This window comes from Macaca nemestrina, chromosome 11 (assembly GCF_043159975.1).
Source record: "Macaca nemestrina isolate mMacNem1 chromosome 11, mMacNem.hap1, whole genome shotgun sequence".
NCBI lineage: Eukaryota > Metazoa > Chordata > Mammalia > Primates > Cercopithecidae > Macaca > Macaca nemestrina.
Window position 1 is genome coordinate 120,771,431 of NC_092135.1, and position 72,089 is coordinate 120,843,519.

The 72,089-nt window shown below is 42.9% G+C and overlaps 1 protein-coding gene and 1 non-coding gene across 2 annotated transcripts; one reads left to right on the forward strand and one right to left on the reverse strand.

Annotated features, from left to right (window-relative positions):
• The first annotated feature begins 11,056 nt into the window (after positions 1-11,056).
• LOC105481308 (monoacylglycerol O-acyltransferase 1) lies at positions 11,057-52,563 on the forward strand. The gene is made up of 6 exons (XM_011740814.2): positions 11,057-11,449; positions 28,143-28,321; positions 29,059-29,263; positions 34,119-34,293; positions 34,852-35,051; positions 52,353-52,563. The coding sequence occupies exons 1-6, from the start codon at positions 11,080-11,082 to the stop codon at positions 52,505-52,507; spliced, it is 1,284 nt and encodes a 427-aa protein (XP_011739116.2). The 5' UTR covers positions 11,057-11,079; the 3' UTR covers positions 52,508-52,563.
• Positions 37,783-37,884, reverse strand: LOC112426565 (small nucleolar RNA U13). Its single transcript, XR_003017953.2, has one exon. It is a non-coding gene; the product is annotated as a small nucleolar RNA U13 (small nucleolar RNA).
• Positions 52,564-72,089: the final 19,526 nt, after the last annotated feature.

Genomic DNA, 72,089 nt, shown 5'->3' on the forward strand with positions numbered 1-72,089 from the left:
AGGAAGCTGGAGTCATACACGGCAAGGGCCATCAAAAGACACAGATTCCATCGCTCAGGGCAATGCTTATGCTAATAAGGTAGCTAAAGAAGCAGCTAGCATTCCAACTTCTGTCCCTCATGGCCAATTTTTCTCCTCCTTATCAGTCACTCCTGCCTACTCTCCCACTGAAACTTCCACCTATCAATCTCTTCCCACACAAGGCAAATGGTTCTTGGACCAAGGAAAATATCTCCTTCCAGCCTCACAGGCCCATTCTATTCTGTCATCATTTCATAACCTCTTCCATGTAGGTTACAAGCTGCTAGCCCACCTCTTAGAACCTCTCATTTCCTTTCCATCGTGGAAATCTATCCTTAAGAAAATCACTTCTCAGTGTTCCATCTGCTCTTCTACTACTCCTCAGGGATTGTTCAGGGCCCCTCCCTTCCCTACACATCAAGCTCGGGGATTTGCCCCTGCCCAGGACTGGCAAATTGACTTTACTCACATGCTCCGGGTCAGGAAACTAAAATACCTCTTGGTCTGGGTAGATGCTTTCACTGAATAGGTAGAGGCCTTTCCCACAGCGTCTGAAAAGGCCACCTTGGTCATTTCTTCCCTTTTGTCAGAATAATTCCTCAGTTTGGCCTTCCCACTTCTATACAGTCTGATAACAGACCAGCCTTTCTTAGTCAAATCACCCAAGCAGTTTCTCAGGCTCTTGGTATTCAGTAAAACCTTCATACCCCTTACCATCCTCAATCTTCAGGAAAGGTAGGATGGACTAATGGTCTTTTAAAAACCCACCTAACCAAGCTCAGCCTTCAACTTAAAAAAGAGGATTCTGTCAAGAATAGAGCCCCAAGACTCACCAACCAAACAAGTAATTATGCTGAACCCCCTTGGGCACTCTCTAATTGGACGTCCTGGGTACTCCCAATTCTTAGTCCTTTAATACCTGTTTTTCTCCTTCTCTTAATTCGGACCTTGTGTCTTTCATTTAGTTTCTCAATTCATATAAAACCGCATTCAGGCCATCACCAATAATTCTATATGACAAATGCTCCTTCTAACAACCCCACAATATCACCCCTTACCCCAAAATCTTTCTTCAGTTGAATCTCTCCCACTGTAGGTCCCATGCCGCCCCTAATCCCACTCAAAGCAGCCCTGAGAAACATCGCCCATTATCTCTCCGTACCACCCCCCAACACTTCAACACTATTTTATGTTATTTTTCTTTTTTTTTTTTTTGAGATGGAGTCTCGCTCTGTCGCCCAGGCTGGAGTGCAGTGGCCGGATCTCAGCTCACTGCAAGCTCCGCCTCCCGGGTTTACGCCATTCTCCTGCCTCAGCCTCCCGAGTAGCTGGGACTACAAGCGCCGGCCCCCTCGCCCGGCTAGTTTTTTATATTTTTTAGTAGAGACGGGGTTTCACCGTGTTAGCCAGGATGGTCTCAATCTCCTGACCTTGCGATCCGCCCATCTCGGCCTCCCAAAGTGCTGGGATTACAGGCTTGAGCCACCGTGCCCGGCTTTATGTTATTTTTCTTACTAATATGAGAAGACAGGAATGTCAGGCCTCTGAGCCCAAGCTAAGCCATCATATCCCCTGTGACCTGCACATATACATCCAGATGGCCTGAAGCAACTGAAGATCCACAAAAGAAGTGAAAATAGTCTTAACTGATGACATTCCACCATTGTAATTTGTTTCTGCCCCACCCTAACTGATCAATGTACTTTGTAATCTCCCCCATCCTTAAGAAGGTTCCTTGTAATTCTCCCCATCCTTGAGAATGTACTTTGTGAGATCCACCCCCTGCCCGGAAAACACTGCTCCTAACTCCACCGCCTATCCCAAAACCTATAAGAACTAATGATAATCCACCACCCTTTGCTGACTCCCTTTTCAGACTCAGCCCGCCTGCACCCTGGTGAAATAAACAGCCTTGTTGCTCACACAAAGCCTGTTTGGTGGTCTCTTCACACGGACACGTGAGACATTAACCAGAGCTGGTTGCTGTCAGTGGTGTGTGTTTGTGTGTGTGTGTGTGTGTGTGTGTGTGTGTGTGTGTGTGTGTGTGTGACAGAGAGAGACAGAGAGACAGAATACTTACTTTTGTGATTAATGCATCTTATGAAAATCAGAACCATGACCTTTGCCCTAAACCATCCCTTCTAAGGACTCTGTCTAGACAGAATACTAATGAAACTAGGCCGCATAAAACTTAGAAACTAGGCCTCATAAAAAAAAGAACTTAAAAAAAATTAACACCAGGTGGCTCTGGATAGGGTCCCACCCTGCCTCAATAGGGTCCCACCCTGATAGGGTCCCAGGGCCAACTTAGAGCTTGGGACCCTAGCGCGCTAGTAATAAATAACTCTCTGCTGTGAATCTCGTGTCGGTGATCCTTCGCGGCGACCCCTGCCCAGGAAGGAATCGACAGTTCGGTTCCAACATTTGGTGCGTTGGCCGGGAAGTGGGGTTGTCCGAGGACCCCCGACCCATCTGGCGGAGACCCATCTGGCCCGGGCCACGGACTGCTGACTGAATGGACCTACCAGGTACTTTCGTTTTGTTCTGTCTGTCTTGCCGGCTAACTCTGAACTCTGGGGAGTACTCCTTCTGAATTAAGTGGGGAAGGGGGACAGACGTGTCCGGCACCTTCCCACTTACGCCCCGGGGGACGCCCTGGCGGTAGTCTGGGAGAAGGCTAACGATTCAGTCAGCCTCTTCAAATCTGTAGGCAGGCCGCCCCTGCCGTCTGAATATTTTGTAATCTTGTGGCGCTACTCTCTGGCCGCACAGCTTCTCCTTACTTGTCTGGTCTTTGTTTTTGTTACTTTCGTTTTGTCCTTGTTATACGTGGACGAAATAAGACAGACGTTGACGACTCCTTTGTCTCTGACCCTGACTCACTTCCCTGACGTTCGGGCTCGAGCCCACAACCTCTCCATAGAAGTCCGTAAGGGACGATGGCGAAAATTCTGCTCGTCCGAGTGGCCTACCCTCCATGTTGGGTGGCCCCAGGACGAAACATTTGACCTCCCAATTATCTTACAGGTTAAAGCAACAGTGATGGATCCTGGGCCACACGGACACCCAGACCAGGTGGCCTACATAATTACTTGGGAGGATCTGGTCCGAAACCCTTCCTCTTGGGTGAAACCCTTCCTCCATTCCCCTTCCCCATCCCAATCTACCCTCCTTGCCTTAGAAGCCCCAAAGAATCGGAATCCGGACCTGCATAAGCCAGTCCTCCCAGATGAACCCCAGAGGGACCTCCTTCTTCTTGATCCCCTGCCTCCTCCACCTCAAAACCCCCTTCTGGGACCTCCACCTTACGCTTCACCCTTGCCCCCTGTCTTGTCCCCAGCTCTTTCCTCTACCGCCTCGGCCCCTACCCTTTCTCCAACTTCTCCCTTGGCCCCTCCCTCCACCCCGTCTCCTTCTCCAGCCCCGCCCAAACTCACCCCTCGGACGCCGCCGCCGACACCTCCTCGTCTCCGCTTGCGGTGGACTGAGGACCCAGAAGGCCCTTCCACTTAGCAATCCTCCCTTTTTCCCCTCCGTACTGTCAATCGCACGCTCCAGTACTGGCCCTTCTCTGCCTCTGACCTCTACAACTAGAAAACCCATAACCCTTCCTTTTCCCAAGACCCCCAGGCCCTAACCTCGTTAATAAAATCCATTCTCCTCACTCACCAGCCCACTTAGGATGATTGCCAGCAACTCTTGCAGGTCCTCCTAACCACTGAAGAAAGGCAGCAAGTCCTCCTGGAGGCCCGGAAAAATGTGCCAGGACCAGGAGGCCTCCCAACCCAACTTCCCAATAAAATAGACGAGGGATTTCCCCTCACCCGCCCAGACTGGTACTATGAAACGGCACCAGGTAGGGAGAGTCTCCAAATCTATCGCCAGGCTCTGTTGGCGGGTCTCAAAGGGGCAGGAAAGCATCCCACAAATTTGGCCAAGGTAAGGACCATAACTCAGGAAAGGGATGAAAGCCCGGCAGCCTTCATGGAAAGGCTTCTGGAAGGGTTCCAAACATATACCCCATTAGACCCAGAGGCCCTAGAACATAAGGCTGCCGTAGCTATGGCATTCATAGACCAAGCTGCATTAAATATCAAAGGAAAACTCCAAAGACTAGATGGAATCCAAACCTATGGATTACAGGAATTGGTTAAGGAGGCAAAAAAAAAGCGTAAAATAAGAGAGAAACCCCTGAGGAAAGGGAAGCCAGGTTAGCGAAGGAACAGATAGAGTGAGAGGATCGTAAGAACCGAGTGAAGGATAAGCATTTAACAAAAATCCTGGCGGCAGTTGTGAGAGAGAAAGGACCAGGGAGAGAGGGAGAGAAGCGGAGGCAGCCGGCTGGCCCCCGTGTCTTCGCATCATGGCAGCCACCGCTATGCTGGTCAAGGACTCTGCTAAGTTAACCCTTGGGCAGCCACTAACTGTTATTACCCCACATGCTCTAGAGGCCATAGTGCGGCAGCCCCCGGACCGGTGGATAACCAATGCACGCCTAAACCACTACCAGGCCCTCCTACTGGACACGGACCGCGTCCAGTTTGGCCCTCCGGTCACCCTAAACCCTGCTACGCTGCTGCCGGTACCAGAAGACCAACCAAGCCCACACGATTGTCGGCAAGTACTGGCTGAGACCCATGGAACACGGGAAGACCTTAAAGACCAAGAACTCCCAGACGCGGATCACACCTGGTACACAGACGGCAGCAGTTACCTTGACTCAGGTACCCGGAGGGCGGGAGCGGCGGTAGTAAATGGCCACAACACCATTTGGGCACAATCACTACCTCCTGGCACGTCTGCACAAAAGGCTGAGTTAATAGCACTAACCAAGGCCCTAGAGCTGTCCAAGGGAAAGAAAGCTAACATTTATACTGATAGCCAGTATGCCTTTGCAACGGCTCATACTCATGGAAGTATCTATGAAAGAAGAGGTCTCCTAACCTCAGAATGAAAGGAAATCAAGAACAAAGTTGAAATAATTGCCTTATTAAAAGCCCTTTTTCTTCCTCAAGAAGTGGCTATAATTCACTGCCCCGGGCATCAGAAAGGACAGGATCCAGTCGCAGTAGGACGAAACCAGCCACATAACTATTGAACATACTTATACCCCAGAAGACCAGGAAAAAGCAAAAGCCATAAGGGCTATAAAGAACAAAGACACTAAAAACTAGGAAAAAGGAGGAAAAATAGTCCTTCCCCAAAAGGAGGCCCTGGCAATGATCCAGCAGATGCATGCCTGGACACACTTGAGTAATCGAAAGCTAAAATTACTGATTGAAAAAACTGACTTTCTAATCCCAAAGGCAAGTACCCTCGTAGAACAAGTGACATCTGCCTGTAAGGTCTGTCAGCAGGTAAACGCTGGGGCTACCCGAGTGCCAGAAAGGAAACGAACTCGTGGTAACCGCCCAGGAGTCTATTAGGAAATAGACTTCACTGAAGTAAAACCTCACTATGCTGGATATAAGTACTTACTGGTGTTTGTAGATACCTTTTCAGGATGGGTAAAAGCCCACCCCACCCGGCAAGAAACGGCACACATAGTAGCCAAGAAAATTTTAGAAGAAATCTTTCCTAGATTCAGACTTCCCAAGGTAATTAGGTCAAATAACGGGCCGGCCTTCGTTTCTCAGGTAAGTCAGGGGCTCGCCAGGATATTGGGGATTAATTGGAAATTACATTGTGCCTATAGACCCCAGAGCTCAGGACAGGTAAAAAGAATAAATAGAACAATAAAAGAGACCCTTACTAAATTGACCTTAGAGACTGGTTTAAAAGATTGGAGACGCCTCCTATCCTTAACTCTGTTAAAGGCCCAAAATACACCTAACCGTTTTGGGCTCACTCCATATGAAATCCTCTACGGAGGACCTCCCCCTTTGTCAACCTTGCTTAACTCCTTCTCCCCCTCCGATCCTAAAACTGACCTACAGGCTCGGCTAAAAGGACTCCAAGCAGTACAGGCCCAAATCTGGGCCCCCTTGGCAGAACTGTACCAACCAGGACATCCACAGACCAGTCACCCCTTCCAGGTGGGAGACTCTGTCTATGTTAGACGGCACCGTACTCAAGGACTAAAGCCTCGGTGGAAAGGACCCTACATTGTTCTCCTGACCACGCCCACAGCTATAAAGGTTGACGGAATCTCCACTTAGATCCACGCATCCCACGCCAAGGCTGCTCCAGAGACGTCCGGACCAACACCACCTGAGACATGGAAACTCCGACGCTCCGCGGACCCGCTCAAGATAAGACTCTCTCGTATCTAACTCCTTGCTTATTGTTTGCCCTTCTTCCCTGCGCCGTCTCTAGTGTAGTTTTTGACGCTAACCCCCACCGGCCATTTAGCCTGACCTGACAGATAATTAATTTTAATAATCAAGAGGTCTTAAATAAGACCTCCGAGAATGCTCCTATAAAGACTTGGTTTCCAGACCTCTATTTCAACCTAAAAAAATATATATAGCAGAAAAGATAAAAGACACAGGCCCCCGGTTTACTGGTCCCACAGGAGTCCTATTAGGAACTCCTCAAGATAGACAAGAATGGAAAGGACAGGCTAGAAAGGTGTCCATCAGCCGGAACGGGTTTTATGCCTGTCCCGGATTCAGGACAGGACAAATGAAAAAAACTTGTAGAGATCTGACTCACTTGTATTGCAAAAGCTGGTCCTGTGTGACTACTAATAATAGAGAGTAGAAATAGGCCACAAAACCTTAGTATATAACCATGTCCTTTGTCCAGCCCTGTACCACAACCCGATATTCGGAAAATTGCAACCTGGTTCGCATCAAGTTTGAAGATGCGGCAAAATCTGATAACAGATAAATAACAACAAGGTTAATATAAGGTCTCTATTTATACCAGCACAACCCGCCTAAAATTCCCCTCCAAATCAGACTATTAGTCAATCCAGACACTGCCCCTGTTGCAGTAAGGCCAGACCAGGTTTTATTAGAAGCTAAGAAGCCCCCGGTTTCCATATCGGAGAAGCCCCAACTAAAAACTCCTCAAAGCACTTCCCCGCCCTTAATCTCCCTCACCCTCGCCGACATGTTAGGAATTAAGGTAGCGGCTGGAGTTAAGACCAGGACAGCAGCCCTAGTGCATGGTAACCATCATCTGCAACAACTTAAAGTAGCCATAGATAAAGACCTTAGAGCCATAGAACAATCTATCACGAAACTTGAAGAGTCCTTGACTTCTCTGTTTGAAGTTGTATTACAAAACCGACGAAGACTAGAAATTGTCTTTCTGAAAGAGGGCGGGCTCTGTGCAGCCCTAAAAGAGCAATGTTGTTTTTATGCAGATCATTCAAGAATAGTTAAAGATTCTATGGCAAAACTAAAAAAAAGATTAGACAAAAAAAAGAAAATCTCAACAAAGTTAGTTTAAAAATTAGTACAACCAATCCCCTTGGCTTAGCACCCTAATCTCCACCATCTTAAGACCCCTCATCCTGCTCACGCTCATCCTGACTTTCAGGCCATGCATACTCAACCGCTTACTCACCCTTATTAAAAATAGAATAAACATAGTACATGCTATGGTTCTGACCCAACAATACCAGAGCCTCAGGACTGAAGAAGAGGCTCAAGATTGAGCCTCTGACACAAAAAGAGGAGGGAATGAAACTAGGCCGCATAAAACTTAGAAACTAGGCCTCATAAAAAAAAGAACTTAAAAAAAATTAACACCAGGTGGCTCTGGATAGGGTCCCACCCTGCCTCAATAGGGTCCCACCCTGATAGGGTCCCAGGGCCAACTTAGAGCTTGGGACCCTAGCGCGCTAGTAATAAATAACTCTCTGCTGTGAATCTCGTGTCGGTGATCCTTCGCGGCGACCCCTGCCCAGGAAGGAATCGACAGTTCGGTTCCAACACTAACAGAATACTATTTCCTTTTTAACCTGACAATGAGAACATTTTTACTTAAGTTACAGTAAAACATCATGTTATAGAAAGACATTGTCACCTTTCTACAAGTAGAAGTTAGTTATAGTAAAGTGCACAGGAAGAAATAAATAAAACAAAGAAAAGATTTCTTATTTCTCAGTTCCAAGAGTAGCCTTTCATTATTGTTGAGGCATTCTGGCCTGTGACCTTCTTATTTCTTCATCAGAGTTGAGAAGTAGAAAGAGGAACCATACCCATCAGTGGAATCCCAGATCTTCCAAGGGACTGTGCTGGTTCCTTCCCCAGGAATTGCCACAGCTGTGGTGCTCGATACATTTTCGTTGAATTATTGTAAACATATATATGTATTATTCACTCATATTTAGCCAATTCCAGGCCCATAGGAACAAAGCTGATGCTTCTGCCAAATGTATTTTTCTTTAATCATTTGCTAAAATATTTGTTGACTGAATGGATAACTACACCTCAACCCAAATGACAGGTTCCGTCATCAGCATTCATCTACTTACCCTTCAATGACTTGTTCCTCTGTTGTGACAACACTCCCTTTCTTCCTTATATTATTTGAGAAGCAGCCTAGTATAGCAGTTAGGCTCTGGAATCTTAGGCTCATATGAAAGAATTGTTTTGAATAGCTTGATGAATTAAAACGTTCCCACTATGTCAGTCCAGTGATCACTTAACTCTCATAACTTGGCACACAGTATGTAAACAAATAAATACATGTTGAATGTCAAAAGGATGAGAGTATAATAATGAGTGAAAAAATAAAAAATTGTTGATTAAAATGGTGATGGACTGTTGCATTGACTGAGTGCTGATGAGTCCATGCTTTGTTTCAGTTGGCTGTGATGGCTGTGACAGGATATGACAGTTCTTATCTATTAGCTTAGTGCTCTGGGAAAGTAACAAACACATTACTAAGCAAGCAAACTCCAAGTGATCAGGATCAGGAGTGCTGGGTGTTTTACTCTTCTTTACCGATAGATTCGGAATCCAATTAATCAAACAGTCCTACTATTTATACCATGCATACCTCAAGTCTATCTCTATTTTCCCAAGCTTCCACATCCTCTGCAATCATCCTACAATAGTCTCCTTAGGGGATATGCCTACTTCCGCTCTTGCTATCTCCAATCTGTTCTAAATAGGTGCCCATTGTGCTATGTCAGCCTATGTGTTTCCTTCAGGACACTGTCACAAATTTGGTTGTCTATGTAGGTAGGTATTTTCTGTTTCTCCCACTAGACTGTAAGTTGCAGCAGGACAGGGACCTTTCTTATTCACCATTGTAGCTCACCTCCTTTCCCTACCCAGTGCCTAATACATAGAAAGCTTTCCACAAATAGTCAATGAGTAAATGTACATAATGTGTGTTCACAGTGTGTGTTCATAGTGTCCCTACCTAGCACTGGGGGAAAGTTTAAGGAAGAAATCTAAAAGGAAAGAAGAAAGTGACTCCTTAAGTAGGAGGAAAAAAAAAACCCCAAACAAGTTTTGCATACAAAAAGTCACAAACAACTCCTCCAAGTGGCCCTGGTATTTGTTTTAATCCAACTCTCTTTGTATTAAAATGTTGAAGAAGAAAAGGGCAGAGGATGTGGGAGTAGGGAGGGCCAACTCTGTTGTTTTGCCCTGTTCCAAGTCCTCTCCAGCAAGACTTGACAGCTACTCATCATTTTCAGTTCTTCAACTATGTGGTAATTAACATTTATAAATAAAGTGCAGTGGTTGCTCCCAAGGACTAGGCACTATTTAGAATCTAGCCATCCATTTATCCATTTAGCATATCATAATTGAAACCCTTCAGTGTCTTGTATTGCTCTTGGGGTACAAACTTGAACCCTAAACACAGTCTGCAAGGCTCTGGACCTTACCCACCATTTTTGCCTGATGTCACCCCAATCTCACCCTTGTCCCCCAAGCTCCCACTCTTTGAGCTCTTCCTGGAGTTCGGCCACAGGACCTTTGCACGTGTGCTTCCCTTTGCCTGGATGACTGCTGGGTTAACTAAATTTGGCTACAGCTCAAGTAAGGGCACTTCCTCAGACACTTCCCTGACCATGCAGCAGTCTTGGTTTTGGAATCTTCTGGTCATTCACAGTAGGGTCTTACTTGTAATTATACACCAAATTGTGTAGTTGTTTTGCTGATGGCTGTTTCTCCCTGTACTCTGAACACAAGACAATGAATAGCTTGTGTCAGGCCTCTGAGCCCAAGCTCAGCCATTATAACCTTCATGTGACCTGCACATACACATCCAGGTGGCCTGCAGGAGCCAAGAAGCCTGGAGCAGCCAAAAAAACACAAGTAAAACAGCCAGTTCCTGCCTTAACTGATTAACCAACATTACAACATTTTATCATTGTGACTGCTCCCTGCCATACCTTAGCTGATCAATCGACTTTGTGACATTCTTCTTCTGGACAATGAGTCTTATGATCTCCCCACCATGTACCTGGTGACCCCTTCCTCTGCTAATAGAAAACTACCTTTTACTGTAATTTTCCATTACCTGCTCAACTCCTGTAAAGCAACCCCTTCCCCATCTCCCTTCGCTGACTCTTTTCGGACTCAGCCCACTTGCACCCAGGTGAATAAACAGCCTTATTCACACAAAGCCTGTTGGTGGTCTCTTCACACAGACGAGCTTGACAGCTTGGTTATCCGAGCGCCCGGATGGTGCCCAGCACGTGGCCAGTGCTTAATAAATATGGGTTGAATGAATGAATGGGTGAAAGGTTCCCAGAGCTCCTGTAGGGATCTGAGGACCCAAGAGTGAGGAAGCCACGTCCTCTTCCCCCTTCCAGGGGAAACTGGAGGTGGCGGGGGGACACAGACCAATAAGCCAAGAAACAAGTCTGACTCCTCTCTCCAGCTGGCGTGCGATTCCTCAAACTAACCCTTCCCCAGTCACAGAGGGTTCGAAGGAAGGCGTGGGTTTAAGGGCGGGTGCTGAAGGCAAACGCTGGGTGATCAATCAGCTAAACAATGGTCAGATCCTCGTGGAGATCCCAGGTCCTCAGCCAGGCGGCTGGAGCCCGCGTTACCCAGCACGGGCTGGCTGCCAGCTGACCCCTCTCTCCTTCCCTCGTGTCCCATGCGGCGCGCTCTCGCCAGCGCCCGGGCGCGCTAGCCAATGCGCCCCGGGCCGCGGCAGCTGCTGCGGGGCCAGGGCGCTGGGCCAACTCTGGCGCGGGGCGCTTGTGATTGGCTGCCCCCAACCTCAGCCGAGCCCGCCCTTCTACCCAGGGCGAAGTTGGGTCCCCGCCAGCTGCCTAGCCTCTGCCTCCTCCTCTCCGCCCAGCTAGTGCCCAGCGCGGGGCCCGGATCCGGCCGGGCACTGCCCACAGGCGCCACAGAGCAGCGGGGGTGCAGGCGGCAGTGGCTGGCGCAGTCCTCGCCCGGCTGGGCCATGAAGGTCGAGTTTGCACCGCTCAACGTCCCCCTGGCGCGGCGGCTGCAAACGGTGGCCGTGCTGCAGTGGGTCCTGTACTTCGTGCTGCTGGGTAAGGACCCCGCCCCCGGGCAGCGGCGCGTGGGCTCCGTGTCCTCCCTCGGGATGGTCTGGATTCCAGAACCTGCAGAGAACCTTCCAACCCTCGTTCCCCTGTCGGCCACAGCAGGCGGGTGAAAGAGGGCGTTTGGCGCTAACGTGGACGCTGGTTTGTTTCCTCAGGAGAACCTCATCGCTAATGGCTATTTAACTTTATTTTCTCCTGCGTTATCTTTTTTTTTTTTTTTTTTGAGACGGAGTCTTGCTCTGTCGCCCAGGCTGGAGTGCAGTGGCCGGATCTCAGCTCACTGCAAACTCCGCCTCCCGGGTTCACGCCATTCTCCTGCCTCAGCCTCCGGAATAGCTGGGACTACAGGCGCCCGCCACCTCGCCCTGTAGTTTTTTGTATTTTTTTAGTAGAGACGGGGTTTCACCATGTTAGCTAGGATGGTCTTGATCTTGTGACCCCGTGATCCGCCCGTCTTGGCCTCCCAAAGTGCTGGGATTACAGGCTTGAGCCACCGCGCCCGGCCGCGTTATCTTTTTTTTAATTGAGGTGCATCTTGCCTACAATAAAAGGCGCAGTTATACGGCTACAGCTCGATGACTTTTGGCAACTGTATCCACCAAAATGTAACCATGACTCCAACCAACGCTTGAGCACTTTAACCCCTCAAAAGTTGGCAAACTCGTTTCTCGAACTGTTGATTCATAGATGGAAAAGTAATGTCTAAGTAGTTAGAACCTGATTCCTTCGTCTCCCCACCCTCCTGACAAACAGCAGTGTTCCCTTTACCGTTTTGGAGATTTCCTGGATGCATAGCAGTACCTTTCTGTAAAGAAGCCTGCTCATTGCGTTTGGTTGAGCAGTTTCTCTCTGGAAATAATGTGACCCGGGAGCGTGTGTGTTCCAGTTGGTTCCCAAGTTGAGCCCATGAAACATACAAGAGCCGAATCATTAGATGGGGCAAAGGTGTTTACTTGGGTGTTTTTCTTCTCCTTCTCCTTCTCCTTCTTCTCCTTCTCCTTCTCCTTCTCCTTCTCCTTCTCCTTCTTCTTCTTATTTGTTCTGCTCTTGAAGTACATAGGGGTGATGTGGGAGGAGAGAGGAATTTGGGGGAGACCCTTCTATTGAAACATAAACTCTTCTGAAGATGAAGATCATGTGTGTGCTGTAAGATCATGGATTGTACAGCGTTGGGGTGCCAATAGCAAAAAAAACCCATTGCATTGGAGAGTTTTACACTTTTAAAACTGCTTTTACATTTCGAAAGCCTAGATCAGTGGTTCTCAACAGAAGCTTCTATAAATACAGCTGCCCAGGCTCTGTCCCTGGGATTTATTTGTTTGTTTGTTTGTTTATTTATTTATTTATTTATTATTTTGAGACTGAGTTTCACTCTTGTTGCCCAGGCTGGAGTGCAATGGCGCGATCTTCGGCTCACCGCAACCTCCGCCTCCCGGGTTCAAGTGATTCTTCTGCCTCAGACTGCCGAGTAACTGGGGTTACAGGCGTGTGCCACCACACCTGGCTAATTTTGTCTTTTTAATAGAGACGGGGTTTCTCCATGTTGGTCAGAGTGGTCTCGAACTCCCAATCACAGGTGATCTGCCCGCCTCAGCCTCCCAAAGTGCTGGGATTACAGGCATGAGCCACCGCGCCCTGCTCATCCCTGGAATTTCTAAGTCGTTTGTTTCAGAATGAAGCCTGTACACCTTTTTTTTTTTTTTCCTTTTTCCTCTTTTAAGAACTCTCCAAGTGACTCTCCTGTGCTGCTAGGTAGAATTTACGGGGAAAAAAAAAAGTAATTCAAAATGTTAACTCATTAAGTCCTCACAGCCCACACACCTTGAGGCAGGGTTAATAACATTACACCCCGTTTTGCTCTGGATCAAAGCACCACGGAGGTAACAACACACAACCTTATCCAGCGCTTGGTATGTGCCAGGTGCTGTTCTAAGCAACATCCACAATTAACTAGCAATCTTCACAACACCCGTGTGAGGTAAGGACTATTCCTGCACTCATGGTACAGATGAGGGAACTAAGAGATGAAGTAAATTGCTCAAGGTGATGCAGCTAGCAGGACGTGGTAGAGCTGGTTTCAAACCCAAGTATTCTGCCCAAAGTCTCTGCTTTACCCATTGAACTGCTCTCTTTCATGGCCTGAACTTGGAGTCCGACTTCCTAACTGATCATTCAACACATCTCTGATAGCCACTGTTCTTTTCTTTCATGGCATTTATCATTGCTTGTATCTGTGTATGGCTGTGGTGACTTGAGAAATTTCTTTATGGCTGTCCTAGTCTACAAGCTCAGTGAGGGAACACACAGTATGTGTCTGGCCCGTGGAAGATATATGCAAATACTCGAGATATACACAAATACTTGAGATATACACAAATACTTGTTGAATGGCTGTTTCTGGTCTATCACCCAGAATAGGAACTATCTACCCACCAGATCCCTAGAGTATTAACTCATGTAATCCTCACAGCAACCCGGTGAGAGTGACTACCCCTTACCCTCACTTTACCAATGAAGGAACTAGGAGGTAAAGTAAATTACTCAAGATCACATGGCTCAGTAGTGGAAAGTCGAGACACGTGTGACCACATGTGAGTGGATTAGTGATGAAGACATGACAGGTGCTCAATGACCTGTGCCTAATTTGAATCAAACTACAGTGGTTCTAGATCCAATTCACCTCCATGTTTTCAACGTTTCACACATTTGACATTTGTGTTAGCAGGAGCATATTTTGTGTTATCACATATCTTGGAAATTATATTGTGGGAAATTTCAAACATACAGAAAGTAGACAGAAGAGTATGAATTCCCATATACCCATGACCTAGGTTTATAGTTATTTAATAATTTGCCGTATACGTTTTATCCATTATTTTGCAAAAAAATATTTTAAAACAAATCTTTTTTTTTTTTTGTATAACTTTTTTACCTTTTAGGTTCAGGAGTACATGTGCAGGTTTGATATATGGGTAAATTTTGCGTCGTGGGGATTGTACAGATTATTTCATCACCCAAATAATTGGCATAGTACTCAGTCGGTAGCTTTTCCTCCTCATCCTCCACCTTCCACCCTTATGTAGGCCGCAGTGTCTGTTGTTTCCTTTGTGTCTAGTGAACTCACACATTAAGATATTTTAATACTAAATACTTTAGTTTGCATAATTTAAAAATTAGTATTTTGTGTGTAACCATAGTACTCTTGCCATACCTAGCGTAGTTAACAAAAATTGCTTAAAATCATGTAAACCAAGTTCAGATATCCTAAACTGCACCAAAACTACACTTTTTTCCTTGTTCTTTTTTCTTTTTGATAGAGGCGGGGCTTCCTTATGTTACCCTGGCTGCTGTCAAACTCGCAGGCGCGAGTGATCCTCCTGCCTCAGCCTCCCAAAGTAATGGGATACAGGTGTGAACCACTGTGCCCAAACAAAATACACTTTTACTGGCAATTTGTTTGAACCCAAATCCAAATAAGACCCACGTGTTATATTTGGTTTTTATGTCTTTCGTGTAGAACAGTGTCTCCCCTTTGTTTTCTTGTCAATGAAGCCTTGAAGAAACCATTTGACATGGGTCCTGCAGGATGTCTCACTTTGTGAGTTTGTCTGCTTCTTTGTAGGGTTAATTTGTTTCCTCTATCCCTTGTATTTCTTTTAAAAGATGGAAGTTAGAGCTAAATGCTTGATTAGATTTAGATGAAAGCTTTTGGGCAAGACTTCTTCCCAAGTGTTGCTGTGCACTTCATGTTACATCACATCAGGATGCACACACAGTGTGTGCTTGTCCCATTATTTGTGTCTACAATTGGTCAGTGGGTCTAGGAAGGAAGTAATCCGAGGTGATGACTGGCATGCTGCAAACTTTCATCTAGTGATTTAAGTCATGATCCTTGCCTGAATTACTTGTTTTATTTGAAACTGCAAAATGGTGATTTTCTTATTCTATCATTTATTCTTCATTTATTAGCTAGAATTTCCGCAGTTAACAATTTTGTCTCATCATGTAGCACCATTTGACTACCCTACAATTCAATTCTTACAGGAAAGAAAGGATAATTGCTATCTTCTTTCCATTTAATTATCAAGTTTTAAGTAAGGAGTTGATATAATAGTTACTTCCAGTGGTGATGAGAGATGTTTTTTAAAGATGTTTTAAGATCTCTAAATCAAAATCCCAGAATGCATTTTTCTTGCCACCACCAGGAAAGTGAGTTTAAGCTATTAGTACTTGGAATATATTTTAAAGTAGCAAAATGCTTCATTTAGTAATAAAATCAAACAGTAAGCCCTCCTTCTCTGCCCACCCCCCACCCCCTTCCCAAGCAACCACTGATCTCCTTTCTTTTCTTCCTTCCTTCCTTTCTCTTTCTTCTCTTCTCTTCTTTCTTTCTTTCTTTCTTTCTTTCTTTCTTTCTTTCTTTCTTTCTTTCTTTCTTTCTTTCTTTCTTTCTCTCTTTCTTTATCTACAAATGGGGTCTCTCTATGTTGTCTAGGCTGGTCTTGAACCCCTGGGCTCAAGGGATCCTCCCATCTTGACCTCTCAAAGTACTGGGATTACAGGTGTGAGCCACACTGCACCTGATATGATCTGATCTGGCACCACAGATTAGTTTGCATTTTCTAGAGTTTTGTATAAATGGAATCACATCATATATACTCTCCTTTTGTCTGGCTTCTTTCACTCAGCATAATTATTTTGAGGCTCTTTCTCATATATATCAGTGGTTCATTGCTTTTTGTTTCTAAGCAGCATTCTCTTGCATGGATGTATTGCAATTTGTCCAGCCATCTATTGATGAATATTTGGCTCATAGCTATTATGAATAATACTACCATGAACTTTCACCTACAGATCTTTGTATGAACAGATACTTTCTTTATTCATAGGTAAACCTAAGAATGTAATGGCTTGATTATATGATAGTTGCAGGTTTAAATTTTCCAGAAATCACCAAAGTTTCTTCCAAACTATTACATCATTTTACATTCTCACTGGCAGGGCATGAGAGTTCTAATTGCTCCATGTCCTTACCATCACTCGTTGTAGTCTATTTAATTTTTCAATTTTTTTTTCTTGTGATACAGATCAATTTTAATTCTGGCACCTGAAGCTATACAAGGGTATGCTTTATAAACTTTATGGGACTGGCCGGGCATGGTGGCTCATGCCTGTAATCCCAGCACTTTGGGAGGCCGAGGTAGGCGGATCACGAGGTCAGGAGATTGAGACTATCCTGGCTAACATGGTGAAACCCCGTCTCTACTAAAAATACGAAAAAAAAAAAAAAATAGCCAGACGTGGTGGCAGGTGCCTGTAATCCCAGCTACTTGGGAGGCTGAGGCAGGAGAATGGCGTGAACCCGGGAGGCGGAGCTTGCAGTGAACTGAGATTGCGCCACTGCACTCCAGCCTGGGCGACAGAGTGAGACTCTGTCTCAAAAAAAGAAAAAAAAAACTTCATGGGACTTTTGTACATGTTCAATAAAGTGACAACTGTGTATTTTAGTATCTAAAAATCAGGAACATGCTTTTGAATTGTTTAAACACAATCCACAGAATTAAAAAACAAAGTCAGAAGCCATCCACAATTATACTAATTGTCAACTAAAATTTTATGCTTCATACCTGAGATATAACAGTCAATCTCTAGTAGGAGATACTGAAAACGATCTCAGAGTCTCATCCTGTTGTACTCTATTGGGAAGGTTTCTTGAGTAGATATGTGACTGGCCAAAGGTGGATACAACGAAAACCAGACCAGCAAGTACAAGTTCTACCACAGCTTCTGTAGTTTCCACTTTTTATGCTTTGTCAGTTAAAAGTGAACAATGAGAATTAAATACTTACCTTTACATATTTACAAGGTATGTTGTAAAGTATAATGCTTATAAACATATAAAAGTACTTATTGGCCAGGCGCAATGGCTCACGCCTGTAATCCCAGCACTTTGGGAGGCCGAGGCAGGCAGATCACGAGGTCAGGAGATCAAGACCATCCTGGCTAATGTGGTGAAACCCTGTCTCTACTAAAAAGCCACTATGCCTGGCATATATATTTTAATGAAATCAGATAATTTTGAAGCAGCCTTGGCATTTCCTTTAAATTTGTCTGGAAATGATCATTATGTTAGCTTAGGTGGAAAGGACTCACCAACTTAGTTAGTTAGGTGGAAAGGACTCACCAGCTTCTTGGTCTAAGGCTAATGTTTGTCTAAGGCTGGAAAGATACTAATGAGATGTAAACTGTAAGGAGAGAAAAAGAAGATGAGGGCTCTTCCTGGAGGCTGATAGCTAAAACTCAAAGGATTCTAGAAAATTACACAGTAGCAGCCTTTCTTGTCTTTTTCTTTCCGTGTCGGTTCTGGTGAAGAAGGAAGTTACTGCTCTTGAAATTTCCTTATAACTTGGACAAGTTAATGAAAAGTTTAAGCTACACTCATTCTATCCTTTGCTAATGCCTTCTGGGTATGCTGCCTTAAGTTGCCGTACTAACTCTGTCCTACCTGTGTTACTTGTCTTTAAAGATCCAGATCTGCTTTATGGCCAAATAAAATCATTGGAAACGCATCATAATCATTTACTCTGAGAATCTGTCTTTGAAATGTATAGATTTTTTTCCAAAACTGCCTGGCCCGTGACTCAAAAGACCAACAGGAAGCCCTCGCCAGTCCTCACATCTGTTATCTCATGGCTCCAGACTCTTCTTGTTCTACTTTATCTAAAATATCTAGCCAGCCTGCTGTGTTATCTATCACACAATGCTTTGCATAGGAATTTTTTTTTTTTTTTTTGAGACGGAGTCTCGCTCTGTCGCCCAGGCTGGAGTGCAGTGGCCGGATCTCAGCTCACTGCAAGCTCCGCCTCCCGGGTTTACGTCATTCTCCTGCCTCAGTCTCCCGAGTAGCTGGGACTACAGGCGCCCGCCACCTCGCCCGGCTAGTTTTTTGTACTTCTTTTTAGTAGAGACGGGGTTTCACCGTGTTAGCCAGGATGGTCTCGATCTCCTGACCTCGTGATCCACCCGTCTCGGCCTCCCAAAGTGCTGGGATTACAGGCGTGAGCCACCGCGCCCGGCCGCGCATAGGAATCTTAAGTGATTGGATCATAATCCATTAGCAAATAGGACTGGATTAACTGGATGGTGAGTGCTGACTTGCCCACACGCTTCCCCCACTGACCACCAGGAGCCAAGAGAATGTTGCTGAGCCCCAATTTTTGCAATTTTAATAAGTGTGTAGTGGTGTCCCATTGTGGCTTTAATTTGCATGTCCTCAATGACTAATGACCGTGAGCATCTTTTCATTTGCATAGTTGCCATCTGTATTCCTTGTTGAAGTATCTGTTTAAATCTTTTGTCTGGTTTTTATAGGATTGCTTGTTTTCCTATTGCTGAGTTTTGAGAGTTCTTGTACATTCTAGATATAAAGTCATTTATCAGCCATGAGCTTTGTATAGATTTTTCTTTCAGTCTATGGATTACCCTTTCAATCTCTTAACAGTGTCTTTTGAAGAGCAGAAGTTTTAATTTTGATGAAGTCCAATGTATCCATGTTTTTAATAGATTGTGTTGGATGTCATATCTTTAAAATCTTTGCTTAATCCGGCCAGGTGCAGTGGCTCACGTCAGTAATCCCAGCACTTTGAGAGGCCGAGGCAGGTGAATAACCTGAGGTCAGGAGTTCGACACCAGCCTGGCCAACGTGGGGAAACCCTGCCTCTACTAAAAATATAAAACTTCGTTGGGCGCGATGGCAGGTACCTGTAGTCCCAGCTACTCGGGAGGCTGAGGCAGGAGAATTGCTTGAACCCAGGAGGTGGAGGTTGCAGTGTGCTGAGATCACACCATTGCACTCCAGCCTGGGTGACAAGAGCAAAAAACTCTGTCTCAATAATAATAATAAAAAATTCTTCGCTTAATCCAAGGTCACAAAAATTTTCTTCTATATTTTCTCCTACCAGTGTTAATAGTTTTAGGTTTTCCATATAGATCTATGATCTATTTAGGGTTAATTTTTGTGTATGGTACAGTGTCTAAGTCCTTTTTTTTTTTTTGCGTATGTATAATCCAATTGTTCCAGCTCTTTTTTGAAAGATCACTGTCAGCTCTCTACTGCATTGCCCTTGTGCCTTTATCAAATACCAATTGTCCATATATGCATAGTTTATTTCTAGACTCTTTATTCTGTGCCATTGATGTGTTTATCTATCTTGATGCCAGTACCATGTTGTTTTGATTATTGTAGCTTTATAATAATTCTTGGAATCAGATATTCAAACTGATTCCAACTTCAAACTTTGTTGGTATTGTTGTTTTTCAGAGGTGTTTTGATTATTCCAAGTCCTTATAATTTCCATATGCATTTTAGGATCAGGTTGACAATTTCCACACCAAAAAAAGCCTCCTGGGATTTTGACTGGGATTGCTGTTTGAATGGAATTAGCTTATAATTTAATTTGTAGAAAACTAACTGAACTGATTACAGTATATATGTCCTAAAACCAAGAACATTTCTCTTCCATAGCCACAGTACAATTACCCAAATCAGAAAAATATTTCAGCAGTTCTCTTACTAAAGTCCTGTATAGCAAAGGAATCCACATGTTGTATTTAGTTGTGTTAAACAGAAATTATGGGCAGTCATTGTTTTGGACTGAGCTCCTGCACTAGGCTCCAGCAGACGCGAGCAAACCAAAGTGGAGTCACTCATCCTATGTGCCACATAATCAAATTTGAAACTTCAAGGAAGCAGGAAGATCTCCAAATAGACCAGTTTTCCTGAGATCCAGTCTGCCTGAGTCAGTGTAATAAGGAAGTCGCCTTTGCATTAACTTTTATAAAAAAGAAACCTGAAGTGACATGACAATAGCCAATTCACTTTTTCTTCCCTCTTGGTCTGTTTTCCTTGTTTCTACGTTACCCACTGTTCTACCATTACTCGGTAAAAGCTCTCCTATTTTGCAGAATGGAGGCTGCCCTGATTCATGAATAGTGAATAAAAGTCAATTAGCTCCATAACTAAATTTGCTGTAATTTTGTCTTTTCACATTATGTTGTCCTTTTAGTTCCTTTAATCTGGAAAATTTTGAGAAAGTGAATTTTAACATTACACAAGGGATTCTTGGGCTTTTTGTAAACGCTAGTGTGTCTCTTTTGTTATGGATTATCTCCATGGATTTCAGTTTGAGCTATACAAAGTATTTGTGTTTATGGAAACCTTCCTGAAATATTCAGAACATGGGGCTGGTTTCAACCAGATGTTTGTTATAATTTATTTGCCTTCTTCAGGCAAGGAAGTAGGTTCAAGATTGACTGTGCTATAAAACAAGAAAAATGTATTTCCCTGTATGTAACACTTTTTAAAAGCAGTGTAGCATAAACCCACATATGAAGAAAACTAGGCTGCAAAATTCTGCAAAGGGGTCTGATGAGATTTGTCTTTTAGCACAACCCTTAAAAACTCTGGGAGGAAAGTTCTCTTAAAATAGAAATTTTTAAAATCAGAAGAATACACTTATATTCTTATGTTCCACAGATGGCACAGATAGGTATTTTAAAAATATAGTGTCTCTGGGAATAAGAAGGGAAAGAAGTGCTAATGGATTTTTGCTTGCCTCTGAATTTTACTTACTTTCTCCATACTACGTTAAATGGTTAAAATAAGTATGGAAACAGCTTTCATGCAGAAAAATATGAAAAATTTTTGGATGAGAATAGGAAGAAAGAATACATATACAAGTTAAAGTCTTAAATTATTTCTTAATTACGGTCATTATTTAATGCAAGTAGATAAACGTTCAATGGTTTTCACAATGTTTTGGCTGATGCAGGTTGTTCATGGAGATTTTATAGAACAATTTCACTTATTGTAAATAGCTAGGTGAGTGGAATGGAGTCAGAAAGCGTAGAGACAACAGAGGGAAAATCATTAATGTATGGGAATTGTCTGTGTAAGCGTTTAAGCGCTTTCCAGAAGCCACAGACCTGGCCACCACTCCTTGCCAAAAGTCTTCAATTCTTGGAAACTGAAAATTTACGTCCCTGATTTTGCTGGACCAACCCTTCTCCAACTCTCCAGACACCAACTAGGTATTGTATAGTTCAGTTCTGATGCTGTCTACCTGGAGCTAGGTCTCACAGGTGAAGAGCTCAATCTACAAGACTGCCCCAACTTTAGATGCCAACCACAAGTCCAGGTTGGCACTTGTGCTTCTTTCTGACTGGTTACAAATTGAGGATTTACACGACCTCCTCCTTGGACTCTGTCATTTGCTATGATGGCTCACAGTGCTCAGGAACTAACACTTATGTGTGGCAGTTTATTATAATGGATATGATAAAGGATATAGATGATGAGGTACCTAGGTAGAGGTCTGGAAGGTTCCAAAGCACAGGAGCTTCTGTCCTCTTGGCGTTGGGGTACACCAATCTCTCAGCTTGTGATTGTGTTCACCAACCCATAAGCTGTCTGAACTCTGGACTTTATGGATCCTTCCTCATTTAGGCATGATCAGTTACTAACATGATCAGTTACTAACATGATCAGTCACTAACTCCATTTCCAGCCCTCTCCTCTCCCTGAGGATGGGAATGGGGCTGCAGGTTCCAAGCCTCTAGTGACTGCTTAGTCTTTCGGTGACCAGCCACCATCCTGGAGCCCACCAAGAGTTGCCTCCTTAGAAGAAAAGACATTGCTGTCACTCAGGAAGTTCCAAGGGATTGGAAGCTCAGCATCAGGACTGGGGTTCAACTATTAGAACAAAAGATGGAAAGATGTACCTAGCACCCCTGTTGATCAGGAAATTACAACAGTTTTAGGAGCCCTAAGCCAGGAACTGGGGGCAGAGACCAAATATTATTATGTCACAGACACGGTACTTGGTACTTACAACTAACAATACTGCGTTATACACTTGTTTACACAAATGTTTGTTACGAGGGTAGACTGCATGTTAAGTGCTCTTACCATAATAAAATCAAAATTTTTGAAAACATATTCTTTTTAATCTAGATTTAGCAACTTTTTAGCATTTTGCCACATTTGCTTTCTGTCCCTCTCACCACACGCACACACACACACACATACACACACACACACACACTTTGTTGTTGCTGCTGAACAATTTAGAAGAAACTAAGTTGTAAACATCATAACACTTGAATACTATAGCATGTATCGCCTGAAAACGAGAATTTTCTGTATAATCAAAATCCTACTATCATACCCAAGAAATGTATCAGGGATACGATAATCTTATTTAATACATGGTTTATATTCAAATTTCCTTAATTGTCTTCAACTTTTCCTTTAGAGGTAGACCAGTTCCTATAGCTTTTATTTGTTTTTAAAGCTTTTATAAGGTTGATTATTTTTAAACAGCCCAAGCCAGTTATCTCGTAGAGTGCCCCCGCCAACCTGGGCTTGGCTAAGGTGACAGTGTGTATTTCCCAGTAGATCCTATGAGGAGGCATCATGTCATTTTGTCCCTTTATTGGTGGTGCTAAATTCGATGATCACACATACACTTTGCTGGAGCCCTACTTGTTTCTTTTTTTTTTTTTTTCTTTTTTTTTTTTTTTGAGACGGAGTCTCGCTCTGTCGCCCGGGCTGGAGTGCAGTGGCCGGATCTCAGCTCACTGCAAGCTTCGCCTCCCGGTTTTACGCCATTCTCCTGCCTCAGCCTCCTGTGTAGCTGGGACTACAGGCGCCCGCCACCTCGCCCAGCTAGTTTTTTGTATTTTTTAGTAGAGACGGGGTTTCACCGTGTTAGCCAGGATGGTCTTGATCTCCTGACCTCGTGATCCGCCCGTCTCGGCCTCCCAAAGTGCTGGGATTACAGGCTTGAGCCACTGCGCCCGGCCAGCCCTACTTGTTTCAAACATGTAGTAAGTTTCCAGTGATGGGGGCATTGTGGCACTCTTCACAGTAGCCAAAGGTGGGAGCAACCCAAATGTCCATCAACAGATGCATGAATAAGCAGATTACAGTGTATGTGTATGTGGGAGTATTGCTCAGCCGTAAAAAGGAATGAAGTACTGATACACGCTACAACATGGATGAACCTCAAAACCTTGATGTTAAACAAAGGTCTACAAAAACTGGATGTTAAACAAAAGTCTGCAAAAGGTCGCATATGATACCATTCCATTCATACGAATATTGAGAGTGGGTACATCCATAGAAACAGACTACAGCCAGGTCCAGTGGCTCACACCTGTCATCCCTGCAGTTTGGAAGGCTGAGGCAGGAGGATCGGTTGAGCTCAGGAGTTCAAGAGTAGCCTGGGCAACATGGCAAGATCCTATCTTTATGAAAAATACAAAAAGTATCCAGGTATCATGGTGCACACCTCTAGTCCCAGCTATTTGGGAGGCTAAGGTGGTAGGATGACCTGAGCCCGAGAGGTCGAGGCTGCAGTGACCCATGTTCACGCCACTGCATTGCAGCCTGAGTGACAAAGTGAGACCCTGTCTCAAAAAAAAAAAAAAAGAAAGAAAGAAAAAGAGACAGACTACAGATTGGTAATTGCCAGCGGTGGAGGGGAGGGAGGAATGGGGAGTAACCGCTTCATGGGTAAAGGATTTTATTTTGAAATAAGGGGGATGTTTGGGAACTAGATGGTGGTAGTAGTTGTACAACATTGTGAATTAAATGCCACCGGAGTGTTCTCTTTAAAATCACTAGTTTTTTATGTTATGTGAATTTCACTTAAATTAAAAAAAGAAAAAGAAAAAAAAAAAAAGGCCGGGAACAGTGGCTCACGCTTGTAATCCCAGCGCTTTGGGAGGCTGAGGTGGGTGCATCACCTGAGGTCAGGAGTTCTAGCCCCCAGCCTGGCAAACATGGTGAAACCCCGCCTCTATTAAAAATACAAAAATTAGCCAGGCATAGTGGCTCGTGCCTGTAATCTCAGCTACTTGGGAAGCCAAGGCAGGAGAATCACTTGAACCCGGGAGGTGGAGGTTCAGTGAGCTGAGATCACACCATTGCACTCCAGCCTGGGCAACAGAGTGAGACTCTGTTTCAAAAAAAAAAAAAAAAAAAAAAACAGTGAGTGAGGGACAGCTTCCTCAACAATATGGAGAAAGTAGAATTTATGTGAGCTGAGTGAAAATGGAGTGTCATTGATAGGAAGCCGAGTTGTGGTTTTTAATCCAGAATATAGATAAATCAACTCAGCTAAAATTCAGGCCTTAAATTCAACTTGGTTTGTGAATCTAGACAACTTTTGAAGTTATCAACATGAGTTTTGAGAGCTGCACAATGTAATGGCGTAGACCTTTGTATCTTCCTCTTCTCTTTGAACTCCAATTTAGAAGAATCAAGTTACCCTGAATTGCTTAATGAGATAAAAATAGAAAATAGAGATTACCTAGTCACCTAGTTTTTATAGTGTTTTCTTCTTTCAATCCCATTTAGAATCAAAGGATTACAGGATCAGGTGCAGTGGCTCACGCCTGTAATCCCAACACTTTGGGAGGCCGAGGTGGGCAGATCACCTGAGGTCAGGATCAAGAGCTCATAGAATTTGTCCCTGGTCGGAAAGCTAGTCAGTGGCAAATTCCGATTAGCAGTTCAATTCCAGACCTACATCTTAACTATTATACATGCAAAACATGTAATGAGCATTAAAGAGATATATAGCATGCATAGAAAATAGAGGTTATCTAGTCACCTAGTTTTTATAGTGTTTTCTTCTTCTTCTTCTTTTTTTTTTTTTTTTGAGAGAGAGTCTCTCTCTTGTTGCCCAGCCTGGAGTGCGATGGCGTGATCTCGGCTCACTACAAACTCCAGCTCTTGGGTTCAAGAGATTCTCTTGCCTTAACCTCCCAAATAGCTGAGACTACAGGCGCCCACCACCACACCCCACCAATTTTTGTATTTTTAGTAGAGACTGGATTTCTCTATGTTGGCCAGGCTGGTCTCGAACTCCTGACCTCAGGTATCCACCCACCTCAGCCTCCCAAAGTGCTGGGATTACAGGCATGAGCCATTGCTCCTGATTGTGTTTTCTTCCTTTGATGCAAAACATGTAATGAGCATTAAAGAGATATGCAGCATGTATTCAGGTATTCAGGGTTCGGTTAGTGGAATATTGAATTAGTAGCTTGGGGACATTATTTTTGGATCTGTTCCTGGCTCACTCTGTGATTAAAATCAGGTCAGTTTGCTTTTGGTGTCAGTTTTTCCATCTTTGTAGAAAGGAAAACAGAACCTCCCACTTGCCTGCTTCTTTATGCTTATGAACCTGTTTATGCACCTGTAATAAGTTACTCTACATGTTATTACCATTAGCTGGAGGACAGTGTGGCTTTGTGAAAAAGTGCGTAGGTTTAAGGATTAGGCAGATCCAGCTGCAAATCATTTGGACACTCGAATTCCCTGAGCCTCAGTTTCTTTCTTTCTTTCTTTCTTTTTTTTTTTTTTTTTTTTTTGAGACAGAGTCTCGCTTTGTTGCCCAGGCTGGAGTGCAGTGGCACCATCTCGGCTCACTGCAATCTCTGCCTCCTCCCGGGTTCACGTCATTCTCCTGCCTCAGCCTTCCGAGTAACTGGGATTACAGGTGCCCACTACCATGCCCAGCTAATTTTTGTATTTTTAGTAGAGATGGGGTTTCATCATGTTGTCCTGAGCCTCAGTTTCTACAAATGTAAAATGGGGCAGTAACGTGTACTTTGGGGGTTGCAAGGAGGAATAAATGAGATGCTCCATATGCAGGGAAGGAGACTGGCTCTCCACTCAGTAACTGCTCTTTCCCTGCCCTGTTTCACTGTCACTTACCTGATCAAACTTTGAGTACAAAAAAATGAGGCCCACGTAAGTTTCCTGTCATTTTTTTGCACATCTTACCAAAATAAACAGATAACTAACCAATAGTGGCAAATCATCAGTACTCAGATCTGGATAGAAGAAAGCAAAGGAAGCAAACTAGAATGATCCTGGTAGGAACAAGGGCAGAGGGCACTCTTTACAGCGTGCTTTGGACTCATGGAAACTTTTCTGGCGGGTCCAGAAGGAAACAGGTACCCCACAGAGGTGTGGAGGACACATGCTCCCTTAACCTTTCCTCCAGTCTTTCAACCTTTAACCAACTCTGGAGAGAGCAGCAAGTCCGTTTCCTGACTGGGTTCAGTGATATATCTGAGAAATGTATTGATTTATATGTATCAAGAAATATAAATAGGCTAGGCGTGGTGGCTCACACCTGTAATCCCAACACTTTGGGAGGCTGAGGTGGGTGGATCACTTGAAGTCGGGAGTTTGAGACCAGACTAGCCAACATGGTGAAACCCCGTCTCTACTAAAAAATACAAAAATTAGCTGGGCGTGGTGTTGTGCGCCTGTAATCCCAGCTACCTGGAAGGCTGAGGCAGGAGAATCGCTTGAACCCAGGAGGTGGAGGCTCCAGTGAGCCGAGATTGCACCCATGCACTCTAGTGTGGGCAACAGAGCGAGACTCCGTCTCAAAAAAAAAAAAAAGAAAAAATATAAATAAATGTTCTGTTTTTGGTAAAACATATATGTCAGTAGATATGTGTGTATTCCAATAATAGATTAAGGCATTATTTATCTACTATCCACTTTGGTGGATAACTTGGGAAAAAGCTTGTCTTTAACAAAGTTGATTGGCAGTAGATAAGAGTTTGGGAGTGGAAACGAACCCCAGATTGGAGACTGCCGTGTGTTATAGAAGAGAAAGCAGCAACAGCACTCCTTAAAGTCATAGTAGCTGGCATTTAGTGAAGATTTACTATGTGCCAGGCTTTATGTCTTCATGTACCTCCTCTTTCTCTTGTTAGCATTTCTCTTTTCATAATTTTTAAATTGTAGTATATAACATAGACATTTAAAAAACATATAGCTGAGCTTCATGTGTTACTTGAAGGTAACCATTCTTGTCAATACCACCCAAGTCAAGTTTTGACAGTTTTTGCCCCGTGTATTTTGAAGCTATGTTATTAGGCACATAAATAATCAGGATTGCTCTCTCATTATCAAATGTTGCAAGAAGTGATGCATGCTAAGATCTGAAGAGTCCCACCTTTGCTATTTCAGTCTCTGGCAGTAGAGTTCCTGAAAATGAAGTTTGTTGCTAGAATAGGCCCTTTTTGTGGACACATGAATAATGGTTGCTCGGTCAAGATAGGAAGATAGGATTTCCTGTAGTAGGAAATTCTCCACATCCCTCCTGTCAGTGATGATCCTTCCATATATTCACAGAGGGAAGGTGATGTAAAGCTATGACTAAGTAGTTAGACTTTAAATTCAGACAGATCAACCACTTATATGCTGTGTGGCTTGGGCAACTCAACCCCTCTATAAGCTTCCATTTTCTCTTCTTTAGAAAGAACATTATGGCTCAGTGTTTCCTCTACCCATTCCTTCCACCTCGCCCTTCAATAATAAAAAGAGTACTATGGCTACTTTATTGGTGTGTGGCTATATGAGGATTAAATAAAAATACCTTGGCAGGGTCCATAACACAATGCTTGGCATATAGTAAGCATCTAATAAGTGTTAAATAATACTATGTCATCACTGTCTTGTTGTATTACCTTACCTGAACTGAGGCTCGGTTTAACATATCTTGTATGTATTAATCCCCCTGCCGTGGACCACTGCAGCGAGCAGATACTAATGGACTCTGATTCCATGAGACTTCTTCTTTTCTTACAGGGCAGATGTCCATTGCAATCACTGTGATGCTGATCATACACAACTATTGGTTTCTTTACATCCCTTATTTGACGTGGCTTTACTTTGACTGGCATACCCCAGAGCAAGGAGGCAGGAGATCCAGCTGGATCAAAAATTGGACTCTTTGGAAACACTTTAAGGACTATTTTCCAATTCATGTGAGTACAACTGTTTTAAAAAGTATTATGTTGAGTTAGGAGAAGAGTGGAAATTTGTTTTCATCACATACATCTCAAGCTTCTTCTTCAGGGGGGTGTCTTAGTCTGTTTTGTGCTGCTAAAACAGAATACCAAAGACTAGGTAATTTATAAAGAAAACAAATTTATTTCTCACAGTTTTGGAGACTGGGAAGACCAATACCAAAGATGCTGGCATCTGGCAAGAGCCTGCCTGCTGCAACAGCCCACAGCGCAAGGTGGAAGGGCAGGAGAGGCCAAGAAAGAGCAAGAGGGGGTTGAATTCATTCTTTTATAAGGAACTTACTCCCATGATAGCAAACCCCCTTCTATGATAATGGCATTAATCCATTAACTGTGCTTTCATTCCTAATCACCTCTCATTAGGCCCCACCTCCAACACTGTTGCATTGGGGATTAAGTTTTTAAACACTTACTTTTGAGGGACACATTCAAATCATAGCAGGGAGAAAGGCTGCAATTTGGCTCCAATTACTAAATGAACTGTAAGCTGACTTGACAAAATCTAGAAGGCTGTATATAAAGGAATCTGGGCTCAGAAGATGGTTTAGAAATTTGGAAACAGCTCCAACCCAGGGAACAAAAATGAGTCATGTTCTCCATTGTCTCTTGACACAAAAACTAGTCCTTTTGTTTCTCATTGGGAAATAATAAGGGAATTTTCTTTTTTTTTAAATCTCAATTTGAATGTGCCGTAGCTCATCAAAACTCAAGATTTGGATCCAAGTCACAACTATATATTTGGGTTTCACCCCCATGGAATATTGGCGGCTGGAGCCTTTGGGAATTTTTCTACAAATTATTCCGACTTCAAGGAGCTGTTTCCTGGCTTTACTTCATATCTTCACGTGCTGCCACTTTGGTTCTGGTGCCCTGTCTTCCGAGAATATATGATGAGCATTGGTAAGTGATGGCAGATCACTGCTTCCACAGTGCTTTGGAGTAGCAGGAGCACACACAACATTTCTTCTCAGGCCCATGTGTGTTTCTGGTCTCTTAGAGTAAAACCTGTTTTATCCTCATCTGGCACTTCCTATGTGGTCTGGGTGTTTCCTGCCCTCCCCCACTGGACTGTAAGTGTCAGAAAGACACAAACTGCGTCTTCTTTTCTGTTCCATCCTAAGTATCCAGCATGGTGCCTGGAACATAGAAACGTTCAATGAATATTAACACAATGATCAAATAAAGTAATGAATGCATTTTGTGTATTCAGATGTAGAAGAAGAAATCATGGATCAAGTAAGTGACAAATCACACCCTTGGAGAGGCACCGCGCACGCTGTTACGAATACTAGAAATGGAAAATGTCTTTCGTTGTGTCTTGAAGTACCAGCAGTGATAAAACTAAACATATTCAACTTGCTGTCTTCCTAGATTAAAAATAACTTGGCTCAGAAATAAGAGTCCAGGCCAGGCGCGGTGGCTCACGCCTGTAATCCCAGCACTTTAGGAGGCTGAGGTGGGCAGATCTCTTGAGCCCAGGAGGTTGAGACCAGCCTGGGCCACATGGCAAAACCCTGTCTCTACAAAAAATGCAAAAATTAGCTGGGCATGGTGGCACACATCTGTAGTCCCAGCTACTCAAGAGGCTGAGGTGGAAGGATCACCTGAGCCTGGGAGGTCAAGGCTGCAGTTACTGGAGATGGTGCCCCTGCACTCCAGCCTGGGTGACAGAGTGAGACCCATCACAATTAAAAAAATAAATACAAAGAGACAAGAGCAGTGGCTCATGCCTGTAATCCCAGCACTTTGGGAGGCAGAGGTGGGCTGGAACACTTGAGGTCAGGAGTTGGAGACCAGCCTTGCCAACATAGTGAAACCCGTCTCTACTAAAAGTACAAAAATTAGGGCATGGTAGTAGGCGCTTGTAATCCCAGTTACTCAGGAGGCTGAGGTGGGGGAACTGCTTGAACCCAGTAGGTGGAGGTTGCAGTGAGCCAACGTTGTGCCACTGCACTCTAGCCTGGGTGACAGAGCGAGACTACGTCTCAAAAAAGAAAGAAAGAAAAAAAAGAATTGTTCATGGTTTTCTAGATTTTTATTACATCCTATTAATTTCTCAAGTGATTATTGTCATTATATACCTGGTAGGATATCACTAAGCACCCAAGGACCGGGATTCACGGCTGGATTTTCAGGTTCTGTTTCTGTTTTCAAAGTCCAGCCTGGTCCACAGGGCACACTAGAGGGCGCACTAAACCCTCCAAGCTATCCCGCATCTGGCCTGCAGAGGGTGCACTATCCCCCTCTTAACCACCAAAGGTTTGGTGGGGGGGAAATTACTTCTCTTCCTTGTTTTGTATACATTGTTTTAGAGTTTTATAAAACGAAGAACATTACAGGGGAAAATGTTTAAGTTTCACAAAAGCACAGAAACATATTTAAAGTGTTTGCTTATTCAAAGCATTGCCGCAGGTGAGTTTGAGTCGTATAGCTAAGAGCAGGTTGGGCAAATTCATGGCCCAAGAGATGTGGGTACCCCCTTCTCCGTGGCCTTATCAGACGCATATACTCCATCTTAGAGTCTGTCTCCATATAGTGCCCTTACAGCCACTGCAGTTTACTAGAGCTGGCTTTGGAGAGGAAACCTGTTTGCAATCACCGGTTTCTTTGTTTTTTGTTTGTTTGTTTTGTTTTTGTTTTTGAGACGGAGTTTCGCTCTTGTTGCCCAGGCTGGAGAACAATGGCGTGATCTTGGCTCACAGCAACCTCCACCTCCCAGGTTAGAGTGATTCTCCTGCCTCAGCCTCCCGAGCAGCTGGGATTACAGGCATGCTCCCCCACCCCCGGCTGATTTTGTATTTTTAGCGGAGACGGGGTTTCTCCGTGTTGGTCAGGCTGGTCTGGAACTTCCGACCTCAGTTGATCCTCCCGCCTTGGCCTTCCAAAGTGCTGGGATTACAGGCGTGAGCCACTGCGCCCAGCAATCACTGGTTTCTGACATCATGAATTATTTTCTGTGGTACAACCTTCATTTCCCTAAAAGGTAAATAGAAATATTCAAACTTTCAGCCAGTGGAGGTTTGGACTATCCTTGTCTCTAAGTCTAGAAAGTTATCTGTACTTCCCAGAACCAGATTCCTAGGAGAGCCCTTGGTCCAAGGCTGCCCCTCTTGACTGTGCCTGCCCAGGTGGCTGCCTCTCTGGGTGTGAAAGACTGACAGACATAGGCACCAGACCTCATGTAGTAAGGAACCGTAGGGCTTCAGAGGGCCTTTGCTGACAGCGCTCTGTTTTGCTCTTATGCAAGAGGATTCTGCATCTGTGAGTCCTTTTAAATCCCACCTCCAACCCATCCTTCTTGTCCCATTTTGTATGTATCTATACCTATCAGGTGTCAGCCAGAGCCAACTGTGTTTCAGGTTCATGCTCCTTTCTGTTTACCCCTTAAGCCTGGACAGGTAACAGGATCAGATCACAACAGCCATATATACCATACAGAGAACTTTAGGTTTTATCTTGTAGATAAGCCATGGGGAACTTGGAGGGATTTTGAGCAAAGGAGGGATCTGATGGATTTGGTATAATAGAAAGATAATTCAGGCAGCAGCTTGGAAAGTGGTTACAGGCAGGTAGACCTGGAGACTGATGATGGAAGGGGCCTGTTGGGTGATGAAGGGAGAGGTGATAAGGGCTAAGCTAACAGTGGCAATGGCACTGGAGATACGGAAGAGAAGATTAATATAAAAAATATCTGATAGAGTCACTAAGACTTAGTGATTGATTCATCCTCATGAAGGCAGCAACTGTATTGTGTCATTATTATGCACATCTAGCCCTGTACCTGGCCTGTAGCAAATGCTCAATAAATGCTTTCAAATGAATGTGGTGGCTAAGAAAGGAGAAGATGGCTACATATGGAAGAAGCTGTGTTTTGACCAGGTAGATGATGGTCCCATTCACCTTGATAAGTAATGTTGGAAGAGGGACCACTTTGAGGGAGAATTTAATGCATTTGGTTTGGAGACGTGCAGTTCGAGGTGTCTTAGAGCTGTCAATGTAGATATGTCAATTGGGCAATTGGAGATATGAGCCTGGAACCTCAGGAGGAAGATCTCCTGACAGATGGGTTTGGGAGAACTCAGCACACATAAATGGTATTTGAATCCATGGGTGTAGATGAGGTTAGAGGACAAGAGAGATAAGGAAGGACCCCTAAGAAATAACAGCATTGAAGGATGGCCCGAAGACAAGGAACCTGAGGGAAAACTGAGAAGTGGCCAGAGGCAAGCTAGGAGAGCCAGGGGTGTGGAAACCCAAGAGGCCCTTTTCCTGGTGGAAGAGATGCACCCAACTCTCACTCAGGTTCACACAGAGCAGAACGGCATGCCTTGACCTCAGTGAAGGTTCAAACCCATCTAGGCAGGCTCAGGCTCTCTACCTCTAACCCAGCATCCTCTGCCTCTTAAGAGGGCAGTGGGTCATTCAGAATCCTGTCATAATTCTTCCCATAATAGAAACCCAGAGTAAAATTAGCATACCATTTTCTTCAAGAGATGAGATATGCTATGTCTTTATAAAGCCTGTCTAACACATTCTGTTATGACTAAATAAAAATGGATAAAACCCAGAATGGAAAGACACATAAGACATTAAAAAGTGATTATTTCTGAAATGTAGTTCAAGAATGGTTTGTATTTTTGTCTTTATTCTTTCCTATATTTTCCTCAGTATGCAGAACATGTGAAATCTGAAAAGGAATCTTTTAAGTTATTTTTACATGGGAAAGCCTGAAATACAGACTGAACAACTATCGAACTGTTTTAAATGAGCAATTTACCAAAGGCAGACTATCCATATTGGAAACATGTAGAGATCTGGCAAGTGATCTAGGTTGTCAAATGTCTTGATTTTTTTTTTTTTTTAACCACTTTGTATTAGTTCATTTTCACACTGCTGATAAAGACATACCAAGACTGGGAAGAAAAAGAGGTTTGAAAGACTTATAGTTCTACATGGCTGGGCAGGCCTCATAATCATGGTGGAAGGCAAGGAGGAGCAAGTCACATCTTACATGGATGGCGGCAGACAAAGAGAGAGCTTGTGCAGGGAAACTCCTCTTTATAAAACAATCAGATCTCATGGGACTTATTCACTATCATGAGAATAGCATGAGAAAGACCTGCCCCCATGAGTCAGTTACCTCCAACTTGGTCCCTTCCATGACATGAAGGAATTGTGGGAGTTACAATTCAAGATGAGATTTAGGTGGGGACACAGCCAGATGCTATCACATTTATATTATAAATCCAGGTTTGGAAAATAATGATCCATATAGAATATCCGAAAACAGGCCATTGTATATTCAGAAAATCCACTGCAGCCTCTTGGAGAATATACTTTTTGGTTCTGTGTAAAACTTCACCAGGATAAATATCAAGGCCACCACATACAGCTGTGCAGGTTGTGCACTGAACAACTCCAGGGGCAGGGGATTCTTTTACTTAGAATGCAATATAAATGGTGTCCTGTAGAGTTTGGCAGTGCACAACCTACCTAAACAAACAAGTGGTAAACCTACTAATGACTGAATGGCATTTTAAAGACCTAGCCCACTACCTGCCAAAAGGTTAACTTATTAATAGAATACATTACTAAAGATTTGACTCTGAAAAATTACAAACTTACAAAGTGCTCCAAAGGTAAGCAGTGTAGGAAATTTTGTTGAATGTTTACTATTGTCATGGAACATTATGATAAAACGTTGTAATTTTTTAAAAAAGGGTAACTAGTTACACTGTTTGTTTTATTCACTAAGGGCTAGTTTCAGTTTCCAAGAAAAGTGTGTCCTATGTGGTAAGCAAGGAAGGAGGTGGAAACATCTCTGTCATTGTCCTTGGGGGTGCAAAAGAATCACTGGATGCCCATCCTGGAAAGTCCACTCTGTTCATCCGCCGGCGGAAAGGATTTGTTAAAATTGCTTTGACCCATGGGTAAGTGGCTTTTTTTTCTTTTATAAAGTAGTGGGTCAGCAAAGTAAAGACATTATTAAACAAAGCACGAAGAAGTAAGGTGATTTTCTAGCCCTTAAAGACCTCCTCCAAATCCATCTGACAGTAAAAGCAGGTGTGGATGTTCTTGGGGAATGGAATATGACCTTTTTACGACAGTAGCTCAATGCCATGACATTCAGCAATTTAACTTAACTCTAAAAGCAAAACAACGAGAACAACAATAAACACCAACATTCTATACACACAGTGTAATTTTCCAGCGAAATCAACAGTGGCCAAAGCTATAGATAAAAGAGAAGCTTCCTGGAACCCTAATTTTCTATAGAATAAAATCCCACTAAGGCTAGCCTGCTGAAATTCCTCCCTAAAGAATGTTAAGTTTAAGACAGTTTCAATGAACGTGAAGTTAGCAATACAGGAAGGCTTGGGCACGTTTAAAAATTTTTTCAGAATTTGTTGCAAGAGTCAGCTAAACAAAATAAATTATTTTGAATCCTTTTCATTGAATATTCTCACCCGTCCCCTTTGTTGTTGCAGTGCCTCTCTGGTCCCAGTGTTTTCTTTTGGTGAAAATGAACTGTTTAAACAAGTTGACAACCCCGAAGGCTCATGGATTAGAACTGTTCAAGATAAACTACAGAAGATCATGGGGTTTGCTTTGCCCCTGTTTCATGCCAGGGGAGTTTTTCAGTACAATTTTGGCCTAATGCCCTATAGGAAAGCCATCCACACTGTTGGTATGTACATAAAATGACTACAATTATTAGCTTACTTTAAGCAATGTTTCTTGTTATTGATTGAGATGCTAATGCAAGGAAAGTGGCTTTGAGTAAGAACTTCCTGAAATAATAATCCTGTAGATGTCATCTGAGTTTTGTTTCTGGTATTCCTTTGATTTATGAAATGACTACATTTTCCACTAGAATAGGAATTGATTACTTTCAAGAATACAGCTATTGAATTACAAGTAAAATCCAATTTTCAAAATAAAGTTTCTAATACTCTATAATGAATCTATTTCTCTGTGCCAGCTGATTATAATATATCAATTCTTTGATGACAAGTTATACCAGAGTTTATGGAGAGATGAAAATTTCTGTGTGATAAGTGTCCTCATTATGTTCAGTTCACATAGGCATCAGTTTCTATAGCAAAAGTTTTTTTTTTTTTTTTTTTTTTGCAGCTAGCTATTTTATATATATTCTGCTATTCTGCTATAGACTCATTTTATTTTTTTTATTTCCATAGGTTTTTGGGAAACAGGTGGTATTTGGTTACATGAATAAGTTCTTTAGTGGTGATTTCTGAGATTTTGGTGCACCCATCACCGCAGCAGTGTATACTCTACCCAATATGTAGTCTGTTATTCCTCACCCCTCTCCTGCTCTTTCCCCTGAGTCCCCAAGGTCCATTGTATCATTCTTCATGCCTTTGTGTCCTCATAACTTAGCTCCCACTTATAAGTGAGAACATACGATGTTTGGTTTTCCATTCCTGAATTACTTCACTTAGAATAGTGGTTTCCAATTCCATGCAGGTTGCTGCAAATGTCATTATTTCATTACTTCTTATGGCTAAGTAGTAGTCCATGGTATTTATATATATATATATATGGTGTTTATATATATAAACACCATGGTGTGTGTGTGTGTGTGTGTGTGTGTGTATATATATATATATATATATATAAACAATTTCCTTATCCACTCAATGACTGATGGGCATTTGGGCTGGTTCCATATTTTTGCAATTGCAAATTGTGCTGCTATAAACATGTGTGTGCAAGTATATTTTTCATATAATGACTTCTTTCCCTCTGGGTAGATACCCAGTAGTGGGATTGCTAGATCAAATGGTAGTTCTACTTTTAATTCTTTAAGGAATCTCTACAGTTTTCCCTAGTGGTTGTACTAGTTTATATTCCTACCAGCAGTGTGAAAGTGTTCCCTTTTCACTACATCCACACCGACATCTATGATTTTTTGAATTTTTGATTGTGGCCATTCTTGCAGGAGTAAGGTGGTATTGCATTATGATTTTGATTTGCATTTCCCTGATCATTAGTGATGTTGAGCATTTTTTCATATGTTTGTTGGGCATTTGTATCTCTTCTTTTCAGAATTATCTATTCATTTCCTTAGCCCACTTTTTGATGGGATTGTTTGTTTTATTCTTGCTGATTTGTTTGCATTCCTTGTCAATTCTGCTGTTAGTTAGACTCATTTTAGTTTAAAAAGCTGCATGTTTGGGAGAATCCAATTGAGGGAGGAGGGTGAAGACCATGTTGATAAAAATACTGAGGCGCTGGCCAAGTGACCATGTTGATAAAAATACTGAGGAGTTGGCCAAGTGTGATGGCACACACCTGTAATCCCAGCACTTTGGGAGGCTGAGACAGGAGGGATGCCTGAGCCCAGAAGTTTGAGACCAGACTGGCAACAAAGCTGGACCTCATCTCTACTAAAAATTTTAAAAATTAGCAGGGCACTATGGCATGTGCTTGTAATCCCAGTGCTTTGGGAGGCTGTGGCAGGAGGAGCACTTGAGCCCAGGAGTCGGAGGTTGGAGTGAGCTATGATTGCACCACGACACTATAGCCTGGATGACAGAGCAAGACCGTATCTCGAAAAAACAAAAACAAAAACCCAGGAGCAAAGTATTTAGCTCCTCAGATGGGAAGAGGATTGGAGAGCTAAAATGAGAAAGTGCTGAGCCAGGCACTAATGGCAGAATTACTAAAACTATAAACTTATTATGAAACTGGAAGTAATATGTTCACCATTAAGTAAAATTGAAATATAGTCAAATATTGTTTTAGGTCTGTTTCGCTAGGCTAGGATTTTACTACCGTCAGTTTATAAGTGCTTGCCATTTAATGTGCAATTACATGACTTTTTTTTCCACAGTGTTTACATTTATTATTATTAAATCTTAAGTATTTGAAAGGCATAAATATGGATCAAATGGAAGAAAATAGGAACTGAAATCAAACTATTATAGACACATGTGAAGAGTGACTGTTTTTCTGTTTTCCAATCTCTCTGAAGGGAATATGGAGGAGAGTAATTCTGATATGGAACTGAATTGGGGATATATTTCTTTCCTGGGAGAAATTCCTATGGAAGGGAGACAATTATCAGAATTTTTTTTTTTTTTTTTTTTTTTTTTTGAGATGGAGTTTCGCTCTTGTCACCTAGACTGGAGTGCACTGGCATGATCTGCAACCTCTGCCTCGTGGGTTCAAGCAATTCTCCTGCCTCAGCCTCCCTAGTAACTGGGATTATAGGCACCCACCACTACACTCAGCTAATGTTTTGTATTTTTAGTAGAGACGGGATTTCACTCTGTTGGCCAGGCTGGTCTCGAACTCCTGACCTCCGGCAATCCATCCACCTCAGCCTCCCAAAATGCTGGGATTACAGGCGTGAGCCACCGCACCTGGCTTCAGAATCTTTTTTTTGTCCTTCAGGTGATATGGGTAAAGTGCTGATGTTGTAACAAGGTTCAGAGGGTGGTACATCTCACAAGTGCCTGTGAGCACCCGGTCGTCATGCTCATGAATTATAGGACCGAATTATCAGACTCTTTTTTTTTTTTTTTTTTTTTTTTTTGCTCAGGCTGGAGTGCAGTGGCAGGATCTCAGTTCACCGCAAGCTCCGCCTCCCAGGTTCATGCCATTCTCCTGCCTCAGCCTCCTGAGTGGCTGGGACTACAGGCGCCCGCCACCACTCCCAGCTACTTTTTGTATTTTTAGTAGAGATGGGGTTTCACTATGTTAGCCAGGATGGTCTCGATCTCCTGACCTCGTGATCCGCCTGCCTTGGCCTCCCAAAGTGCTAGGATTACAGGCCTGAGCCACCGTGCCCGGCCCGAATTATCAGACTCTTAATGGACACAGGAACTTATGTTTATAAGACACTGAGATTCTTATAACAAGAGACATCCCCGTAGGAAAGCAGGCCATAGACATAGCAGATGAGGTCTTTAGTGAAAGATTGGAAAATGAATAGTATGACCTGAAACAAAATAAAGATTCCTTGTGCATTTGGTGGCACAATCTGGGGAGTGATTGCTAACTTCTCGTGAACTACTTGACTGTCAGGACAAAAGATGTTACTTCCATGTATTTCCTCTACTTCAAAAAGTTTCTCAATCCCCCAAGGGTAAGGATGACATGGAAACAGGGAGGTGACACTAGATGTTGAGAAGAAAGAAAGCTAAATGTTATCTCTAAGCCAAGAAGGTAGATGACACTATGGATTTCTGAGGCTGGTTGGTGGCATATGAATAGGACTTCTTGTGACTGGTAAATATGTGTATGGACCCTATCTCGGAAATGCTGATGATCCTGAACAGGAAACATGAGAACCCATCTTGTACTAGTCAGAGAGATGGTCTTTCATGATTATGTCTCATTTCCCAATGTCTCAAGTAGCCCTTGCGTTGACCTCACTTACCTACTCTGTTGTTGGTAGTTGCAGCTGGAGAATCAATCACCTTCACCTAATGATTCAGGGGTGTTAGTGGAGGGTCTCTGGCTTCACCATTTGCCACCCTCCTCTCACACACATACCACCTCAACTCTCAGCAGTTCTTTGAGAAAGCCTTTCCATTGAGGATGGTCACACAGCCTCTGCTTCTTAGGGTGGTGCAACCTATTATAATATCAAAGAGTTCAAAAGAGTAAGGAGTTCCATCCTTCCAGAGTCAGGCCTTGCCATTGCCCAAGTGGAAGAGCCCTGTCCAATAAGAGTAGAAAAACTCAGAGTAGCTTTGAGGCATGGCAAACTCCAGCATTTCTTGTGTGTTTATCTTTGGATGGTAGAGTTCTTAGCAATGCAGATATATTTACATTTTTGCCAACTTTTGCTGTCTTTTTTTTTTTTTAAGACTGAGTCTCACTCTGTCGCCAGGCTGGAGTGCAGTGGCACGATCTCTGCTCACTGCAACCTCCGCCTCCCAGGTTCAAGCAATTCTCCTGCCTCAGGCTCCCAAGTAGCTGGGACTACAGGCTTACGCCACCACTCCCAGCTAATTTTTATATTTTTAGTACAGACGGGGTTTCATCATGTTGGCCAGAATGGTCTCGATCACTTGACCTCGTGATCCACCCACCTCAGTCTCCCAAAGTGCTGGGATTACAGGCATAATCCCACCTCTCCCAGACAACTTTTGCTATTTTTATAGAACTGGTAGCCATTGTCCCTATACACCTTCTATTTTTCTGGACATGGGTTGCACCTGTGTACTCCAGCTTTGTTCCAGAGTTCATGACAGAGTTTTTCAGCCACACGCTTCAGACTTTCTTCAGGCTTCATGTTCTGGGCTTGAGGAGATTTTACCTGTTGGGAGATATTTCTCAATATTCCTTCCTTTTGCGAGATGGTGTCTTGCTGAGTATTCGAGAGCTGGTGTTAACTGAAAAACTGGAGCAGAAATGGATTTCACATGACATTATTCTTAAATGCTGTATTTAATGCAATGGAATGTTAACAGGCTTGATCAGTTAGGGTAATGGGAATATTGAGATAAATTTAAGTTTGCAATGGTATTGTTCAAGATAAGCTGGTTACTTTTTTGGTATAATATTCATTAATCATTTTTTATCTTTTATGTGCTAAGTACTATTGTTAGCTTTGGGGATGATATAAAGGAAATTGTAAGGCATGATATTAGGAACTAAAAGTTTAATGAAGTGTAATCATATGCTCAGATGAAATAAGCTGTTGATGCTGAAAGCCAGTGCAGTCTGTTGACTTAAATGATTGCACTTGTCACCTGGTCAAGCTTTTTTTTTTTTTTTTTTTAATTGTTTGCCATTTGATATCGCCCAGTTACACCTCTACTGACAAATAATCATCAGCCAGGGGTCGAATGGAATGACTGAATCTGAATTAGTTGTCAAGACTGGAAAACTGCAACTCTGTTAACTTGTTTTCACTTATACTTGTCCAATGTGCTTCTCTTAAACATTCAGAAAGGGGAAAATTGCTTCAGTCCCTCCCTCTACTTACCCTGCAAATAGTTACAATGATTATTAGTCTGTATCATCCTCAATATCCCATTGTTGTTTAAAACATTTAAAAACCCAAGCTAAGAATATGTTCCATATGTGCTTCATAAAGACTCAGCAGCTATGATCTGAAGGTATAAGAATGGGAGCCAGTAATGTAGAGCATCTCGATTTGTGTGAACCAGACCCTCAAGACTGTATTTAAAGACTTTTAGTTACTTGAAAAAACACAAGTGGAGGATAGAACATTTACAATTCCATAAAAAAGTAAAGCCATGTGTCAATCAAATGCCACAGAGAATAAAACACAATATGAGGCTGAAACAGTGATGTCAATGACTGTGTTCATTTCTATTTTAAATCATGCACTTGACATGCAGTGTGGCTTCATTGCTGACTCCCCAATGTGAGTTCTCCCTGTCCTACCCTGGGAAGAATTCAGGCAGCATCTCAGAACGGCAAGTTATTTTGTGGTCCCTGTGCTCCCTCTCCTACTTTATTAACTTAAGTAAGCACTACCTTACGTCATAAGATAACCATCAACTCACTCAGTATTAGTTGGATTCATCCTAAATTATCACCTTAGCTACAATCCTCTCACAGGTGTTCAGAGAAGCCTGGATTCTCCATCCTTTAATAGTTTCCCACGGCCGGCCGTGGTGGCTCACGCCTATAATGCCAGAACTTTGGGAGGCCGAGGTGGGCGGATCATGGGGTCAGGAGATCGAGACCATCCTGGTTAACACAGTGAAACCCCGTCTCTACTAAAAAATATTTAAAAGTTAGCCGGGAGTGGTGGTGGGCACCTGTAGTCCCAGCTACTCAGGAGGCTGAGGCAGGAGAGTGGCGTGAACCCGGGAGGAGGAGCTTGCAGTGAGCCGAGATTGCACCACTGCACTCCAGCCTGGGCGACTGAGTGAGACTCCATCGCAAAAAATTAAATAAATAAATAAATAAAATGGTTTCCCACACACTTTTTACAACAGTATCCTCAGTGGGCACAACCAGAGTGTTTGTTCATTTCAGCTTTAGAGATTCTCACTATCACTGTGATTGTTTTGTCTGTTAATGTCCTAGTCATTAAATCCTCTGAAAAATGTGTTCTTACTAAATGCAAAGTGACATATTCAGGTCACAGTTACCCTCTCTACATATTTTTTTATGCCATATCTTGCTAAACCATTAGGTTTCTATGCATCCTCCATCTAAATCCTCTCTTCCCTGCTAAGGAACATTCTCAATGGGCATAATTTGTAAAGAAGCTCCTACTGTATACATTTTCCTTACACACTTTAGAAATAGTATGCAATTTATGTGTTTTCTGAATGCTATTATCACTATATCATAGTATAATAAAATGGTCACTGATACTGTATTCATTATATAATTGAGAAAAACTGATTTAAATGTCACATCCATCAGGATTACCAGGAAAGACAATTTAAATAAATTTAGACTTTCAGAAAAACATGTAAAGCATTGCAGTTCCTTGGAGGAACATTGCATTTTCTGTTTCCGTCTCACAGAGCCCCACGAGGACAGGGATTTCGGCTCATCTGTTCTCTGTGTGTTCCTAGTACCCACAGAGTAGAAGCTCAAGAAACACTTGTGCGTAAACAAATTAGGCTTTCATTAGGCCTGTTTCACTGTAATTGGTTTTTTTTTTTTTTTTTTTTTTTTTTTTTTTTTTTTTGACAGGAGTCTCGCTCTGTCACCCAGGCTGGAGTGCAGTGGCGCAATCTTGGCTCACTGCAACCTCTGCCTCCTGGGTTCAAGCGATTCTCCTGCCTCAGTCTCCCAAGTAGCTGGGACTACAGGCACCCACCACCAGGCCTGCCTAATTTTTGTATTTTTAGTAGAGACGAGGTTTCACTGTGTTGGCCAGGATGGTCTCGAACTCCTGACCTCAGGTGATCTGCCCACCTCGGCCTCCCGAAGTGCTGGGATTACAGGCGTGAGCCACCCACCCCGGCCCCATTTTCTCTTCATTATTAACAAATAACCTGGGGATAGTGGTACTTAGAGAAGTGTAAAATTATCCCGTCTCTCATCACATTTTACTTGATGGCTTTAATACCCATTGATAATTCGTGCCTAAATCAGTGCTTGCCGTCATGGTTGCAAACTGGCGAATTTCTAATTCCAGCATTCCTTCTATATTAATTAGTTGACATTTTGCCATAAAGAAGGGCTTTCCCTCTTCCCAATGTTAGATTCATCAAATTATAGACACGCAGACAGGCTCATCAACTATTTCTGCTTGTGGCACAGAAAGGGCCCCCATCCCATCTCTTCCAGCCACAAGGCTCTCATTGAGTCGTATTAACCCCTGAGCCCATCTTCTAATTATGGATGTGATATTTTATTTTTATTCTTTTGACAGCATTGGAAAAATACAAAAATACGAGTAAGAAGTGGGTTCCCTTGCCTCGGTAAGTGTCATAAAATTTTAAAAAGAAAGAGGCCGGGCATAGAGGCTCACACCTGTAACCCCAGCACTTTGGGAGGCCAAGGCAGGCAGATCACCTGAGGTTAGGAGTTCAAGACCAGGCTGACCAACATGGTGAAACCCCATCTCTGCTACAAATTACAGAAATTATCAGGGTGTGGTGGTGGGCACCTGTAATCCCAGCTAGTCAGGAGGAAGAGGCATGAGAATCTCTTGAAACTGGGAGGTGGAGGTTTCAGTGAGCAGAGATCGTGCCACTGCACTCCAGCCTGGGTGACAGAGTGAGACTCTGTCTCGAAAGAAAGAGAGAAAAAGAGAGAGAGAGAGAGAGAGAAAGAAGAAGAAGGAGAAGAAGAGGAAGAAGAAGGAGGAGGAGGAGGAGGGAGAAAGAAGGAATTAAAGAGAGAAGGAAAGGAGGAAGGAAGGAAGGAAAGACACAAAGAAAAAGAAAGAGAGAGAGAGAGAGAGGGAGGGAGAGAGGGAGGGAAGGAAGGAAGAAGAAAGAGAAAGAAAAAGAGAGAAAGAGAGAGAGAGAGGGAGAGAGGGAGGGAAGAAAGGAAGGAAGGAAGGAAAGAGAAAGAAGAGAGAGAGAGAGAAACAAAGAGAGAGAAAGGGTGGGTATGGGAGGGGAGGGGAAAGGAGGGGGTTCTTTCCATCCGTAGTCCTGCCCTGATGGCTTGTGGCTGACGCTCCAGCGCTAGCCACGTAGAGATTGATCTTGGCATTAAGAAGGCATTTATTACGCAGCAGCTGGATGTACAGAAGGAAGTGGTGTGGTTCTGAGGTCTGACTCTGTGTGACTTTGAATGTTTCATTTATCTTCTCTGAACCTCAGAGTTTACAACTGTGAAAGAAGAGACCGTTATAATTATTCTGTCTTCTCACAGGGATATTATGGGGATTAAATGTCATGATACATGGAAGGCAGTCTAGACTCCAGGTGCTAGGCAAATGCAGGTTGGTAAATGGAGTAAAGGCCTCCTGACCAGCTTGTTGAGAGCTTTAAAATGTGTTTCTATTTCCCTGTGTAAGTAACTTGCCAAAATGTTAATCTGAATCAAATCATGAGGAAATAATCAGACAAATCCAGACTGTGGAACGTTGTACAGAACAACTGGCCTGGACTCTTTAAAAATATCAGTGTCATAAGAGACAAGAGGGAGGGGGTCCTCAGAGACATACCACACAACAGCTGTTGTAGATTGATGGGAAAACAATTATGAATGATATTGAGATGATTGATAAAGTTTGAATATGGATTAAGTACAAAATAATATTGTGAAGAGGTTACATTTCTTGAGTATAATAATGGTGTTGTTATATAGGACATAGTTCTTGTTTTTAAGTAATACTGCAGAAGTATTTAGGGATGATGCACATGATTGAATCATTGATGTCCACAACTTATTTTCTTTTTTTTTTTTTTTTTTTTTTTTTGAGACGGAGTCTCGCTCTGTCACCCAGGCTGGAGTGCAGTGGCCGGATCTCAGCTCACTGCAAGCTCCGCCTCCCGGGTTCACGCCATTCTCCTGCCTCAGCCTCCCGCGTAGCTGGGACTATAGGCGCCTGCCACCTCGCCCGGCTAAGTTTTTGTATTTTTAGTAGAGACGGGGTTTCACTGTGTTACCCAGGATGGTCTCGATCTCCTGACCTCATGATCCGCCCGTCTCGGCCTCCCAAAGTGCTGGGATTACAGGCTTGAGCCACCGCGCCCGGCCAACTTATTTTCAAATGGCCCTACAAACATAGAAATAATAATGCATATGTATATACACACATATGTGTGCACATGTGCACAAAATGTTAGAAATTGCTGCGTCTAATGGGGGTAGGCAAGTGCTTATTGTATTCCTTCTGAAGGTTTGACTCTTTTTTTTTTTTTTTTTTTTTTTGAGACGGAGTCTCGCTCTGCCGCCCAGGCTGGAGTGCAGTGGCCGGATCTCAGCTCACTGCAGGCTCCGCCTCCCGGGTTCACGCAATTCTCCTGCCTCAGCCTCCCCAGTAGCTGGGACTACAGGCGCCCGCCACCTCGCCCGGCTAGTTTTTTGTATTTTTTAGTAGAGACGGGGTTTCACCGTGTCAGCCAGGATGGTCTCGATCTCCTGACCTCGTGATCCGCCCGCCTCGGCCTCCCAAAGTGCTGGGATTACAGGCTTGAGCCACCGCGCCCGGCCGGTTTGACTCTTTTTTTAAAAAAAAATATAGGTAAGGGAATGCATTTTATTTAAATAAAACTAGTTTGAAACCACATGAGGACAAAAGTAATCCATTGTGTTTCAAGTCATTTTTAGATTCTGATGGGAAAAAAGCAGACTGAACCCAGGAGGTAGAGGTTGCAGTCACTCCAGCCACTGCACTCCAGCCTGGCAACACAGCAAGACTTTGTCTCAAACAAAACAAAACAAAACAAAACTGACTAAGTAAGGGATTTCGTAAAATATTTAAAAAAAAAAAAAAAAAAAAAAAAAAAAGGTCTGGGCGCGGCGGCTCACACCTGTAATCCCAGCACTTTGGGAGGCTGAGATGGGTGGATCATGATGTCAGGAGATTGAGACCATCCAGGCTAACACAGTGAAACCCCGTCTCTACTGAAAATACAAAATATTAGCAGGACATGGTGGCAGGCACCTGTAGTCTCAGCTATTCAGGAGGCTGAGGCAGGAGAATGGCGTGAACCTGGGAGGCGGAGCTTGCAGTGAGCTGAGATTACGCCACTGCACTCCAGCCTGGGTGACAGAACACGACTCTGTCTCAAAAAAAAAAAAAAAAAAAAAAGAAAGAAAGAAAGGGGAACTTAATTTAAGTTTTCATTGTAAAATAAAAGGGATTAAAGGAAATAATAATGTTAAGGGCACTAACATGGTGTTGTAGGGGAAGCAAAATTTTACCTCTAGCCTCTTAGGGTCACTGGCTGGGCCTGAGAATGAAGTTGACACGAGCCAACAGGGGAAAAGCATACAGATTTTTGCAAGTATGTGGGAACCCCCAAAAGAAAATGAAGGCCCAGAGAAGTGGCAAGGGTTGAGTTTATATATGAGGTTGAACAAAGAAAGGCAATTATGGAAAAATGGCTAAAGTAAATGGAGAGACTAACGGAAGATAAGAGTTATTTTAATAAGGTCTGAACGGATTTCTCTTGGCCTGTCTCCACATCTCTGGTGATAAAGTTCCTTCATTCCTACTATAGGGAGGGCATCTTTTACAGAATTTTGTTTCCTGCTTTCAGGAAGAAAAGGGGAGGTTAGAGTGCCCTTCTTGTACCTGAGGGTTGTTTTTTTGTTTGTTTGCTTGCTTTTTTGTTTTTTGCTTGTTTGTTTTTAGTGCCGTTAGCTCAAAATAATCTCTGTGCCAAAGTGGCACATTTTAGGGTGGCATATTCTTCCACCTTTCAGTACCCGGGACAGCAGACAAGTGCTCAATCAACTTTCATGAGTGAGTGTGTCTGTGTGTGGACCTTTATACACACACTCACATGTACACATGCTGACATCGGGCATCTTTTGAGCCTCCACAAGCCACGGGTGAACGCTGATTTGCGTTCCGGCTTCATCTGACACCCAGGTTCCTGCTCCTTTAACCCTTGTCGGCCGCACAGCCACTGCCTGCTTTTTCTCTAGTGTACAGCTATGTAGCATCTTGGAGAGCGATTCCTGCGTGAAACTATTAGAACAATGAACTCTACAGAATCTTTACAGTTACAGAAAAATAAAACAAAGGTTTTTTTTGCTATGAAAAATCTATTGCTTGCCTCCGCAAGAAAAAATAATGCCCATTTTTAAACACTTCTCCAGCTGTGTATACCATAAGCCCACAAAACTCCCTCATGTTAGGTAAATACAGCATAGCACCGTAGAAATTGGAGCAAGATTGCTGTGTAAGGCAATACGTGCATAACTAATCTTGAATTGTTGGATGGAATTGGAAAATGGAGCAGTTGAGCACACCAGCTATAAAAAGCAGTGAAACATCAACAAAAGTTATGATTCCTGACTCTGTCACAAGTAGGCGTTTGCAACTTTTTTTCCAGGGCAAGGAATTCTATTTCTAAGAGCAGCCTGATGCAGCCGGGTTTCTTCCCCCTTTGTTTTGTAAAAAGGGAGTTTTGCAGAAGTTTGCAACTAACTCAGTCTTATGTTGAAAATGTTTTTTTCTTCTCCTTAGTACTAAAAAGATCTTTCTGTGGAGGGAGAAAATTCTGGTCTTCTAGGGCTCCAGCGACCCTTTTAAGACTATCCCAATTTGTAATAACGCAGTTACGGAACAATTCCAAGTAGATCTTTTTATTTGACCCTCACAACACTGGAGTTGGGTATGGCAGGGATGTTTTTAATCCTGGCTTCACAGATGAGGACCTCGAGTTCTCATGATAAGGAAGAGTAAAATGTGATGAAAGCTTATAATTCATCAGGTCTTTGATGTAGGTTGAGACCCCAAGTAATGGAGTGTTGGGCCTAAGGGATTAGGGGTAGGTTATGATATTGTTACAGGAGAGGGGTCCGGATTCATACCCCAAGAGAAGGCTCTTGGATCTCACGCAAGAAAGAATTCGGGGCAAGTCCATAAAGTGAAAGAAAGTTTATTAGGAAAGTAAAGGAATAAAAGAATGGCCACTCCGTAGACAGAGCATGCTTTTTTTTTTTTTTTTTTTTTTTTTTTTTTTTGGTTATTTCTTGATTATATGTGAAATGGAGGGTGGATTACTTATGCTTACCCTTTTTAGACCATAGAGGCATTTGTAAACTGTCATGGCTCTAATGGGAGTGTAACAGTGAGGATGACCAGAGGTCACTCGTCACCATCTTGGTTTTGGTGGGTTTTAGCCGGCTTCTTTACTGCAAACTGTTTTATCAGCAAGGTCTTTGTGACCTGTATCTTGTGCCAATCTCCTATCTCATCCTATGACTTAGGATGCCTTAACCATCTGGGAATGCGGCCCGGTAGGTCTCAGCCTTATTTTACCCAGCCCCTATTCAAGATGGAGTTTCGCTGGTTCCAGTGCCTCTGAAAATAGGGCTAGGATTTGAAGCAAGCTAGAGGACCTCAGAACCAAGGCCCTGACCAGGTGTTCTCTCCATATGTCCTCCCTTTTGCAGAAGGTGAAGTGACCGTCTTAGAGCCAAGAGGGTGCGTGAATACCTCAATGTCCTCATCCCTCTGTCTTTTGGCTGGAGCCCATTCCCTGAAGTTTTATATTTCTGACACTGCCATTCAGGTTTATGATGTTTTTCCATGGACTAGCTAATTAATTAGCCTTCTTGTGTCCATTGTTCTCATTTGTAAAACAGGGACAATAATGGCTGTCTTGCTAGGTTTTCCTGGGGATTTGACATAACAACATCTAGTAGACCCTTGATAAATAATAGCTTTATTTCCAATATAGGCACAAGTTAGTTTCAGGGCAGCTATATTGGAACCGAACTCTCAATAGCAAGTTGTTTTCCATTGCTAATGGACTGGTAGCTTTCAACCTCATTTCCCTGAGATGGGCTTTTTTGAGTTATTTAGTAAAGGTATGATTATGATCTGTGTTCTGTTACTTCTGGCTTCATCCCTAAATTGCAATTGAGAAAGATTTCTTACTCTTTAATCTGGTTTGGTATTAGTTTAAGAAGCAGGGGCAGGAATACTGGGTTTAAGTTGTATTAATCTCTTGGGCTTTTTTGAGTGTAGTTTAGGAACTTTCAGCTCCTCACTTTTCCTATCACTAAATAAGGCAAAGACAAGAGACTGTGTCTATCTCACAGTTTAAAGGGATAAGTCTTATGATCATAAATTCACTCTCTAGGGTAAATTCACTCTAGGTGCGGTGGCTCACGCCTGTAATCCCAGCACTTAGGGAGGCCGAGGCAGATGGATAACCCAAGGTCAGGAGTTTGAGACCAGCCTGACTAACATGCAAAACCTGTCTCTACTAAAACACAGAAATTAGCCTGGCATGGTGGTGTGTGCCTGTAATTCCAACTACTTGAGAGGCTGAGGCAGGAGAATCGCTTGAACCCGGGGGCTGGAGGTTGCAGTGAGTTGAGATCATGCCACTTCACTCCAGCCTGGGAGAAGGAGCAAAACTCTGTCTCAAAAAAAAAAAAAAAAATTCATTCTATACGAGCATGCTTGAGCCCTCCAGAAGAACCATCTGAAATGTAGTAAAACAAAGAGAAAAGAACAGGATTGAAATTAGCTGTAGGATAGCTCAGAGGAAAGAAGACTCACTAATTCAGAATGCACGAGTCCTCACTAAAGTAAGTGGAGAACAACACACTTCATCTTCTTAGATCACTATGCCTTTTTATTGGTCTCTTACCCCCAGCCTGAATAGTTACACTGACCTCTCTCGCTGAAATAATTTCACTAAGAAAACAGAAGCTATTTTGATAAAGCCACAGATTTGCTAGTAGATTTGCATGTAGATTTCTCAATATCTTCCTCAAACAACAGTAAAGCTCAGTGCTGGAAGAAAGCTTCAAGATCTTGGAGTTCTACTCTTTTGTCCTATGCATGTGAAAATTAAGGCCAGAGGCTGGCTGTGGTGGCTCACGCCGACCTAGCACTTTGAGAAGCTGAGGCTGGTAGATCTCTTGAAGCCAGAAGTTTGAAGCCAGCAAGGCCAACATAGTGAACCCTGTCTCTACTAAAAATAAAAGAAAAGTTGTCTGGGCATGGTGGCACATACCTGTAATCTCAGCTACTTGGGACACTGAGGCATGAGAATTGCTTGAATCCAGGAGGTGGAGACTGCAGTGAGCCTAGACTGCACCATTACAGTCCAGCATGGTTGACAGAGTGAGACTCCATGGAAGAAAGAAAAAGAAGAAAGAAAGGAGGAAAGAATGAAAGAAAGAAAGAAAGAAAGAAAGAAAGAAAGAAAGAAAGAGAGAGAGAGAGAGAAAGACAGACAGAAAGAAATAAAGAAAGAGAGAAAGAGAGAGAGAAAGAAAGACAGAAAGAAAGAAAGAAAGAAAGAAAGGAAGGAAGGAGAGAGAAGGAAGGAAAGAAAGAAAGAAGAAATAGAGAGAGAAAGAAAGAAGAAAGAAAGAAAAGAAAGACAGAAAGAAAAGAAAGAAAAGAGAAAGAAAGAAAGAAAAAAAGAAAGAGAAAGAAAGGGGAGGGAGGGGAGGGAAGGGAGGGAAGGGAAGGAAAGAAAGAGAAAGAAAGAAAGAAAAAAAGAAAGAAAGAGAAAGAAAGGGGAGGGAAGGGAGGGAAGGGAAAGGAGGGAAGGAAGGGAAGGAAGGGAAAGGGAAAGGGAAAGGGAAAGGGAAAGGGAAAGGGAAAGGAAATTAAGGCCAGATAGAAAGTCACTTGCTCAGGGTACTTGCTGGTGAGCTGGGACTAGACCCAGCCCAGCCTGGTGCTTTTTGTGCAACCAGTTCCACGTCATCACTACATTAGCCTCTGCTAGTCCATATTTCCAACCACAATTGACAGTGAGATGGTTGTTTCCAGTTCTTTGTGTTGAGTTAAATGGGACTTATATCTACTATGTATAAATGTGACATCCAAGCTATCAAAGAAAACCACATGAGCTTTTCAAGGCTACATCTGGTTAAATTCTTAACAATTTGAGAATATTAATGTTGCAGTAATGATGTGTGTGTGTGTGTGTGTGTGTGTCTCCTTCTCTGTGCCCCCTCAGCTCCCATACTGATGTCATTTATCACATTCTTCCTTCTCTGTGACTTAACATTTGTTCATATTTTGCTTAGCTAACCACCTACTCTTACTGACATGAATCAGAACCTCGTATGCGACATGGGGTGACTCAGGATAGGACAAAGGTCGCTCTACTGTGGGTCCCGTTCATTACCTAGAGCCCACCTGACCTCATGCCTAAGCTAATGAAGTCAGAGACAGCAGTTTGCTGCCTCATTGAACTTCCTGTACATTTTCTGTTTTTGTTTGTTTGTTTGTTTGTTTTTTGAGACGGAGTCTTGCTCTGTCCCCCAGGCTGAAGTGCAATGGCGCAATCTGGTCTCACTGCAACCTCTGCCTCCCAGCTTCTAGAGGTTCTCCTGCCTCAGTCTCCCGAATAGCTGGGATTACAGGTGCCCGCCACCACGTCCGGCTAATTTTTGTATTTTTAGTAGAGATGGGGTTTCGCTATGTTGATCAGGCTCGGGTCGAACTCCTGACCTCAGGTGATCCACCCGCCTCAGCCTCCCAAGTGTTGGGATTACAGGCGTGAGTCACTGCGCCCATCATTTCAACCCTTGGCATCAATAGCAGCATCCGACCAGCAGGTGGCGCAGTGAACGCAAGAGCCAAAGCCTTGGGAATTTGTATTTTCTAAAAATCAGAGACAAGTGAGATGTTACATAAACACCTTTTAAAATATGTACAGAGGTTGCCAGATTTGTTTTTAATTAGTGTATTTGGAAAAACTCAAATGCATTCTCATTTGTAGAAAATTTATATAATACAGTTAGAGTGAAATTTCCCCATCCCTACTTCCTTACCAAAAAGGAACTTTTATGTTTCTCTCTCTTTCCAGACTTTTCCATGCACTAAAAATGTATAACACTTCTGGGAATATAAACATTTTTTTCAAAAATGGATCATACTGTATTATTTTACAAATTATTTTTCCACTTAATACATCTTAGATATCTGTGTGTATTTGCCTGTGTATGCATACACATATTTATATTATTTCATTGTTTAAAAATTTCTGCCTAGGATTCTATTAATGACTATTACATGGTTTATTTAACAGTTTTTCTATTGAGACATTAGTTGTTTTTCAGTTATCCACTATTAGAAACAATGGAATCCACGTCATTTATGTGTATTTCTCTAATATAGATACTTAGCTTGAAGATATGTATTTTTTAGTTGTTCAGAAAGACACTCAAAAGAGGCAGACTAGGCCGGGCCAGTGGCTTACGCTTGTAATTCCAGCTTGAGGTCAGGAGTTCAAGATCAGCCTGGCCAACATGGTAAAACCTCGTCTTTACTGAAAATACAAAAAAAAAAAAAAAAAAAAAATTAGCTGGGCATGGTGGTGGGAGCCTGTAATCCCGGCTACTCAGTGGGAGGTTAAGGCAAGAGAATGGCTTGAACTCAGGAGGCGGAGGTTGCAGTGAGTCAAGACTATGCCACTACACTCCAGCCTGGGTGACAGAGTAAGACTCTCTCAAAAAAAAAGAAAAGAAAAAAGAAAAAAAAAGAAGAAAAGAGTCAGACTAGAGGACTGCCACGTGACGTGAGGATTCACAGTCAGTAATAATCAGGGCACTGTGGTCTGGCTGTCAACTGTCCCAGAGGGAGGAAGCTGGTGACGTGGACACACAGCTATGTCCACTCACCTCCCAGCTGCAGTCAGCACAGTAGCTCATTTGACTCAAAGTCAAAACCACCAGGGTCCCGACAATCCAGTGTCTGCTGAGGAGGAAAGTTCTTTATTTGTTATCAGATGGAGTGGTGTGACCACTGCAGGCAGCCAGTGAAATGAAACAAGGATTGGAGTGAGCAGGCTGGACGGATTCTGATTGGCATTTGTGTTCACAGCTGTGCATTAGGGGAGGCGGTCTGTGGTGGAGTGGTTTTAGTTCCTCACGTATGATGTATTCCCTGTTTTTGCAGTTGGCCGCCCGATCCCTGTTCATCAGATTCTGCACCCGACCGAGGAGCAGATTGAGGAGTTACATCAGACCTATATGGAGGAACTTACGAAATTATTTGAGGAGCACAAAGGAAAGTATGGCATTCCAGAGCATGAGACTCTCGTTTTAAAATGACTTGACTGTAAATAAATAAATAAATAAAAATAAATGACTTGACTGTAATAAGGACAAGAGACCATCTCATTGTGATAAACTTTTAAAGAAGTTTATTAAATAAACTTTTAATAAACTTTTAAAGAAGTTTATTATTTTTCTTTTGCCTGTGATATCAAATTTGCAACAGAAAAATATTATTTATGGTGATGAATGTTGATGTGTCTGTGGTAAATAAAAACACAGTAGATGACTGTAGGGTAAGGTTGGAGATGACTATAAGACATCTAATAATTTTGCTTGCTTATGAAGGCGAAATCATTTTACAGGTTATGAACAGATTTAGAATTATTCATGTGCTCTGAAAAACAAAAGAAAGCTTCAAAAAATAATTACACCCGGCCCGGCACAGTGGCTCACGCCTGTAATCTCAGCATTTTGGGAGGCTGAGGCAGGTAGATCACTTGAGATCAGGAGTTTGAGACCAACCTGGCCAACGTGGTAAAACCCCATCTCTACTAAAAATACAAAAATTAGCCGGGTGTTGTGGTGGGCACCTGTAATTCCAGCTAACAGGGAGGCTGAGGCAGGAGAATCGCTTGAATGTGGGAGGCGGAGGTTGCAGTGAGCTGAGATCGTGCCACTGCACTCCAGCCTGGGAGACAGAGTGAGACTCTGTCTCAAAAAAAAAATAAAATAAAATAAATAATAATAATAATAATAATAATTAGACCCTTTTACTAAACATCACAATAACTTAAGGTGGTGTTTTCACAAAGTGTGACAACTGTCGTTCAGCACAGCCAGCCCATTTGGGAGACAGTATGTAAAGTCGTTTACCATATACAGCTAGAGGAAATATTTTTTTCTGCTTGAACAGGACATTTGTTAGTGAATAAAGATACTTTTAATGCTTAGACAGTTTGAGCCTTTGGTCATGTCAACAACGTATTTTTATACAATAGTGCAGGATTTTTATGCCATTTTCAAAATGGGATGACTCTGTCTTACGAAAACTCATGCGGGCAGGAGCATGGCTCCTCATTTCTATTCATGCTTAGAATCATGCTCCTTTGCTGTAGAGAAGGAAATCTATTTGGAAAATATGCTTCGGCACATGATTCAGGACTAGAAATTCTGGAAATTCCAAAAAGTTTTCATACTAATAGAAATGGTTTTAATTTTATTCCTGAATGGCCTTTTCATTATAAAATAATCTCTAAAAGAAAGTGCTGGCCAGGCGCGGTGGCTCACGCCTGTAATCCCAGCACTTTGGGAGGCCGAGGTGGGTGGATCACCTGAGGTCAGGAGTTCGAAATCAGCCTGACCAACATGATGAAACCCCGTCTCTACTTAAAATACAAAAATTAACCGGGTGTGGTGGCAGGTGCCTGTAGTCCCAGCTACTCAGGAGGCCGAGACAGGAGAATTGCTTAAACCTGGGAGGCGGAGGTTGCAGTGAGCGGAGATTGCACCACTGCAATCCAGCCTGGGCGACAGGGCAAGAATCCATCTCAAAAAAAAAAAAAAAAAGAAAAGAAAAGAAAGAAAGAAAGTGCCCTCCCTGGTGAGATATGACCAGTTCCCAGTTCACCGGGCTTAGGACTCTTCTCTAACCCAGCATGAGCAGGGACCTTGTCCTTCCTGCTTACTGACATAAGCCCAGGTCAGCTTATGGTGCTTAATAGGCACAAAATAAGTACTTGTTTGATGAATGTATTTATAGCTGAACATGCAAACAAACTTTGCCATTAGGCAGAGAATTTTTGAAACTGTACCATAGGATGAGACCTGTTTTAAGATAAGACCCACTTGCAGAAGGAGAATATTTGTTGTGTCTGATTGTTCTGAACCGGTCATCAACAATACTATAAGCTGATTCACAGGGAGCAAGTCAGAAAGAGGTTTCCGATAATTACTCAGTAAGTGTTAAGTAACTAGTCAGTCAACAAGAAGAATGTCTAGTTTCCAAGCCATGTCACTGCTAGATGTTTGTTTCTGTGCTTCCTCTTCTCTAGGTGTTCGAAGGCAACTTCAGGGAGCTACCTCCCAACTTATTGGTAATATGTCTTCAGCCTTCGAGTTTTTAAATATTCAGCTCTGGGCTAGAGCCTGGATTGGGGTTTAGTCACAGCAAAACACAATCATGCTGGGTAATGCCTTAGGAAGGAGAGCATGTCACCCACAAAAAAGAAAAAACCCTGAAACTTCTCAATTGTTCTACATGAAGCTTTTTGGGCCAGAATCCCTTTGACTTCACCCTAGTTGAGCAATCCAGGGGTCCACTGACCTGTGGGCTTGAAATTAGTTCAATTTTGGTCAAAGCAGGATCTTTAACTAATTTTGTTTAAGCTCATGAGTTGTATCCCCTGGGAGAAGTTTATTAAAAGTCCATGTCACATCATCTTTGGCGATTTCACAGAGGTATGAGTTTTAATCTCACACCTAGTAGAGAGGAGGCCAAGCTGACCACCCAACATCCACTGGGTTATCTAGCAGGCAGTTAAAGCCCATGCTGGTAAATCAGAGGCATTAAAAAGTGAAAAAAGTTTGCTTGCATGAAATTATCTAGAATTTTGCCATTAAAAAGTCTAGACAAAGCAACTTTAATTTTGGCGTACTTAAAATGTATTTTTCAGTACACATGGCAGGGTGTGTGTAGGATGGGGTTATCTCTTCACATATTACAATCTCTAGAGGTCTTAATTCGGCCATGCCAGAAGTCTTTTTATGTATTCAAAGCATACCTGTAAGTTTCATATAGTCCTGTAGATTGCTAATGAATTTTTTCACATGAACTTTTGCTATCAGACAAATGTTGGCCATATTCACTAGTATGGCTTGATGGAGATATCTTCCATTGTAAAGGTCCCCATCAACTAGGTAATGGCACATAAATTTTAAACAGTGGCCGGGTGTGGTGGCTCATGCCTATAATCCTGGCACTTTGGGAGGCGGAGGTGGGTGGATCACCTGAGGTCAGGAGTTCGAGACCAGTCTGGCCAACATGGTGAAACCCCGTCTCTACTAAAAATACAAAAATTAGCCAGACGTGGTGCTGTGTGCCTGTAATCCCAGCCTATTCGAGAGGCTGAGGCTGGAGAATCGCTTGAACCCAGGAGGCAGAGGTTACAGTGAAGCAAGATTGCGCCATTATACTCCAGCCTGGGCGACAAGAGCAAAACTTCATTTCAAAAAAAAAAAATTTTTTTTTGTTTTTAAACAGCAAAGCAAAACAATAACAGAAATAACCCTAGGACACTGTAAGAGAAGCATTTCCTTGGGAAAATGCGCATGTATGCTGTTTGATTTGGACATTTTTCCCTGTGTTTCCATTGCACCCTGGGTGCAGCCTGAGTCACTGCTTTTGTCTTGCAGCTAGAAGCATATGAAATTGTTGATGACCAGCTAAGTCTGTTATGCTCCTGAAGAAGGTTGCAGCTTCAGTGCTTATGAAGGCCAGCCAAGTTTGACCTTTTCAAAGGGGAACAGTAAGGGATGCTAGATGTTTGGCTGCAAATCCCTTGCAACTACTATGAAAACATCAAAATGTGTATACTTTAGGAATGATGGGTGAAACTTTTATCATATGCATAGGATTAAAAGTGAAATCCCTGCTTTCGGCAGAATGTATGTTTCTATCATGGGAAACACGGAGGTGGAATCTGGTTATAATGTCCACACATCTGTAACTTTACATCTCTTTCAAACTCACTGATGCAGGCTACTAAAGTTTGTGATAAATATGAAAACAGTTTTGGGGTGCATTACCTCATATTCTTTTCCTCTGACAAGAGATGCCATTGACAAAATTTGTTGATTGATTGCTTTTTCCAATAGCCCAGGATGGCTAGTTCTCATATTTGTGTTTTTTAACCTAAGTGACCAAATGTCTATTTGTAGGGCTGGAGGAATTACTTCAAGTAGAATTTGTATATCTTTGTAAGGGAGAAAAACAGGGCAACTTCTAAAATAACCACCCAGTTGCTCTAGTTTCTCTAGGATAGCAAACAGAGAAGCAGTTATTTATATTTAAAACAAAGGGATTTCTCTAATACCTTATATTTTTATTGTTATAGTCAATCCTTCCCAAACACCTCCAGCTTAGTGCCTTATTATCTTATATCAAAAGGAGAAAGTTGATCTCAGTCCACGTTAACGTATAGGATGATGAGTTCTTCAGTAGCAGAATCCATGTCTTGTTTGCATTTCAATCCTGACCCGGACAGAGGAGGTCGCTAGTAGTCTCTTGGGGAATGTTTGTAGTACTAACCTAGAAATCTGGTGGACTGTGTCAAAGAAGCCAAGTTTTAGCACTAGAAGGGACTTCATCATCTGTCTAATTATTCCTTCTGCTGATGAAGAAGTTGAACCCCAGTGAAGTTTCATGCAGATTAAATGTGACTCCATGTTCCTATTACTCTGCCCTAGATTGAGCAGGAGGTACTGGTAGTCCATGATTGCCGATTAATAAACCTAAAAATCCTCGTGTAAAACAGAAGTGTCAAAAAAAAAAAAGTAGATTGTGATTAAAAATCCACTTGAAGCAAGGGATTAAACAATGCAGAAGCAAGCTGTCATATTGGCATTGAGAACATTTTTCTTTCTGGGGGCCAGTACACCACATTGTTGATTTTTCCCTTTTGTAAGAGCTATTTTGGTGCTGTGTCTTGGGCAAAGTCCAAGTTTTCAACAAGTTTAGCCTCTAGAGCCTTATGTGAATAAGGCAATGAGTGAGGCAAGGTGTCATATGCCCATGACAACTGATGGACCCAGAAAAAAATCTTCCCCATCAGTCGTGTTGTGATCATGAGTGCAGACCAGAGCCTCAAATCCTATTACTCAGACAGAGGTGGTGGCCGGGCTTCTGTCGCCTCACTGATGGTGCTAAGCCCGGACTCAATTCTGGCTCCAGCCTCATTCAGCTGAGTTATCTCAGCTGCCTTTTTTTTTTTTTTTTTTTTCATTAGCTCTTAGATTCTGATTAAGAATCATTTTAGGCTCTCTTGAGAACAGACATGAACCTGATGTTCCTGGCATTCCCCATGGCTGCTTAATTCTCTCCTACTCCATTTCCAGATCAGCTTGGAGCCTTAGATCTGTCTGGTTGGATTCCAGACCCTGCAGTAGTGGGTATGCAGTGATGTGGGGACAATCAGAGAACGAGAACCTGGTTGCCCCACTCTTTTCTACTCTCCAGTCTTCTGTTTTAGATAGTCCTTCAGCCTCTGGTCTTCTGCTAGCTGACTAGGTGACCTGGGCTCTGTTCTTCCTAGGTAAATAGAGTTAGGAGTGAAAGATCCTCCAGGTCATTTCTGCCTGTATCTTATGGTCTCTGCCTGACCTTTTATCTGTCAAGGCAATAACATCTCATTGGAGGTGTAGGTTTATCTGATAACTCTGCCTTTTCCTCTCCCTTTCTTACTCATTTCTGTTCCTCCAAGAAATGCAGTGAGCTGAAATGATTCTCACTTTCTTGGTGTATGTATGTGTGTATCAATATGTGCATATACACACACGCACACACATGTACACGTTATATATATATATATACACACACACACACATATATACACACAAATTATATAAATAAGTAAATATATAAAACAAATTGCTACTGGAATTTCTCCAGGATCACAATAATATTTAGTCATGTGTTTCTGAGAAATAATTTAATTCCCTAAATAAAAATAGGTGGAATTTATCTAGGAAGTTTCCTCCTTTCTATCATTCAAAACTATGGAATAACACAGTTTACTAGTTAAAATCTTTATAGGAGACTGCGAAACTTGTATATTTTCTAGATGAGATTCTTTGTGGTGTGTTTTTCTAAGGCTTTCCATTTGCAAAAGTTTTGACCAATACATATGTTTTTATGCCTAAGTGATAATGTATGAGTGTGGCTTTTAACCTGGATAGAATGTTTTTCATCTCCCACACTTTATCAAGGCTGAATTAATTTAGACTTAAGGATGAATATCGGCGAGGAAACTGGTGTGCAATTGTGAGCATTGCAAATTGTCAGAGTGAGGAGTCAGTACTTTAAATTCTCTTGATGGAATATAAAATACAGCAGAAAGCAGGGGCGGGGTTAACTGACAACTGCAGGTGGACAGGAATGAAAGAACTGGGGATGGCGGGAGGAAACGAGTCGGCCAACTGCCGTGGTCTCATGTGGCTGGAGAAACAGAGAGGCTCCTCCGATTCAGAAATATTCAAAAATGAGTAGAAAGGATTGCAGATTACAAATCAAGTCAATCACTGCTAATGGGCATGGGGTTTCTTCTGGGGTGATGAAAAATGTTCTAAAATTAATCGTGGTCATGGTTGCACAATGCTGCGAATATACTACCCCTGCTGAATTCTCCTTTTTAAGTGGGTAAATTTGATGGTATGTGAATTATATCCCAATAAAACTGTGGTATAAAATCCAGTCAGTCAGACACTAGCCAAAACAATGGAAGAAGGTAAAAGTGAAATTCCTTTCTGTGTCAAGAATGAGGTTGTCTCCCTTTGGATGTCAGGGCTTTGTAGGATGAAGCTTCTACCTTGATTTTTGAGGACTGTTCGTGTTCCTGGTGTTCATCATCAAAATCAGTGTTTTCAATACTCTTTTTAAAGTATTTTAGCCAGGCACGGTGGCTCACTCCTGTAATCCCAGCACCTTGGGAGGCCGAGGCAGGTGGATCACCTGAGGTCAGGAGTTCGAAACCAACCTGACCAACAAGGTGAAACCCCGTCTCTACTAAAAATACAAAAATTAGCCAGGTGTGGTGGCGCGCACCTGTAATCCTAGCTACTTGGGAGACTAAGACAGGAGAATTGTTGGAACCCGCGAGGCAAAGGTTGCAGTGAGCTGAGATTGTGCCACTGCACTCCAGCCTCAGCAAAGGAGTGCGACTCCGTCTCAAAAAAAAGAGAATTTTATTGGATAAAGACCATGCTGTTGTATTATGGTGTAAACTACTGCTTGACTTTAATTTTTCCCAGTATTTTATTAATACTGTAGCATAAAACTAAGTATGTATTATGTTAACATATAAAACAATAGTCAACATTTGCCAATGAATTATCTATAAGATGCCAGATACAGGGTTAAATATTTTATGTATTTTGTGACATTTAGCTCTTAAAATAGCCCTATGAGGTTGGTACTGTTTTTATCCTATAGACTGGGGCTCTCCGAGGGGTTAAAAGCTGTGCTTGAAGCAACCCTGATGGCGAGCGGAGGGGCTTAGACACAGTAATGCTGGGTCCTCTGACCAGACCCCATGCTCTGGATGTAGGACCAGAGAGCCTTGAGGGTATGTGATGCTTGCTGTGAGATTCTGGGTAAATAACTGCATACCCTTTACCTATCAAAGAAGAGGATGAGGCCGGGTGTGGTGGCTCACGCTTGTAATACCAGCACTTTGGGAGGCCGAGGCAAGTGGATCATGAGGTCAAGAGATTGAGACCATCCTGGCCAACATGATGAAACCCCGTCTCTACTAAAAATAAAAAAAAATTTAAAAAATTAGTGGGGCGTGGTGGCGCATGCCTGTAGTCCCAGCTTCTTGGGAGGCTGAAGCAGAAGAATTGCTTGAACCCAGGAGGCAGAAGTTGCAGTGAGCTAAGATCCCACCACTGCACTCCAGACTGGGTGACAGAGCGAGACTCTGTCTCCAAAAACAAAACAAAACAAAACAAAACAAAACAAAAAAAAAACAGGGAGAGGATGAGACAGGAAGGCTAAGGTTCTTTTGGGGTCTATCTAAGCTGCGATTCTATTCGAAAGCCGTTTCTGAACAGCCCTCTTTTCCAAAATCCAATGGACACAGCAGCCATCCTCAGCACTGAAGACGACACCTGGGGACTCCTTATGCAACAGCAAAATGGTGTGTCCATCATTAAAGGGACAAAGCCAAAAAGTTTCACAAGTTAAGCATTTAGAAAGAACACCTGGCTGGGCGCAGTGGCTCACGCCTGTAATCCCAACACTGAGAGGCCAAGGCAGACCAGGCTGACCAATATGGTGAAACCCCTTCTCTACTAAAAATACAAAAATTAGCCAGGCATGGTAGCAGGCATCTGTAATCCCAGCTACTCAGGAGGCTGAGGCAGGAGAACCATTTGAACCTGGGAGGTGGAGCTTGCAGTGAGCTGAGATCACACCATTACACTCCAGCCTGGGTGACAGAGGGAGACCCCGTCTCAACAAAATAAAAATTGAAATAAAAAAGATAATAAAAAGCACACCTGTTTGGTCAAAAGTCTTGATTTTTAGTAGCTGTTGCTATGGTGCATAGAGCATTTGCTGGGGAAAGATTGCTTTTCAAAACTGTGTCTTCAAATTCATTTTCTTACATGTGCACACTAAGGGTGTGTTTTTCTAAGCACCTTGACACATGTTTCTTGTAAGATGATCGCTACATGTTCCAAATTTAAGAAGAATCTTCGCTGCCTTCTCTAGCTCTCCAACAACATCTTAAAAAATTCTAGATGTAAAGGAAATTTAATCTTTAATTTGACCTGGCATTGACATTTTATGTGCTGTGGAAATAAAGGAATGGTGTAATTTATCTTAGGTTCGTTGATGATATAAGAGCAGAATCATACAATTTATAATTTCAAATGGACTTAATTTAAAAATAACATTGGATCTATGAATATAGAATTTTCATTCATCTCAAAGAATTGTGGCCGGGCGCGGTGGCTCAAGCCTGTAATCCCAGCACTTTGGGAGGCCGAGACGGGCGGATCACGAGGTCAGGAGATCGAGACCATCCTGGCTAACCCGGTGAAACCCCGTCTCTACTAAAAAATACAAAAAACTAGCCGGGCGAGGTGGTGGGCGCCTGTAGTCCCAGCTACTCGGGAGGCTGAGGCAGGAGAATGGCGTAAACCCGGGAGGCGGAGCTTGCAGTGAGCTGAGATCCGGCCAATGCACTCCAGCCTGGGCGACAGAGCCAGACTCCGTCTCAAAAAAAAAAAAAAAAAAAAAAAAAGAATTGTAACAAGTTTTACAGAAGGGTTTATATATTATATATAGGGTTTAGACATGACATCTTTATATATTATATATGTTATATATAATATAGATATAGATGGAGATATATGTGAATATAGGTATAGATTCATTACTATTATTGAAATAATACCCAAACAAAGGACATTTTAAATCATTAATAAAAGCAAATGCGTTTCATTTAGCAACAAACTCTACCTTGAAAGATGAATTTGGACTGAGTGCAGTGGCTCACGCTTGTAATCCCAGCAATTTGGAAGGCTGAGGCAGGAGGATTGCTTGAGCTCAGAGGTTCAAGACCAGCCTGGGCAACATGGAGAAACCCTGTTTCTACAGAAAAATACAAAAATTAGCTGGGTATGGTGGTGCACACCTGTAGTCCCAGTTACTTGGGAAGCTGAGGTGGGAAGATGGCTTGAGCCTGGGAGGCAGAGGTTGCAGTGAGCAGAGATTACACCACTGCACTCCAGCGTGGGTGACAGAGCATGACCCTGTCTCAAAAAAAAAAAGAAGAATTTGATTTCTGTTTTGAATAAGATATGGTCAGTTGAACTTGGTGCATTATTACATGGAAGCACTGGGGATGTGACCTAGGGATGTTCTACCACATTTCTATGGAGAGCAACACATTTTGCTGTTTCAAACCAGGACACAAGCACACCTGTGCCTTAAAGGCACTGAGAGCTCTGGAGGCAATGGGTAAACTTTCCAGTCAGGGAAGCCTTTGATGAGACATCAACCCACATACCTTCCCTTTTCTACCTCCTGTTATTTATTTTTTTCCTCTTCACAGTGTCCATCATCCAGGATAAAGAAAAATAAAAGGAAGAGGAGGGGGGAAAGGGGAAAGTTGAATTGCAAGAAGCACCGAGAACTTGTTTTTTCTCAGAGGTAAGGTCAAGAACCAGGAAAGTAGGGAAGAGTTGAAAAGGAAGAGATGAAATGGTATTGAGGAGGAAGGACAGGAGATAAGGAGAGGAAGGTACCTAATCATTACACATTTCATATTAAAACATTTTACATTTTCTATTAAAGGTCGTTTCACATCCCATTGCATGGTGTGTCCTTGTCATGGGGGATGTCCATTTCAGTCACAGATGGTAGGAACACATTCGGTGCTGCCTGAATGAAATGTTATCTTGGAAATGGTATCCCTCTGAAGGAAGGTATAGTCTCTTCTTAGCTCTTTCCTGGCAGTCTGAAGGAGTGGTTTCTGCTTTATAAGTTGTATTAGTCCATTCTCACACTGCTAATAAAGACATATCAAAAGCTGGGTAATTTATAAAGGAAAGAGGTTTAATTGACTCACAGCTGCACATAGCTGGGAAAGCCTCATAATCATGGCAGAAGGTGAAGGGGAAGCAAGACATATCTTACATAGCAGCAGGCAAGAGAGCATGTGCAGGGGAACTCCCCTTTATAAGACCATTAGATCTTGTGAGACTTATTCACTGTCATGACAACAGCACAGGAAAGACCTGTCCCATGATTCAATTACCTCCCATTGGGTCCCTCCCAAGATGAGATTTGGGTGGGGACACAGCCAAGCCACATCATTCTGCCCCGGCCCCTCCCAAATCTCACATCCTCACATTTCCAAACTAATCCTGCCTTCCCAACAGTCCCTCAAAGTCTTAACTCATTCCGGCATTAACTCAAAAATTCACAATCCAAAGTCTCATCTGAGACAAGGCAAGTCCCTTTTGCCTATGAGCCTGCAAAATCAAAGGCAAATTGGTTACTTCCCATATACAATGGGATACAGGCATTGGGTAAATATACCCATTCCAAATGGAAGAAATTGGCCAAAACAAAGGGACTACAGGCCCCATGAAAGTCCAAAATCCAGCAGGGCAGTTGGCTGGATCTTACAACTCCGAAACGATCTCCTTTGACTCCATGTCTCACATCCAGGTCACACTGATGCAAGAAGTGGGTTCCCATGGTCTTGGGAAGCTCTGGCTCTGTGACTTTGCAGGGTATAGCCCCTGCTCCTGGCTGCTTTTAAGGGCTGGCATTGAGTGTCTGTGGCTTTTCCAGGTGCGTGGTACAAGGTGTTGGTGGATCTACCATTCTGGGGTCTGGAGGATGGTGGCCCTCTTCTCACAGTTCCACTAGGCAATGCCCTAGTGAAGACTCTGAGTAGGGGCTCCCACCCCACATTTGCCTTCTGTACTGCTCTAACAGAGGTTCTTTATGACGGCTCTATGCCTGCAGCAAATTTGTGCCTAGACATTCAAGCATTTCCATACATCCTCTGAAATCTAGGTGGAGGTTCCTAAACCTGAATTCCTGACTTCTGTGTGTTCACAGGCCCAGCACCACATGGAAACCACCAAGGCCTGGGGCTTGCACCCTCTGAAGCAACGGCCTGAGCTATACATTGGCCCCTTTTAGCCATGGCTGGGACACAGGGCACCAAGTCCCAAGACTGCACAAGGCAGCAAGGCCCTGGGCCCAGTCCATGAAACCATTTTTTTCCTCCTAGGCCTCCAGGCCTGTCATGGGAGGGGCTGCCGTAAAGACCTCTGACATGCCCTGGAGACATTTTCCTCATTGTCTTGGTGATTAACATTTGACTCCTAATTATTTATGCAAATGTCTGCAGCCAGCTTGAATTTCTCCTCAGAAAATGGGTTTTTCTTTTCTATCGCATTGTTAGGCTGCAAATTTTCTGAGCTTTTATGGCCTGCTTCCTCTTGAACACTTTGCTGCTTAGATTTCTTCCACCACCTGCCCTAAATCATCTCTCTCAAGTTCAAAGTTCCACACACCTCTAGGGCAGGGGCAAAATGCTACCCTTCTCTTTGCATAGCAAGAGTGATCTTTATTCCAGTTCCCAAGTTTCTCATCTTTATTTGAGACCATCTCAGCCTGAACTTTATTGTCCATATCACTATCAGCATTTTGGTTAAAGCCATTCAACCAGACCCACATTTTCCTATCTTCTTCTGAGCCCTCCAAATTGTTACAACTCCTGCCTGTTACCCAGTTCCAAATTCACTTCCACATTTTCAGGTATCTTTATAGCAGTGACCCATTATTTACTGTATTAGTCCATTTTCATACTTCTATGAAGAAATATCCAAGACTCGGTAATTTATAAAGAAAAATAGGTTTAATGGACTCACAGTTTCACATGGCTAGAGAGGCCTCACAATCATGGCAGAAGACAAAGGAGAAGCAAAGGCACAGCTTGCATGGTGGCAGGCAAGAGAGCGTGTGTAGGGGAACTGCCCTTTATAAAACCATCAGATCTCATGAGACTTATTCAGTGTCATGAACAGCATGGGAAAAACCCACCCCATGATTCAATTACCTCCCACTGGGACCCTCCCACAACACATGGGAATTATGGGAGCTACAGTTCAAGATGGGATTTGGGTGGGGACACAGCCAAACCATATCAGAAGTTCAAACTCTCCTAGCCCCATCAGGCTACTATCATAAAGATTTTTAGTATTTACCTGATTACTCTTATGAGTCCACTACCTCTTACCTAGACAGCTAGATAGCTGAAAATGTTAGCTGAAATTATGAGAGATTTTAAAGTCCATTTCCTCCCCCTCAAATACTATGGCAAGTTGACAGGTGATATTATAGCAACTAGTCCAAAGATCAAATAGTCAAGTGAAATCAGAATAGTAAAATTGTTTTGTTCAGATATGCATAGGCAAGGTGATCTTTAGAGCTATATATTTCCACTGTTATTGTTGAGAGTTCTATAAAACAAACCATCAGGATGACCTGACCGCAGTCACTGAGTTTAGATGTTTAGATGACAAAGTTTATGCAAAGCCGTGTGCCCAAATGATTATTTGTGGTCAGAGAAAACACTCTTCATAAGGAACCATTGATAGTGAACTTTTCGATCTCGCTGAAGCCTTTATCACATCCTTTTGACCTGCCTTTATTGCAGCGGTTATTTCCCTTTCCACATCTTGATAGACTTAGAAACTGCCCCAAGGCCACTATTACTTCAAAGGAGCAATTTCTCTTCCATCTTGCCTGTGATTTCTCTTTGCTCTGGGCTCTAGATTTTGAAAATATGTGGATGCAGTGACTTCAGTCTGATACCCTATCCGGGGTATGTAATGTGTTTTCTGCTAATTCCCTCAGTTCCATCAGGGATATTTCTTTGCCAGAATTATTTGGCAAGAATCTGCTGAAGAATTACTTTCAGCTTTGTTTGTGGTTACTAGATTAAATTGGAATTTCCTGCATCTCTCCGTGATTCAAAGATTCTATGGAGGGGCTAAGACCCAGGCTGTATTTATGCCTGTAAACATAACATGTGTTTATGCCAGTAAACATTAAGAAGTCCAGGCTGGGCCGGGCACGGTGGCTCACGCCTGTAATCCCAGCACTTTGGGAGGCCGAGGCAGGCAGATCACGAGGTCAGGAGATCAAGACCATCCTGGCTAACATGGTGAAACACCATCTCTATTAAAAAAAAAAAAAAATTAGCTGGGTATGGTGGCGGGCGCCTGTAGTTCCAGCTACTTGGGAGGCTAAGGCAGGAGAATGGTGGGAACACAGGAAGTGGAACTTGCAGTGAGCCGAGATCACGCCACTGCACTCCAACCTGGGCAACAGAGTGAGACTCTGTCTCAAAAAAAAAGCAGTCCAGGCTGGGTGTGGTGGCTCACCCCTGTAATCTCAGCACTTTGGAAGGCTGAGGTGGGCAGATCACTTGAGTTCAGAAGTTAGAGACCAGCCTGACCAACATGGTGAAACCCCGACTCTACTAAAAATACAAAAATTACCCAGATGTCATGGTAGGCACGTGTAATCCTACCTGCTCAGGAGGCTGAGGCATGAGAATCACTTGAACCTCGGACGTGGAGATTGTGGTGAGCCAAGATCACGCCACTGCACTCCATCCTGGGCAACAGAGTGAGATTCTATCTCAAAAAAAAAAAAAAAAAAAAAAAAAAATTAAGATGTCCAGGCAGGTGCAGTGGCTCACATCTATAATCCCAGCACTTTGGGAGACCGAGGTGGGAGGATTGCTTGAGGACAGGAGTTTGAGACCAGCCTGAACAAGATGGCAAGATCCCCATCTCTATAAATAATTTTAAAAAATTAGCCAGGCATGGTGGCACATGCCTGTGGACCCAGCTACTTGGTAGACTGAGGTGGGAGAATCACTTGAGCCCAGGCCATTGAGGCTGCAGTGAGCCATGATCATGTCACTGCACTCCAGCCTAGGCAACAGAACAAAACCATGTCTCAAAACAAATAAATCAGAGGCCTGGATGCAGCACAGGGTCAGATGCTGAGGGCCCAGGGCTTCAGTGCCATCCTCCCAGTGTGTGGCGGACAATTGTGATCTAGCACTGACACAGTGAAAAGAGCCAAGGCATGGACATGTGTGCTGCCCTCTCTGGGCTTACACTTAGAGAAGCATCTCATAGGAGAGAGAGTGAAGCCAGTGTCGTAAGAGCAGTGCCAACCCCGTGCTTTGGGCATGTGGAGAGATTCATTCCGGCTGAGGAATCTGGAAGGGAGTTATGGGGGGAATGCAATTGACCTGGGGATGCAAGGATGAGGAAGATTTAGGGGGGCACTAAGGGAAAGCTCAAGCCAGGGAGTCAGATGGGCTGTGACCAACTTGCCGCTGTTTGCCTGAGACTTTCCTGGCTTTAGCGGTGAAAGCTCCTGTCCTAGTGATGTAGGCACATCCCAAAATTGGGGCTCAGCCCAGGAGGGTTCTCAGTTTTGTACAGGAAAGAATGTGAGAGCAAGACAACAGGGTAAAATGGCTGCTCCAGAGACGGAGCAGGGCTACCCATAGGCAGAGTGGCCCTTGTGGATTGCGGGCTAGCTACATTTACAGCTACTCCTTAATTATGCACTAAAGAAAGGGTGTGATATTCATGAAATTTCCAAAAAAGGGGTGTGGAGTTCCTGCAACCAAGGGTTCTTCCAACTATATAAGGTATATGGTGTATAATGAGCAGTGAGAGCAACTAGAGGTGCTTTTCTTTGCCATCTTGATTTTAGCTGATTTCTTTACTGCTTCCGGTTTTGATCAGTGGGATCCTGACGGATGCACAGAAAACAAGTCCTACTTCTCTCCTACCTCAGTAGAAACCTCTTCAGTCCCAAGCAAAGTAGGATGGTTAGTCGTCCTATGCAAAAATACTATATGACCCTGGTATCCAGTGCCCAGCTAGCAGCTCTCTCCACCTTTGGCAGGGATGGCAGGGAGGTGTTTTGTTTTGTTTTGTTTTGTTTTGTTTTGTTTTGTTTTGAAACAGGGTTTCACTCTGTCACCCAGGCTGGAGTGCAGTGGTACCATGATGACTCACTATAACCTCTGCCTCCTGGGCCCAAGTGATCCTCCCATCTCAGCCTCCCAAGTAGCTGGGATTATAGGTGTGCACAACTATGCCTGGCTAATTTTTGTATTTTTAGTAAGATGGGGTTTTGAGCTCAAGTGATCCACTTGCCACGAGCTCTCAAAGTGCTGGGATTACAGATGTGAGCCACCGTACCTGGCCAGGAAGCATTCTTTTTTAAAAAACATTCCAGAGGGCAGCTTTTAAACTAATTTTTCGAAAGCAACTAATTCCAACTTAGCCATATAGCCTATGATACTGTGAAATTTCCCAGTTACTGGAAACTCAGTGTGAATGATGGCTTAAGGCTCTAGAACGTCTCCATATGCTTGGGTGAGATTTTGTTGTGAGTGTCCCTTAATGCACTGTCTTGTCTGAGTGGCTACAAAACTAACCACAGTGACTATTCCCTAAAAGTCTGAGTCTCACAGACAGAGTTTGTCTGTGATTGTGACCATCTTTTCTGTGCTTCAGTTTCTCTTTCTGCAGGAAGAAAACTTCTCCTAAAATGGATTTCTAACATATTTTTAATGAAGTTGTGCCTAGACTCTGTGACTTTGGAAACTCAAGATATAATTAAAGGTATGAAAGGTAAGGAAATGCCCTAATCTTTATACAGCATTTACTCTAAGTTTTTACTTTATTTTGTTCAGTCTTTTCCTTGTTAAAAATATACATATTGAGGCTGGGCACAGTGGCTCACACCTGTAATCCCAGCACTTTGGGAGGCCGAGGCCGGCGGATCACAAGGTCAAGAGATTGAGACTAGCCTGGCCAACATGGTGCAACCCTGTCTCTACTAAAAATACAAAAATTAGCTGAATGTGGTGGTGGGTGCCTATAATCCCAGCTACTTGGGAGGCTGAGGCAGGAGAATCGCTTGAACCCAGGAGGCAGAGGTTGCAGTGAGCTGAGATCGTGCCACTGCACTCCAGCCTGGGCGACAGAGGGAGACTCTCTCTCTCAAAAAAAAAAAAAAAAAAAAAAGTGTGTATTTTATACATTATATATATATATATATATACAGGGTTTCACTACTTTGCTCAGGCAGATCTCAAACTCCTGGACTCAAGCGATCCACCCTCCTTGGCCTCTCTAAATGCTGAGATTACAGTCTTGAGCCATCATACCTGGCAGTTTTCTACTTTATTTAGGAACCACTCTTCTTTCCCAAAATCCCCCTTGCAGACTTTCCTTGACATCTCATTGTCAGAACTGGGTCACGTGGGTCACTCCCAGGTACAAATATGACTGAGAAAGTATTTGACTTTCTATTCTGTATTGCAGGAGTCAACAAAGTGTCTCTGTAATTACCAAGATAATAAATAGCTTTGGCATTGTAGGCCTTTTGGTCTCTGTTATGACTAAACTCTGCCTTTATAGTGCAAAAGCAGCCATAGATAATATATAAATGAACAAATGTGGCTGTATTCCAGTAAAATTTCATTTAGGGGCACTGAATTTTGAATTTCATATGACTTTCGTAAAATACTCTTCTTTTTTTGATCTTTCTTCAACTATTGAAAATATGAAAACCATTCTTAGGTCACAGCTGTACAAAAGTTAGCAGCCTACTGGATTTGGGCCATGGTGTGCCAGCCCTGACCCCATGTGTGAAAGGAGTGTAGGAATGGCTTTGGGAGGCCCATCCTCAGTACTGCCGCATACAGGCTCTGTGCCTTGAATGTGGGATATTGGAAACTGATGACAAGCTCAATCTATCAGACCCACTTTAATTTTCCTGAGAGCCACAAGAAAAGCCTGCTTCTAAATCATGTTCTTTATCATGAGCAAATTAAAGTTTACCAAATACCTTTAACACCAAAAATCTGTGTTCCTGGCCCAAGAGGCCTAATGTATTTTACGCATTTTGTTTTAAGTTGTCTTACAGTGCTTGCAAAACTAGATCAGATCTGACCTGAGAAAACTCTAGAATACAGTCTAGTACTGTAACCAGAAAATTGGCACCAAAACATAGACATTTACATAATTGCTGAAAGGTCTGTTTGCATAAGCTTTATGAAAATTCAGAGATGAAAATATCCTAGATATATTTGTTCAGAGACAGGATCTCACTGTGTTGCCCAGGCTGGAGTACGGTGACATGATCATAGCTCACTGAAACCTTGAATGCCTGGGCTCGAGTAATCCTCCTGCTTCAGCCTCTGGAATAGCTGAGACTACAGACACACACCACCACACCTGGCTAATTTTTAAAATTTTTTGTAGAGACGGGGGTCTGGCTATGTTGCTCAAGCTGGTCTCGAACTCCTGGCCTCGAGCAATCCTCCCACCTTGGTTTCCCTAAGGACTGGGATTACAGGTGTGAACCACCACACCTGGGCCTGAATACTATTTAAAACAGGAGAGTGATATATTAGATATGTTGATCTATGATTATTCTTTTTGAAAATATCTTTAAAATGTTACCTGTTCATTTACTTAGAAAATCCTTGTTTTTGAACTTGACAGTTAATTTTATAATTATAATGTGTATATGTATAGGTGTATAAGTTTATATAAATATATATTATATATAAGCTATATATGTATATATAATTATAATAAAATAATATAACATTATAAATATACTATTATGTATATATACTTAATAGTCAGGACACTCTCCTCCTTAAAAAAATAAATTGATTGAGTTACAATGCTGAAAAGTCTAGGGATTCAGGCAATGGATCCAGATATTCAAATGCTATCATCAGGGCCGGGCACAGTGGCTCACGCCTGTGGTCCCAGCACTTTGGGAGGCCAAGGCAGGTGGATCACCGAGGTCAGGAGTTCGAGACCAGCCTGGCCAAAATGGTGAAACCCCGTCTCTACTAAAAATACAAAAAAATTAGCCAAGTGTAGGGGCACACACCTGTAATCCCAGCTACTCGGGAGGCTGAGGCAGGAGAATCGCTTGAACCCAGGAGGCAGAGGTTGCAGTGAGCTGAGATCATGCCATTGCACTCCAGCCTGGGTGACGAGGGAAAATCAGTCTCAAAAAAACCAAAAAAACAAAAACAAAAACAAAAAAAACAAATGCTATCATCAGAATGCAGTCTTGGACCGTCTCTCCTCTCCTGTCTCCACTGTGTGGATTTCACTCTTAGACTCATTTTGTGGTGGTAAGACGGCTACCAGCAGCCGCAGGCACACATCCCACCAGGTTGGCATTCTCTGGGGAAGAATAGCTTTTCTTTTCCCTAGGACTGGGTCTCATTGAACTGACTTATCCATCTATGAACCATCAGTACGGTCAAGAGGTTGGAATACGCTGATTGCCCTGGCCTGTGCTGTGTGGTTGAGTGTGCTCCCAAGAGCTGGGAGTACCATGGGGATGGCTGGTTTGTCTGAACTACATAGACTGAGTGTAGAAAATAAGTGGTTCCCCAAAGGAAAATCAGGGTGAAACGATTCTGGGAAAACAAAAACAACTGTCTCCTACAATAACATTTCCATTTGACTTTTAACAAAGGAGTCAGGAAGAGAATATGGAGACGGAGAGAAAATGAATGGGGAAAGAGAAAATCATGGTGGGAATGTAAAGAAAACATTTTTCAGTAAGTTGGACAAGGTCAGTGCTTCATAATCTTGGCAATGTATCGGAAAAATCTAGGTAGTTAAAAAAAGAAAAGATTTCTGCACTGTATCCCAGACTGAGTGAATCAGCATCTGTGACAGTGGCATTTGGGATCTGGTAAATATTTTAATCGCCCTAGGCCATCGAAATGCGGCTTATCCATAGACTCACTTTGGGAACCGTTGAACAGGGTTGCATGAAAGCACAGGCTCAGCTGCAAAACAACCTCAAATTACAGAGGCCTGACCAAGAAGCTGATTTCTTTCTCACCTAATAGTCTGGAGGCGAAGGGTCCAGGATGGCGGGTGGCTCTGCTTCATGTGTTCATTCAGAGACCCAAATACTTTCCATCCTGCTGTTCACCAGCCCCTAGGGTATTGTCTTTGTCTGTTGAGCTGAAGCTGGCTGCTACCACAGCTACATTGCAGCCCATGGGGAAGACAGAAGGAAAGGACCAGAGGAGTGCTGAGTTGTATGTTAAGGCCAAGGCTCAGAAGTGGCGCACACCACTTCCACTTTCATTATATTGGCCTAAACTTAGCCACATGGCAGCAAGCTGCAAGAAAGCTGGAACGTGTCGTCTTTCTCTCACCTAAGACATAAAAATGTTTACCTTGACTCTCTAAATACACACACACACACACACACACACACACACGTGTAGGTGGGCAT

Excerpts from the sequence above, each read along its gene's own strand:
- LOC105481308 (XM_011740814.2), top strand. The coding sequence starts at position 11,080 with ATGCGCCCCGGGCCGCGGCAGCTGCTGCGGGGCCAGGGCGCTGGGCCA. Across the intron at positions 11,450-28,142 it reads CCTGTACTTCGTGCTGCTGG|GGCAGATGTCCATTGCAATC; the intron begins GTAAGGACCCCG and ends CTTTTCTTACAG. Across the intron at positions 28,322-29,058 it reads AGGACTATTTTCCAATTCAT|CTCATCAAAACTCAAGATTT; the intron begins GTGAGTACAACT and ends AATGTGCCGTAG.